This window comes from Uloborus diversus, chromosome 10, assembly GCF_026930045.1.
Source record: "Uloborus diversus isolate 005 chromosome 10, Udiv.v.3.1, whole genome shotgun sequence".
Taxonomy (NCBI): Eukaryota; Metazoa; Arthropoda; class Arachnida; order Araneae; family Uloboridae; genus Uloborus; species Uloborus diversus.
In genome coordinates, this window is record NC_072740.1 from 128997694 (window position 1) to 129069782 (window position 72089).

Below are 72089 nucleotides of genomic sequence, written 5' to 3' on the forward strand. Positions count from 1 at the left end.
CTGCGGGCAAAATTCATCCAGTGCTTGACTTACGGGGTCGGCTTAAGGATTTGGAGGCCCGTAAGCACTTGAAGTAATGGACCACCTGACATATGCCTTTTGTAATAACAATCCTAAGTAATTAAAAGAGGGAGGGGAGCATTGATAAAATATGAGCACACAAAATCGTGGAATAGCTAATTTTATGCATGGAAAGAGCAATGTGAAACAATGTGAACTGTCCACGAATGTAATATTCACTCTCAAAAAGGAGTTCCAGAATTTTTCGAAATTATAGTTCTAAAATCGTAATTTTAGACTTTTCGGTGATATTTTGGGAAGGCCTTCTTTTGTAACGTTAGGGGAAAGGATACATTTCGGGGACCCCTTCCTTGGAAACTTTTTAAAACTGAAATGCCAATAAAAAAAAGCAATTTCTATTATAATCCCTTATTAGGTTCTATATTATTTATATATTATAGAACCTTTGATTTATAACGATTACTATTATTTGATATCCAGTTTGTCTTTAAAACACGATTGCAAACCATCTTTGGCAGCATTGGGGGGAACGAATAGGATTTACGCACTCTTTTGCGGCAATTTTTCGATAATAAAATTCCAAATACGCAATTTAAAAAAAATGAGTGTCCTAAAAAGGAGTTTAAGACGACCTTCAGTGATGTTGGTGACGGGGGAGGTTCAGGGGTGCCTCTCCCAAGAAAATCGTCCGACATGGCAGTCTTAAAAATACGATTAGGCTCACAGCTTTGGTGGCGAAAGTAGAGGGGGTGGGGTTCAGGGACTCGCTCGGAGCAATTTTCTGAAATTGAAGTTCTTAAAACGCAATTTTAGAGGATCTCTGATGATATTAGTCGAGTTCTCCCTCCACAGGAAGTTTTTTAAAATGGAAGTTTTAAAAACTCGACTATAAGCTATTTTCGCAACGTTAAAGGAATGGATTAATGGTCAATGACTCTCCCGTAGCAATCTTTCATACTGAAAGCTTCAAAACACAATTTTAGACAGTATTCGAAGATGTTAGATGTGTGTGGGGGGGGCACTTCGTCAGTAATTTTTCAAAATTGAACTCCTAAAATAATTTTAGAAGGACTTTGATGATGTTGAGAAGAGCAGTTCCCCGGAATGCTTTTTTTAATTGAAGGCTTATCAACACGATTATAGGTTTATCTTTTGGTAGGCATAAAGCGAAAAAATAGAGTTCAGACTCTCCAATGTGTTTTTAGAAATTCAAATTCCAAAAACGCAATTTTCGACGATTTTCGGAAGTATTGCGTAGAGTGAGTGGGCTATGGGTCATTGCTCGGCATTTCTTCGAAATTTTGAAAACGCGATTACAGGCCATCGTTGGTTGAGTTCTTTCAAGGACCACTTCTTTTTTCCCTCCTTGGCTACGTTCCTATTTTTATTTATTTTAAATAAAAATTTTGTGGAAAAACTTCCAAACATAATTTTTTCCAACAACATTTAAAAGTAATTCGACAGTAATATTTTGCATTTTTATCCTTAAATTTATTTCATTTGTTAAAATACAATAAATCTCTAGTTAAAAGTTTTGGTTTACTTCCGTTTATGCATTTGAACATTTAACTACTGGTGTACTGGAGTGACTTTTCATTACAAGAGCCTTTAAATCCCTCTCTCTATTTCCTCTTCTTTTGTTAGAAACATATTTCTGCGACCCATGTACTTTTTTTCTACTTGGCTGTGAATTTCGACATAATATTTTCATTAAAAAAAAGAAATATAAATGTGTTAGAGGCCTCTATCCAGCTATCTGCTATCATATTTATTTATCCATTCATTTTTTTCTTTTTTAAATATGATTTGCCATCGGTTTCTACAATATACTGAATACTTTTTTGTTCCTTAAAAAATGTTTGAAACTACATTTCGGCCGTCCTTTAGTTTGGCCATCGACCATTTGAAACAAAAAATAATCGGCCATCGGCCGTCCTTGAACCATCGGCCAAATATAGCCATCGGTCGAGCAGCAGAGTGAAGAATTAAGCTTTTAAGAAACTCGTTCTAATCATCGAGAAAAGTTACAATTAGAGAACAAGCAAAAAACGAAATAATGTTTCTAAATCTTATTCAGTCTGTAAGTACACCTTTTCTACACCATTAATACAAATGTAACAGAGTGGGCATTCAACAGTTCAGATTAACTATCAGAAAAAAAAGAATTAAACTCACCTTTTTTGTTAACTGTAGAATTCAAATTAACTAACCTCAGAAGTTGTATTACTTAGTCTTCTTAAACATATTACCACACTTAATGCAATTATTATTTAATTTTAAAATGGCTGTAACAGAGTGGACAGTGAGAAACATAGAAAATAATGGAACATTTAATAAAATAACTTTTCCTTCCCCTCTGAAGCAATTTTAAATCACATTTTTATTCCTAATCATTTCACGTTGAGACACGTAATATTCTTCACACATAATATCCCTCTAGTCCGAAGGAAAATATTTTTGAACCCCTTTTAATTGCTTATATACAAATAACTGCTATTTGATTAACACAAGTAAATGGAGAATCAATAAAAAAAAAATATGATTAATTGGTGATAATTATTAAAATTGACAAAAAAATTCCTAAGTCTCTGACACATTTCTACTATTACACTTTTTAGTTAAAAATTATCCGAAGAGCTTCGATAATGAGGAGTTGTCTCAATATAATAAACATTTCGAGACAAGTTGTTTGTCATTATATTTTTCCCAAAAGATAATAAAAGCAATATGAAATTTTTTTACTGCAAACGAAAAAAGAAATATTCATTTTTAAGACTATAATATTGAGACAACCCCTCACTATTGAACTTCAGAGAATGTTTAAAATATGGCGCAATTTAAACGCTGATAATGGGTCTGATGAAACTCTTCGAGCCAAGTCGTAAACATTTTAAAGTACGACCCCTCAGATTACATTCGTATCACAGACGCCCAGCTGGCTCACCCCATGGAGCTATGAGTACTCATAGCTCCATGGCTCACCCAGCCTACGAGAATTCTTCCTCTCTTTTTCGCTTCGCACCCTCGTGCTTCTCTTCCCATCTGTTTCTCCCGCCACTACCCTACCGCCATTTTGGTGAAAATCTAGAATGTGATGCACAATTTTACGAATAGTCCAGTCAAATTAGGTCATGACCGGGACATTAAAAAAAAAAAAAAAAAATAGGCACCTATACCAATTTGTTCAATTCATTCTTGTGATTTCTAGTATTTTAAGTATTTGATGCCAGTAAATATATTTTATTAACAAATGCTAAGAAACTATTCAATTTATTTATTTAAAGTGTTTTTTGTTCCCAAAAATCGATAAAATCAGAAGAATATGTTTGGATGTGTGATATGAGAATAGTGGGCCTTTGATCCTGGGACCCCCCCTCCCCCCCTTGAGAAATTCCTGTGTGCGCCACTGCGTTTAACTTATTAGAGTTTCATAATTTCAATAATGAGAATTTCATGCTTGTGACAAAAACACATATAGTGTGTCTCTTTTTTTCCGATTTTATTTCACGTTCTATATTTTCTGCTATTTTAGCTCGTTTTTCTTTTTCTACCATTAGTCATAAATTTGGGACAAATATTTTTAAGTTCACGGAGGTATGTACTTCAATGCGGCTTTTTCAACAATTTAATATTGTTCTACAATTTCATTTGTAAGCAAAACCTTCACAGAAATACCATAATTTAAAGACAAAAAAAGTTTTTACATTCTTTAAAATAGTACGTTAATCGAAATGCAAGTTCAAAAGTGAAAACCTACACTTTTCTAGAAAAAGTCGGAAAATATATTTATGTTATGCCCCCAAGAAGAACACAAGCGGGTCGGATTGAAACGTAAAAAGATAGAAACAGACGTTAAACGCCCGTTGTCGAATTTTGACAGTACAAGCGATACAAAAATTGATTATTCATCAGCATTCGATTGATTGTTATTCTGAAATACTGAAAGATTATAAACGATCTCAATTAATAACGTTGAGCGAAAACAGTACACTGAATTTCCGTAAATGATCGAATCTAAGTATCAAAAATTGATGGCTACGTTTAGAACCGAAGCAGCAATGCTAGTGACATACTTGTAAGTATTTCAACCACAGGAAGGGGGGGGGGGGGGAGATTTGCTAGTATAATCTTTTCACTTACCAAAAAAAAGGTTTAAAAAAAATCAGAGATCCTTTGTCATTTCCTTTTTTAAATGAAATTAAAATGTTTGTAATTTTTTTCTTGAACCTTTTCAGAAACATAAAATATTATACATTTGAAAGCAGAAGTCTTAGTTTTTAACTTTGAAAATGTTCCAAGGAAAAAAGCCATTCGAACTTGAAAAATACCAAAAATTACATTTGAAAATCAAAACAAACATCGTTTAAATGAGTTCTTTCTGATGGTGCATTTACTTTTTTTCTGCACTCAACAGAGGTTATAGAAATAGGAGCGGAAAATCTGCAAAGTGAAGAGAAAACACAAAATATTTTATAGAAAACTTTAAACAGGCACCGATTAACCTCTGAAGTGCGAAATCTCCTTCTTATTTCACGGCCTCACAAATTCTGTGTTGGAATTTTTTCTAAAAATTCAACGCATATTTAAATAAAATTCACTGATGCTACAGGTGTTATTTTTAAAAGTGACCCAGCAAAATTTCAGATCAATTTTAAAACCCCTCCTCCTACCCCACATATAGAATTTTTGTATATTACATACGTTTTCACTGAAATTATAAACAATAAAGGGTGGTTAGTTGCCGAAACAGATTTATGGTGTCACAATATTGTTGTAAAAGTACATTGTAATATAGTTGGACCAAATTTGATTGAACCAGTTCTAATGTTTGCAGTACCTTTAAAAGCTGAATCTGGAATTGTCAACCAGTTTTTCAGTAATTTTTGGGTTTCCTGATAATTTTTAGGGGGAGCTCTAGCAGCTTCCCGAGCCTTTTGGGTAATCAAGCACTGCGCTTAAGGCGCAACGCCTTACCTTTCAGATTTCAGAAACTATCCTTTTTCTATACATTCAACATTCATCCCGCGCGGCATCGGATTCACACCGATACCCAAAAACAGACATACAGAGCAGTACAATGTATAAACTGCAATCTTTAGACCTAATTTTCTTTCTGTTTTTATCCTTCAAACTTTGAAGCTTTTCAAAGGGAATTGGTTGCTTGGTAAGCAAAAAGCTTCTCGCCAAACAAGATAAACAATTTAAAGGATCTATCCATATTTCTGAGGAGTTGAAGGTGGGAGGAGTTTCTAAAGGAAGTAGGTGTGATGAAAGAGGAGAAGAGGGAGGATGATAGTTTGGCAGATACTTGGCGGGTAAACTAGATATCATAACTTTTTAAGGCTGAGGGTTTGGAGTTTAGGATGAAGGCCTTCTTTTTTGTGCGGAAAAGTTAAAGGTTTTCTTGGCGGGGAAATTTTTACAAAGGGGTTGTTTTTCATGAGATATCACATCTTTTTGCGTTGGTATTATTACTTTGTCTGTATTTTTAGAATTGAGAACTTCAAGTCAGAAAATTTTCAATTGAAACAACACTGTTTTGTGTTTTTAAGGAACAATAATGGCAAGCCTAATTTTACGTCAAGTTATTTTCTGATCATTAAGATTCTATGTTCGTTTTGCGAGAATTGGGCGGTTTACATTTTATTGCAATCCTTGTATCCTCTCTGTTGCAAAGAAAATCTCTTTGATAATAAAATACTATATTTTAAATTACATTGTTTTCGAGTATTTTACAACTTTGCAATAAATTCTATTAGAGTTTCTTTATTTGACGGATTATTCAACATTTTCGTGAAGGTTTTTTAAAAATGTTTTACAGTTTGAGGGCTATTTCAATCTAGCTTTTCACTTCTTATTCAATGACTTTTTTTTTAAATCGTGGATTATTTTACGTTTTATGGGATAATTTTAATTGTTTGGTGATTTATCTTTCTTTTGATGGAAGTCTTTGTCTTGTTTAATGCCTAGTTTTGTTTAAAAGTTCATTAAAAAGACGAAATAACGCATGTTATCACCAAAAAAAAAACCTAAGCCATTAAATATTTTAATTTCGAATGTGTCAGAAGATCTATACAGCTGTACTCGACGTCAAATGGCGGATATCCCAAATTTGCTACAAAGACTGCGCATGGTGCGCGTGGACTTAGCTCATTAAAAGTCTTGCTTAAATTAATTGTAAAAATTTCGTCTGTTAACAAATTACTGCAAAACACGGATATCCACACACGTATTTCATATATTTTCAATTCATAATGTGTTATGTTTGTGAAAAATGCATTAATTTAGAAAATAAGCAAACCAATAAAAAAGTGCAATTTTACGCTTTCAATTATGAAGTTAGACGTATCATATTCATATATACACTGTAAGAAATTTCGGAAACGTTTCTAGATGTATCGGAAACGTTTCCGAAATAGTAGGAATCCTTCATCCAATAGCGAACTCCTCATTATTCAGAAAGCTTTTTGTTATTTCAAGAAATCTAGAAGCGGAAGTGATGACGCAACGCTTCGAAACGTATTTCATCCTTCCAACACGAGCGCCAATGAGTCGGAAATATTTTTTTCTTTATCTATGGTTGCTGCAGTCAGCAACTGTTCAGCGTTGGATTGCTTGTTATTTCTTGTCTAGAGAGTAGCAAAATGTGTCGAAACTAATTTTACGCCTTTGCATTTTGGACTGCCCTTGATTTTTTAGACGATGTACGCAGCTATTAAGTTAGTTAATAACCATTTGCTTCTTTACAATTTCCAGTGCTACTATAATTAGATGTATATTGTGTGTTCAAGCGTGAAAAGTTTCAACACGTTTATACTTAATGAAACGAAACTCTTTGGATTACTTATTCAGTTGTGATGGAGGTACTTAGATTTTCTTTCGCTCATGTTCACTTGTAAGTATTAATGAGTATTTTAAAACATGTTGTTACATACATTTATATTTTTGTTGATTTGCATTTGATGAGGCTCCAATTGTAACTGTTTTTGGGTTTATCGAATTAATTTAAAGTTATACTACATACCTATGTGCGCGGTGTACTATTTGTTGTAACCAACTGAAACTGATTAATTACGCAAAAGAAAAAAGATTTATATTTGAGAAGCAATCACAGAAAAGTTATTTCGAAATACTTGGATGTACATACATTTTGGTTCAAAAAGAAAAAAAATCAATTGTTTAATTCATTAAAAATATGGTAATGCAAATGTTTCTAGTATTGTAATATGCTTCACAAAAAATGTGCCAGTATTATTTATCTTTTTTTATCATAATTTATTCATTCATTTAAAAAATATTTATACCATTAGAAAATGACCCAGTTATCTATTAGTAAGCAACATAGTTATGCAATTAATTCAGGTGCTTATTCATTTTGTTAAATGTGGTTGACAATAAAAAATTCCTTGACATTAGTTTACCTCACCAATTTCTCTGTTGCTACTTTTCGGTACACTTTGTACGTCAGAGAATTTGACTTGAGGTGAACGAATTCCGGAACGCGAAGGGTAGGTAAGTTCTGTCAAATTTTATTCGAAAATAAAAGCTATCAAGTTTGATACAAGATATGTTTTTAAGTTCTGCATTAAAAATACAATATGTTGATAATTTCGTCTTGAAAATATTGAGAGAAAAACTGAAGTTTAAGATTATTTAACAAACAATCAAACTTTTGAGAAAGCACGCCCTCCCCTCCCCTGACCATTTTGTGATTAGGAATGAAACTACTATATTATTTCAGAAATTTTCAAAAATTTATAAATTTGCATATGTTATGCTGTTAACCATGCTATTTGTCATTAGAAATTCAGAAAAAAAAATCCACGAATGATTCTAAAATTGCTTGTTTCATTGCTCTTATATATGAAAGAATTGAAACTGATATGGTATGCAATATTATAGTAAAGAATTTTATTTTAGAAAAAATCACGGAAAAAGGATTTCGAAATTATCGGAAACGTTTTTGAAAATTGTTTGGAGAATTCCGAAATACTCGGAAACGTTTTCGAAACTTTTATGAACCACAGCTGCACAGAATACTCAGAAACATTTCTGGAAATTACGGAAACAGGATCCCGAAATACTCAGAAACGTTTCTGAAAGTTACAGAAAGAGTATTCCAAAATACTCAGAAACATTAAAAGAGGATTCCGAAATACTCAGACACGTTTCTGGACATTACAGAAAGATAATTCCGAAATACTCAGAAATGTTTTTGAAAATTTCATGAACCGCAGCTGCACGATATACTCAGAAACGTTTCCGGATTTTTTTTACAGTGTAGGGGTCCATTTCGGTTGCTTATTAAACTTGCCCCGGACACGGGGCACGTTTACGCGTATTTATTTTGGCACCTAACGTGGTTCTGTTAGTGTTTTGAATAAATTGTCTTACCATCGTTAAGATAAAGCAAATTTATTGCAGATTGAATAGTGTATAAAGTAAAAGCTGAACAAGCATGAATACAAGCACTACACGATTGTAAGCTATAAGATACGAATTTGTAACTCAATTAAAAGTTAAATGGTGATTTTCAAAACTAAATAGCCTGAAAATACTAAAACGTTGAGACAGTTCGGAGCGAAAAAAGTGTCAAGTCACGTTTAGAAGTAAGGGACACAGTATGAACGTGCGTAAAGGTGCTCAGTCGTCAAAGCGTAAACTTTCCCCGTCGCCAAGTTAGGACTTATTTTTAATGTGCAAAGGGAAATGTAATAACATTTCGGTTCATGCAAATACAATTCTCAAAAAAGAATAAAATTCTGCTAATTTTTATGTATTTGTTCTTTCTTAAAAATTTTGTTTGTTCTTCTCTTTCTGTTCTTTCTTAACTAAGTATTATTTATTCACAATAAGCTTCAAAACGTTCAACTCAAAATTTACTCGACTTGGTAAAAAAGAGATTCTTCTTTCTGCATGCTAGACCGAAGCTCAACTGATGCTCAAAAATTTGTGAGGATATTTGCTAGGGAGCAGCATCAATCTGTTATGACTGTTGGCTCTCCAGTTATAATTCGTTTTGAAAAAAGGGCACGGCATAAACGTGCCCCTGTCTATCCACATAGTTTTAATGAACATTTCTTTATTCTCGTGTTTAATATTGTTGTCTGTTTCTTTCTTTTTTTTTTTTTTTTGTAGTTTTCTCTGTTATTTATTTCGTGATTTACATTTTTTTAAAAATGCAACCTGAAGTACAGATTAAAAATAATTTTTTATTTTATTTTCACCTGAGACCATACTACGCTTGGAGATATCATATCTTTATTTAGAATTAGCACACTATTTCACCAAGTTCAATTTTGCAAATTTTCCACAATAACAAAGTTTATTTTTTTATATAGTAAAATTTAATAACTTAATTTTGTGACATGCTGAAATGGAACCTGCGATTTTTGGAATGGAAAAAATATCTTACTATTCGGCAACTGAGAAATATCTTACAAAATGAACTTTAATTGCTTTATACATCTAAACCAGAATAAAGTTTTTTTAAATTCATTTTTCATAGCCACACGCGCACACACACACACACACACACACACACACACACACACATATTTTCCTATTTTTAGATGATTTTAGTTATTTTTCTTTCAAAGAATATTGATAATCTAACGTAACATTTCGAATGTACGTAAGTATGTCGTGCAGAGAGATCACTAGTAACTTTTTAAATGAACGAGTTAAATGAACGGATCAAAAAAATGAACGGGCCTCTGATGAACGGATCATTAAAGAGAACGACAATGCTTACCTCTAGTCAAAATCAAGCATGAAGTACGAACTATGTTGGGGGGGGGGGGGGGGCAAAGTTGCACTCGCGTGAAATGAGGAGGAATGCAAAATCAAAGTATCAGCTGTGAATCATTAAGAAAAACTCGTTTCATACTAATTATTAAAATATAATTAGCTAAAAATTAATTAATTAATTAAAATTGACGGGGCCTTTAGCTAAAATAAGTTATCAAAAATATTGCACAAAGTGGTAAATTAATTATTGTCAGTTAAAAAACTAGCATCAAACAAATAACAGCTATCCCATACAAAGTTTCCAAGTAGTGTGGAACAAAACAATGTCGTCATATAAGCGTTTTCTCGAATACCATGTTCCGATGCTTCGAAAAGGGGTTTTATATAACTCCTATGAAAAAAAAGTTCACAATAAAAGAAAATTGAAAAACATTAACCGTTCTAAGAATTGTTTGGAAGTACACTATCGCTTATTAATTTCAATGCACCTGCAAAAATTCACATTTTTATAAATTTCTTGAGAAATAAGAGATCAATTGCTAACTTTTTTCACACAAAATGTATGCTCCAGCTGTCATGTTTCAATAGGGAATGCAATACCGGTATACCTAATACCGGTATTTCGTGCAAATTTGCAGTTTCGAAATACCGATATTTGCTGAGGTAAAATACCAGTATTTTCGATATCAGCCAAAAATAGCAAATAGTTTCAATTAAAGAATTTTCAATTTGACTTACTTCATTTCTTCTTATCTTTTAAATGCATATCTCTTTTTCCATGACACAGAACCAAAATTAATCTATTGCAGTGAAAATTTAGCTTCAAAAGCATGAACTAATAGAATATCCAGTAAATTACCGCCCATTAGCCAGGGCTTTCACGTAATAGAATATCCTTAAACAAAAGTAGCGGAAAAGATAGCAAAATGATTTTGTCATTACTAGATGGCGAGATGAATTGCATTTTTGTGCACTTTTGTGCACCATGTTTTTATTATTTCTATTTCCCTGGTCGCTCACTTTAGAATGTGATTTTTCAAATAGTTCGAGGTTAAACTTTTGTACTTTTTGACTCATTTTTATTTTCGCTTCAAACTTTCAATATCTTAAATCAGCGTCTGGTTTTGAAAATTTTTGCAATTGAAAGTATGCATCTAGGACTAACGGTTGCGAAAATAGAGGTCATGCAGGTTAAACCGGAACATCCTCTATAGTACCTTGAAAATTTGCATAGAAGTAAAGCATACTGAATTGAAACATATTTTCAGAGATGTTCATTATTATAATTTTAAAAAATTTTGAAAAGAAAGCGAAAACGAATAAGATAAACTTACAAGATCAAATTTAGTCAAGATTATCGTAAATGTGAAACCAAAGGGCTAATCAAGAGCAAACACAAATCTCTCCTGATCAAGAAAAAAAGATGTTAACATTGGAAAAGTATCGTCTCTCGAAGAGAAATTACAACTAGCTATAAATTCAATAAATAAATAAATAATAATACTGCACGCAATACACAAGAAACACACACACTCAAAAGGATTTATCCAAAAATAACGCGCAAGAGACCGAATTATTTGAAGGACTTTCTGACAATTACAGGTGTATCCCACATTGTTAACAGTACCATCGACCTACGTGAATTCAGAAAGAGTATTTTCAACTGTAGGAAAGTTAAGCACTAAAATGAGTTCCAGGCTTAGAGACAACTCAATAGATGCATAATGTCTTTTACTATTATTGATTTTTTTATTAAGACATTAGTTCCTTCATTTCATATTTGTTCACAATACGTTTTTGTAAATTATACAATTTTTGTTCAAAATTATGAAATATGACAACGAAACAATATGTTTTCAAGCATTTTTTGAGAAATTTCAAATATGGGTATTAATACCGGTATCAAGTTTTAAAAATACCGAATACCGGTATTGAATTTTTGGTCCGGTATTGCAATCCCTATGTTCCCAGTAAAAATTATATCACACATGCATTTAGGGACCAGTAACAAATTGAAGAAAACAAAAACGTTTTTTGTTCATCTTTCATCGTAAACAGCATGGAATAAGCTGTAAATTTCATGAATTACTTTGCCTAAGGATGAGCTTATCATTTATTGCAGATAAAAATATACAATCAAAAGAGCAAAAGATAATGACACCCCCATAACCCTATCAGGGGCGGATACAGGGTTTCTTTTTTTGGGGGGGGGGGGGAGGGGAAGGGGTCATGCTCAAGAACGTAGTCTTACGTAACTACAAATTTCTTAAAGCACTAAAAGGTATGAAACATAGTCGAAGCTGTTTGATATCATCGTCTTATTGAGTAGTACAAGTCATTTGGTGTGTTAGATATTCCTATTCATTTAGTTCTATTGAGATCGACCTTGTTTCATACCTTTTAGTGCTTTTTGCCGTAGTCAGGTTTAAGTATTTTAAACTATTTTTAAAAATACTTACCGTTTAAATCGGCGACGCAAACAGGAAAAAAAAAAAAAAAAATGAGTGATACAATAGCGTAAAAACTATACAGTTAACAAACGAGCATCTTAGTTTGACATACAATATTGGTAAATTAAATTATATTGTTACTATGTAAAACTGGTAGAAAACTTAGATTATAAAAGATTGATTTTATTTAATAAGACTATAATAATAATCAACACCTAACTTGTTTCTTACCTTCTGATGTTTTTAAAGTAGTCTGGTTAAAGTTTTGAATACATTTATTTAAACCCGAGTTAAAAAATAAAAAAAAGAGAAACGAATGAATTGGCTAAAATCAGGATTTATCGGGTAAAATCGACTTCTATTGGGTAATATGTAGCCCAATGTTACTCGGGTCACAATAACGAATCGATTGACCCCTTATTTATCAAAATCGGATGAATAATTTAGGCGCTTCGGTGGAACAAAACTTAAATACAAACATACATAGACTGCCAGAATTAAAACCCTTCCTTTTGGCTTTGCCGCAGTAGGGTAAAAATACTATTAAGCATCACTTAAAGTAATAGTATAAAATGCGGCGAAAATCTATTTAAAAATTAAATATTTTATGAATGTAATTCGGACACGATAAATACTCACCGACTGATTCTCTTCAATTGTAAAAACATTGGAGAATACGTCGCAGTCTCAGAGTCTGATACAACAACTGCAACTCCAAATAAGTTTCCATCTGTTTTGGGTTCATCAGATTTTTTTCAACTTTCCAAAAAAAGAAAAAAAAAGACTACACTGCTTTGTCACCCGAACGCTTCATTGTGCTGATTACTTGCAATACTGATTGAGTTAGAGTACTCAAAAAAATTATGCATCCACGTACCTAGATAAGAATCTTCCGAAAACTATTGAAATATTTTCATCCCCCTTAAAATTTGTAAATCTGGTAAAATTCAAAGCTTATCAGAAATCGTATACCTAGTCTTACTCATAGAAAAGTAATTATTAAAATCTGACAGTTCTACGTTTAAATAACGTTTTCAAATTTATGATATCGAGAAAAAGGGAAAAAAATGCCAAGAATGCATTTTTCTTGAAAAATATTCCTAACTCCTAGAAATGTCCCCTGCTTTCGGCTCTAAAAGCCTGTCCTGCATTTACAGTTCTCAAATCTACATGGTGTTCTGTTTTAACCTGCAAGACCTTCATTTTCGCAACAGTTAGTCCTAGCTGTATACTTCTAATTGCAAAAATGTTCAAAATCAGATGCAGAGTTAAGATATTGAAAGTTTGAAGTAAAAATAAGTCAAAACATACAAAATTTAACTTTTTATACCGGCTCCATGTCCGCTAACTTATATTTAGGGAAATGATCTCCATTGAAAAACAATTCCAACACAAAAAGTTTGAAATTGGTACGACCAATATTTACGAGATATGAAACGCAGCGTTTTGTGACTTACACTACTTTTCACTCGCCGTCAATTACGCCTTTTGGGGGAAAATATAGCAGTTAACATATGTTTAAATTTATACTTGTGTATAGAGCGGTTTTTCAAACTGTTCGAGGTTTTTTAGTGTGTTTTTACGTATCACGGCATAACATTTACATTTATTTTTAAATAGCAATAAAAATATAAATACCTTGTTTTCCTTACTTCGACGAATTGTCATTCATCTGAAAGGGCGGTCAGTTCTAGCCTCATCGTTTGTATGGTCCCTTAAAACTTTAAACTGGAATATCTCCCTGAGTTTTGGTCGCACAAATGTCAAGTTTTTTGTGTTAGTAATATCTTTCAATGGAGTTTATTTCCCTAAAAATAAGTTAGGGGACTTGGGACCCGTATCAAAAGTTAAATTTTGTATTTTTTGACTCATTTTCATTTTTGCTTCAAACTTTCAATATCTTAACTCTGCATCTGATTTTGAACATTTTTCCAACTGGAAATATACACCTAGGACTAACGGTTGCGTAACTAAAGGTCTTGCATGTTAAAACGGAACATCCTGTAGAAACCCTGCTTGTAACATTTTTAAACAAACGAGGTTGTTCAAATGAACGAGTTCAGCGAATGGGTCAAAAGCATGAATGATTCGCTGATGAACGGACCATTAAAAGGAATGACATTGCCCATCTCTTGCTCTTGTGGGTAAAGCTAAAAGCCGATTTTTTAGTGACTAAAGTGACACGCGATAGTGAGCTATGTTGGCAAATTTCGTTTCATTTATACCAATAATTACGAATTACTGCCAGTCAAAGTTCGTGAATTTTGTGATCGACAGATAATAGGGGAAAAAATCATCAACATTCTAAGGTACTTCAAGCAATCACACAAGCTTGAAATTTTTTTTTCAGATAGCATTCAGCATGTAATGAAAGGAAAAATTGAAACATTCTGAAGTTCATAAGAAAGGGTTTTGGATCTCCCACGGAATTTGATGAAAACGAAATTTTAAGGTATTTTAGGTAAGGTTAAGAACAAAATGTTACGCTTTAGAAGCTAAGAAAGGGGACGGTACTGTCCTTCCCCTTTCAGGCTATGTTTTATGATGTTAGGGGAAGCGACAGAGCTTGAGGGCTCTCCTCAGAACATTTTCGATAATTGTTAACAACAATGAGCGCACAATGTTAAAGCATCTATTAGGAAGGTTTGAGAAAAAATGAAAAGCATTGTACAACATTCAATGCCAAGATTAGAAAAACGAAAATACTTATTTTTAAGATGCACATATAGAAAGGTTTCTTAGGTTGCATTTTTTTGAGGGGGCCAATATGTTTTCAAGGGGTCTTAAACCTCCTTAAGCACTTCTTTAACTCCGCCGATACTCCCCCTTTCTTCCTTCTAAAAGATAGACAAAAATTGACGTCAGTTGTGAAAACATTTCTAGAGAGAATCACCCTCTTTCCTCTGTTGTGATCAAAATAGCCTAAATTTGCGCTTTTAACCCTATCAAAAAATTTCCGGAGCTTCATTGGATTCCTTTACGTTATCTAAGTTGGCTTAAAATTAACTTCAATTTTGAAAACAATTCAGTGAATACTCCCTACCTCATTTCCCTTAATTTTACCGAGAATCGCCTAACTTGCGCTTTTGGCAACAATTTTGAAAATATTTCCGAGAGAGGCCTTTAAACCCCCTTCCCTTCCCAAACTTCTTCCGACTTTAACTTCTAAAATTTTCCGGAGGAGGTCGTTCGACCTCCCACCTCTGTGCTAATTTGCTTTAATTCTGCTGTCGTTTCTCAAATTAAATGCAATCAATCTGTAAAGGGCCCAACCAGAATTTTCCAATCGGGTACCACATTCGCCCAGGACGGCCCTGCCGCAAAGAGCTCCAAACATATTTTTCTCTGAGTATTCAATGAAACCATTTAATACTCAGAAGAAATAACTCAGTAAATTTTCAAAACTTTTTTCCAATTATCTAAAATTTTCCCCAGAGCTCAAATTTCTTAATTTTCAGTTTGTAACCGCTTCAAAATAAAGAATAAAATATGCATTTTTTTTTCACTTTCCGGATAAATAAAAGTCTGAGCAATTTGAACTTACTTTAAAATTTTTACAGAATTCATGTGTTTTTTTTTTTTAATGAGAAAGATAAATGCTGAATAAATGAATCTAGGTACACAATCTGATTATTTATTTTCACTTTAAAACAAAGGCACAACAAAAACATTTTTAGTGAATTTCCGTATTTATGTATGACACATAATTCAAAGAATCACTACCAGAAAATAAAAGACAATGAAATATGACAATTCTTTGGTTTGAAGTGAGAACTTAAAATTATCTTACAGAAATTTTCAAACATAGTAATACAAAAAATAAATCCCTTTTTACACACATTTTACTAAATACAATTAATTGAATAAAACAGGTCGTTGCAGATTAAAAAATGACCATTTTTCTAATACATGAGTTCTTTGTAAAAGTTAAAACGCAATTTTCTTTGTCAGCCGTTTATTGGTTTTTAAACACTAAAGACAATTGTATCTTATCCTTATATATTATTTCTGTAGCCTGTTTTTGGTTTCTACGCGAGATTTTCCTCAATTCTTGATCGATTTCTTTGATTTACACCTTATTTTAAAGCTTATCGTGCAGGCTACTGACGAAAAATAGACCCACGGTCTAAAAATTGTTTTTTGGGCAAAGAAACCTGTTTTAAAGAACCAGAATGAGGTTTTCGGTTAAATTTATAACTTTAACTTGCACTGTTACCGACAGAGCTGAATAGCTTGATCGGCAGAGCGTTCGTCTGGTAACCAGGAGAATGCATGTTCGGGCCCACGTCCGGATAATCTGCATCAAAAATTTAGCAAAATATCGCGTATTACATAAACAATGAATAACAAATATGAGAGAATACATGAGGTAGAAACGCTCCTAGCTGTTAGGAAAACTTGATGCAACACGGAGCTCAATTGTAAGGCTTTTTTTTAAGCTTTGGCTCCAGAAAGAAAATTAAAGCATAATGTAAGCGAAAATATAAGTATCAGGTTTAAGATTTCAGACTACACTGGAATTGTTTTTTGTTCAGTAAAATATAATAAATCGTATGTTGAAATATAGATTCTTCTAATGAGTTTTTGACTCTTTGTACAAATTTAAAAAAAAATACTACCTCAATTTAAAGGCTAATATATGTTTTTCTCCTTTTTGCAAAAAAAAAAAAACAAAAAAACAAAAAAAAACAAATAGCGTATCACATTTTTACTAGATTTTAAAAGTTACGCTTAAAAAAGAACTTAGTTCAAATTATTTTGTATTTTAACCGTGCTGTTAAATGATGAACACGTGCTGCCATCTAAGTTATAACGGTTCAAACAACCTGCGATAACAAATTGTAAAAATTTTCAAAAATAAAAATACTTCTCGGAAAGAAAAAAATTTTTAAATTACCTGTGGGTTTTTTTTTCGGTAGATCGTTCGGCTATAAACTGTCTGAACTTCGGGCCAGTTCGGGTTGTCCGACATAATAGCAAATTTACAGTAATATTACGCATTACATGAACTCATAACATACAACAGATAACACACGTAATAAAATAAATGCAGTGGGAATGCTATTTGGTGTTTCGACTCCTTTGTGCAGGCTACAGTTATCATTCAGATAAGTTGACTGCTAATGGAAGGGTGTTCTTCCCTTTTTTTTTAAGTTTTGACTCCGTCCAGACCACTGAGCATAATGTAAGCATAAAAAAAAATATTAGATATACCTCAAGGGAATCCTTTTTGTGCAAAAAAACATTTTCATTGTATGTTGAAATGTAGTAGATTTTTCTAATAGCAGTGTTCGAAATTTTGTACAAATGAAAAAATACTACGCTAAATTAAAACTACGAGTTTCAACCAGTAAATCTTTAATTATTTATTCGAATATGGTATAAAACCTTAAAATTATTATCAATTTCATTAGTAAGAAATCATTTTCTACTCCTCTGCTTTCGGCTGAAAAAAAAAATTTTGTCTACGTTCGAAAAATTACACTTAAAAAACGGACTCAGTTCAACTGGTTTTGGTTTTGAATTTTAAGTGTTCGATTAGAAGAAAAACAAGTGCGGGCTTTTAAGCCGTACAGGTTAAAGAAGCCTGCTATGGGAAATTGTTGAATATTCAAAAATTAAAACACTTATATTTTCAACCGAATTTATTACTTCTCTAGAATGTTTGTTTTAATCGCTACGTGAGATCTTCCTCACTCTTTAATCAAATTCCATGTTTTACGAATAATTTTAAATCGTATCATGCTGACTAATGACAAAACATAGACGCATGATCTTATATTTTTTTCGGCGAAAAACTTTTTTACTGTGTTTTATTACGCATTCCTTCAATGAATAGCATTTGAAAAGGAAGGCACAGTTGCTAGGTTTGTTGGAGCGTCGTACTGTTAATCAGAATGGCGCCAGTTCGAATCCGTGCCACTAAATATCTCTTTAATGTTTCTTTTTTTTCTGTCAGATGCTCACATGGGCAGGACTGTATTTGCCACATCCTGTTTTTTTCACATGCAAAATTACTGATTTTTCACGTGTCACTCAGCCACACTTGTATTGATATTTATATTTGCATTGAAAATACGTACAACCAAAAGGGGAGTGATGATCAAATTATCACAACGTTGTATTTAACGAGGTTTTGTTACTGATGTCTTCAAATTACATGCCTTCTCTTGTGTGCTTACTTTTTTCCATTCACTTTTTTCGTTTTTTTTTTCATAATATTCTTTCTTTGAAATTTTTAAAGAGCGAAATGCCCTATGAAACGATTCGAAGTACAGTGCGGAGTTCCACACGGGTCGACTAGTGAAGTTAAAATTCAAAAGTTTTCTTGAATTTGTTGTTTTAATAAAGTTGACGGGTTTATCAAAATGTCTGATTTCTTTACATTTGAAGATGCACTTATAAATTTGAGAAGTCCCATCTAAGTTGAATCTTTAAGGAAGTCATAACTGACATCAAAATTTTCTGACCTTTTACCTTTATCATCTCCTTTAATGAGCTTCAATCTCTTTTTTTACTCCCTCAATTAAGTATAATTTTTTTGTTTGTATTTTCGTAATATGTAACAATTTTTGTTAAATAAGCAGTTGCTATATATTTTGCTACAAAGAAATCATATTTTTGGTTTGAAATAACATCAACATTTCTGAAATGGATTTACCTATTTTCCTTTGATTTTAATTTCACTGTTAGAAGCTTATCTCAGATGTATCTTAGAATACTTTTCTTTACAAAAGAGAAGTGCAAATATTTAATTTAAATATATTCTATATTTCAACGGAGTAGACTATGAACAATTTTGCATCAGTAACTTTTTTTTCTTTAATAAAACATCTAATATACATTTGGGCATATATTGCACACATCACCCATGTTTATCTCTGGTGTTTACTTATAGAAAAGTGCTCTTTATACAGTAAATATGCCTAAATTTTTAAAAATGTGGTTTGAATTAAAGAGTGTTATACCTAAGGATATTATTTATTTTTGCCCTCAAAATGGAACACTACAATTTTAGACATCTGGAAGCATATTAACAAAGATGACATATTTTAAAGTTTGTTTATTACACAAAAGAGCAAAAATAAGCACTTAATTATAACATTATATTTTTATAGAACAAATTTGCTTGCATATATTTAGTACGGACAGTTAATAAAATGTTTGTCAGAATTTCATGTAATTTACTTTCATAATTAATATTACTTTAAGAACCTTCATTTGAAACTACTTTTTCACCAGTTCAAATCATTTATGAGCTCTTTCTACAGGGTGCCCACTCCAAAATGGAAAAGTCAAAATAAAGCACTTTAAAAACACCCCTTTATTTCCCCCCACACTCGAATATTTTCTTTGGGTGCATGGTAAAGCAACGGTTCTCAACATTTTCACTACTAAGAACCACTTAGTATCCTTCCAAATCTCAAGTGAACATAATATGCAGGGAAGCCGTAAACTTAAATTTTTGCGGGTGGGACAATCTCATTTTGCTTTTGTCAAATGATTATAAGAGCATATACACATGCGTATATCTAATGAAAAGGGATAAAAAGGGCTCTTTGAAACTCTCTGCTAACTATTCTATTTTGAAAATAAGAATAAGTAAATAAACTCTAACCATGAACACCCATAACTCTCACTAGCTGCCTATGTTAAGTAATGGAGTGGATGGTCAACGCCAGGCTGATGTATATTCTGGAGTTGCACCATCTGCTATCTTCATATGAAAGTGGATTCAGGCGTGGCAGATGCACAGTGGACAACCTGCTGCTTCTTGAAACGTTAGTAAGAGAAGCATTCCTTAAACGAAAATACCTTGTGAGGGTATTTTTTGACATTGAAAAAGCATATGACCATGCCTGGAGATATGGAATCCTCAAAACCCTGCACGAGTATGGGTTGCGAGGTAATCTACTCCATCTTTCTCTCTAATTTTCTAAGAGATCAAACTTTTGCGTACGTGTCAAATCTGTTATGTCAGATACCTTCATTCAAGAAGGAAGAGTTCCCCAGGGAAGTGTACTAAGTGTAACTGTTTTTGTAATAGCAATCGACAGCTTAATCCAACAACTGCCTCCCGCTGTCAAGAGTACCATGTTTGTAGGTGAATTTCGAATTTCTTTCTCTTCATCGAATATGAGTATCATTGAACAAGAACTTCAAATTGCTATCAATGAAGTATCACAATGGGCGGCGGAAAATGGCTTCACTTTCTCTGCTCAAAAAACCTTCTGTATCCACTTCTGCTGTAAAAGAGATCTTCACCCTGATCCAAATCTTCTCCTCAACAATCAACCAATAGCTGTAAAAGATCAAGGAAAATTCCTTGGTCTCACACTTGATAACAAACTTTAATTTATACCGCGTATACAAGAATTAAAAAAGAAATGTTTACTGAAATTAAATATCCTTAAAATCATAGCAAACACTTCTTGGGGGTGCTAATACAGAGTCTCTCTTAAGAATCTACAGGGCTCTGATACGCTCAAAACCACGGCAATGGCTCCACGGCAAAAAGCTACCTGAAAGTTCTGGATCCAATACATCATCAGGCGTTGCACAGGAGCCTTTCGAACCTCGGCTATCAACAGTCTTCATATTCTTGCTCATGAACAATCTTTAAACAATGGACGCCTCAAACCTTCCTTGAACTTCTATTACGAAACAAAACCTTACACTGATCACTCTTTACACCTTCATATTTTTACTTCATCTAATGTTGTCTTATTTTTTTATCGCCCTTCTGCAAAACCAACATTTGGGATCTGAATGCACCCGGTGCTCTCAGATTTCAATGCTCTCAATACAATAGAACCAATTAAACCATGTCGTGAAGTAATTACATCTACCATCAATGACCTCATTAAATTCCCTAAAGGGACTACCTCCAATACAGCTTACCAAATATTTTATTATACAAAAAGCCAATATTCTGATCATCTTGGCATTTTTACTGACGGATCAAAAGCAAACGATCACGTGGGCTTTGCTGCAATAATTGTGAAGTTCCCGAGGAAAAAATAAATCCATCTTGCTCAGTATTTACCTCCAAAACAAAAGTTATATTTACATCCCTTCAATCAATAGCCAGATCCAACCACAAAAAATGGGTGATATGCACTGACTCAAAAAGTTCAGTGGAAGCCATCACTTGCTGCAATAATAATAGCCACCCTATAGTCATTCAGTCATACCATTTATACAAAAATCTTAGCCAAAATCATTTTCATGTTCTCTTTTGTTGGATCCCTGGTCATGAGGGCATTACAGGCAATGAAGCTGTCGATTCAGCTGCCAGAGTCGTAAGCATTATGGTTGATGATAGTGTTCCTTTTGATGACATTAAAAATGCCATTTCTGAATTTCTTAACATGTATTGGCAGCGGACTTGGAATCTTTAAATAAATTGCACTTGATCCAAGTGTTGACTAAAGGTTTCAAATCATTACAACTTACCAGGAGAGAACAAGTTTTATTAACTTGACTTTGCATCGATCATACCAGGTTTGCCCATAAATGCCTAGTGCATGAACCAGCTTCAACATGTATTAAATGTAATGTCAACCAGACAGTGTTGCATATTTTATGTAACTGCCAAATTTTAATCAAATGCATTTTAAATATTTCAATAATTATAACCAATTTTTGAAAGAATTGCTGGGGAACCCACCTAATTGCAAGTTGTACTCCTTCCTCTGGGAGATTGGTTTTTCCTTTTTAATTTAGTGTTTCTCTAGTCATTATGTGGTTATGTTCTTTTATTTTTACTCAAGGTATACTGTCAACATATTGTTTCAACCATTTTTTCTTAATTTATTACTTTGTGTATCTTTCACGGGTTTTTATTTTAAACTATTTGCTGTTTTGTGTTTTATTTTACAATACATACTTTTGCCACTTGGTGTTTTTATACTTATATGAAAAATAAAGAATCCTTTGGCGCAGTATAGCCCTTAAGGGCTCTTGTGCCATTCAAACCAAATAAACCAATTAATCAAAACATTAACAAAGATGAGCAGTTTACCCATAATTATACAACTTCGCAACTCATTGAAATTTCAGTAATTTTTCATTTTTCTGCATTTTTGTCATCTGTTGTACGTTAGCTTTACTGTAAAAGCTTGCTTATGTGGTTTCCGCCAAAAAAAAAAAAGGGGGGCGAAAAAAAGTCTAATTCCAACATTTCCCAACTGTTCGTATTGAAATCAACACACATTCCTTCAAATATCTCAAAAACTCATTTCTGCAGACACTGCCGTTTATCTACCCACGGCAGTATAGACTTATGTCTATAGAGACTACATATGGCTATAAGTAAATTTTTAGGCACCATACACCTTTTTCTTACAAAATAGTTTATTTTAAATAACCAAACAGGCAAAATTTCCCTTTTTAAATTTAATTAACCCTTTTCTATTATTTTAATGCCTGAATTGTGTCTTAGTTATTTGGCTCGGGCCCTAATACTAGCGCTGTATTCTGTTGAGGCTTAACTTTTATTCTAACTAATTTTAAGAAAGATTTAACAACAAAGTAATGATTTACTTACAAAGATTGCTATATCCCTTCATGAAACATTAAAAAGTTTATGACTTTGAAAATTGGTCAATTTCTATTTTAATTACATGTATGTAATGTATGTTTCTATGATAAAAACATACATTGTACGCATCAGAATCTATGGCAGATTAATAACAAGGGAAAATGTTCAGAAACTAAAAATCAGTCATTCTCTAATGATTCATAGCAGTATTACTAGAATTCTGATAAAAGTAATCATTAACACAAAACTTTTTTGAAAAATTCAAATCTCAACTAATTGTTATTCGACTTTCTGGAAGATGAGTTTTACTGTTGAAATGCTTTAATATGATATTTATTATACAGTGAAAAAAAAAGAAAAAAAAGTCACTTTTTGGCTTTGTTTGAAAATTTATGCAAGGATAATTCTCAAAATCCCTGACATTGTCAATGCTATTTAGCGATACTATAACAGTTTTAATAAACAAATCTATATAACAAAAATCATAAATAAAACCATAACTTAATGATATATTTGAACCAATGTCATAGAACATTTAAAAATAATTTATGACTAAGCACACATATATTATATTTTTGTATATCAAGCTTGAAGTAATCACAATTACATAATCATTATCCACAGCAATCAGTTATTTTAGTAGAATCACAATTGTAATCAGTCAAGGAGATATTCTTGTAATCATAATCAAAACTGCAATCATGTTTTCTTGTGCTAAAGTTACAGGCTATAGCTTTGAGCAACTGCTTTCAAACTTTTTTAAAAGTTAAAATGTGTAAAATGGCATTTATGTAAAAAATTATCATTAATTTGTGAGTTTTTTATTTTCATTTTTTAGTTTACGGCTTTGTGTGCAAGTTACACCTCAGTATTGCCCTTCATGTTCCAAAATGACTCTCTTGTTTTGCTCCTTGGTTTGTTTGTACATGTTGATTTTTGAACAATAGTTATGAATTTATGTATGCAAGTTTGGTGTGTAACTTATTGTATTAGAATTACAAAACAAGAGGTTATATTATGATTTTGATGATGTATGAGAAAAATAAATTACAACCCCGGGATTACAGAGTTAAAAAAACAATTGATTACAATTACAAAGAAGCGACTATAATTATAATTAGAAAACAAGAGGTTATATTATGATTTTGATGATGTCTGAGAAAAATAAATTACAACCTCGGGATTACAGAGTTAAAAAAACAATTGATTACAATTACAAAGAAGTGACTATAATTACAATTACACAAAATATTAAAATTTTCAAAAACAAAAGTTTATTTTATGACCAAATAATGGGGAAATTTATATGAAAGAATTATGAAAGCAACCCAGAACAGCTTAAATCACAACATTAAAAGGATTTTTTTTTTTTTTTTTAACTTTAAGAGAGACATAATGCAAACAAATAAAAGGAAAGAGAAATAAAACTGCATGATTTATGAAAATGCAAAAAAGTGGAATAGTTCCAATAGAACAGAAAATGATTATAATTTTATAAGAAATTTTAAGCCATCAGTTATGGGACATGACCGGTTGAAAGGCAAACAGTCTGTAATTGAAAGACAATGTAGTGAAAAATATTTTTGTAGTAAGTCCTTTGTGTACAACTTGTTGAAGTCGAAGTGAACTGATAACAAAATTGCTGTGAAAAAAAATAATGGTCACAATAGTACTTGATTAATGTTTTAAACAAAAATTATTTCTGAAAATAATGATGCATGTTGTAATATTTAAAAAATATTCAAACAGGGAGGGAACACACAGTTACTGAGGTGTAGGAAAATAACTGTGCTTAATTTATCTGCTTACTATTAGTTAAACATTATGTTATAATAAAACATGTATAAAAGTTTAAAATAGGATTTTCAAGCAACATAGTTGCTCAATTCTTGCTGTTACCAACACCCTACTTATAAATATGATGCATGATAAGAAATGATCTGTTATGAAATGGAGACTAATGAAAGGAAAATTACTTTCCACAGTTCATGGAAAACAGCAGTTCATCCAGTTGTTCATTAGAAGTGCAAGAATTTCTTTTACCTCTAAAGCGTTAAGCGATTTCAATACATACAACTTTTCTGACATATATGTATACAATCATTGTAACATTAAGAGTCAGGGAATAAAACTTATTCTAATCCCCAAAATCATTTCAATAACCAATCATATATCTTGTGTCTTCATAATTTAAATTTTGAGTACAAGAATATGTCTTGCTGAATATTACATGACATTTAGAACTTATAATTAAACACATCCTAAATATGTTGATTATGAATAAGGACAAAAATAATTGATTACAGTTAACTGATAACATAACAGTAATTACTCCAAGCCTGATACATAAATATCTTCAACAAAACAAACATCTATCTATACTCCACTCTTTGTACACATAACTGCAGTAAAGACATCAATATAGAGTATTAAAACTACACCTATGTATTACAAAAGCAGTTGCTTAAGACAGAACAACATAACTTAAACATATAACAAATAGAATCAACACAAATTGTTTTCAAAGTATTAAAAAATTTAAAAGTATTTTGGTTAAATGTATTTTAAAGGCTAGTTTACTGCGAATGCAATGAGTATTACACTTACAATATTCCATTAATTTAGTTTCAAGCAAGTATAAAAAGATTATGCCACATATAAATTTTGACATACAAGCTTATCTATTTAATTTCTACTTTAATATCAGATATATGTTTATGAATATACAGCAGTAAATGCAGAAATTCACAGTAGAAACACGTGTACAACAAACATGCAGACTAGTACCTCATGGGTATACTTGTAACAGGGTGAAAATATTAATAATAGAATATAAAGCTGAATAACAAAGTTAAATTTTTTTAAATTTAAAACAACTTCATTTAGGGAAAGTAATTTTAAACTATTACACCCTATTTTTAAATTAATGTTTAATAACCTTTGAAAGTGAAATGCAGGGCAGAGTGCATAAGCGTGATAAATTTATTCGATCACAAACCACAGCAACATTACAAAATATTTAGGGTGTAATAGCCAAAAATATTGCTCATAGACATTACAAAAATAGTAAAATTGCTATTCAGCAATATAAATAAAATATTCAAAAACTTTATGTATTCAAACTTTTTATATTGTCACATACAATAAGTAGTAAGCAACACAGCGATCTATCACAGACAACAGCAATTCTTTAACATCATTATAACTATTAATAAATCCTTTCTTTGAAACAAAAAAAAATGTCCTATGCTTAGCAACACAAAATGAAACCATTTTTACTATTCACAATTTTTAAATCAAACAACTTATTTACAACTCAAGCAAACACATTAATTTTATAAACAAATACTAATAAACACTCATAACTACTATCTGAGAACTAAATATTTCATGCACTTGGCACTAAAAATGCAGATCATACAACTCATATTTTTTTCAGGGATGTTCCGGCATGGAAAAAACCGCAACAGGAAAATATTTTACGTGAGTTTGCCACTGAGAAGTTAACTGAAAAAATTTTACTCCACTCCATTCTACACCATCAATAGTTACTTTTAGTGGCGCTTGTAAGGTTCGGCAAGAGCAAATAAGTCTATTGATACCTTCAACTTGTTGGTAACGATTATCAAGTTCTTTTTCTTTTTCTTTCTTCTTACCCAACCTCATAATTTTTTGCTTCTTTTCTTTGGTAACATACATGAGAGTAAGAGATGATATAGCTGCGTCTGAAGAACCGCTTACACGTGACACATGCAAAGTTCGAAAACTGGTTTTTAAACTTAATTTTGAAGTTTCCCCTTTTTTGCCAACATCTCCTTTTTGTGGTAAAATCCAGTAATCCAATTGTAAATCTACAGTTTCACCGACTCCAGACATCATAGTAGAGATGTTTGAGCTATGCAGTAAGGGAGTTGAACTATTTCCATAAAATGCAGTAGAAATACTAGGAGAACTAGGGGGAGTAGTGTTTTCACGGGGTCCTTTTTCAACAGTATTTGAAGGTGGTGATCCACCAGGAACAGTTAGATTGGGTGATATTTCCTCAGTATCCATAGAAGCAGTTTGAGTAACACCTTCCATCATGCCAATTTTGACATCAATAGTGAAAGGAATAAAAATTTGAGATGATTCATCATCAGAGCTCTTCTCTCGATAAGTTACCATTGCTTCAGCAATAGCCAATTGCCATAAGGATGCAGAATTATTTATGTAATGCAATATACGATCTACTGTTACTTGTATTTCTGGAGTAGATGAAGTTTCATTGCAATGGTCAAGCAGATCTTTCCATGAACTGTCTAAAAAAGAGTTGCTGTAAGTATTATCAATGTTGCCTATGTGCTTTGCAACACAACTTGATGTCAAAGGTACTATGCAAAATTTTACATATGTTTGCCATTCAGAAGGTTTTAATGAAAAATGCTCTACGTATAAACGCAGAACAGAGCTAAAAAAGCTATCCTGTCCAAGGATACCGATTTTTATTGGTAGTGGAGCATGTGCGTTACAGTTGCAAAATTTTTGGATCTTGTTCATTAAGCAAGAAAAAGATGCTCTCAAATCAGAATTTGAAAGAATTGTTATAACATTTTCCTCTCGATCAAGAAGTTGTACAGCTAAACAGTTACCCACAACATCGATTGCGTTTATAACTAGGACATGATCAGGAATTGAGTCATCTGATGGAAATATGCGAGCTAATTGTTCCAATACAGTTTTTTGAGGACTACATTCAGAATCCTTAGATGTAGATTTTTCATACATTACTTTTTCTTTAACTTCTTTTGAGTTGCACAAGCGCTTATCTTTAGAGGCATTTTTTTCACGAGTAAAAAGCTTAGTCCGTTTCTCTTTATCAGCATTTGAATGCGCAAAAGGTTTCTTTTCATCCATGTTTAAAGACTTAGGAGGACTTGCAGTTTGACTAGTATCTGTATTTTCTTGATCAGTTCCAGATTCATGATTTTCATCAGTTTTTCGTGAGCTATCATCACTTACCATAGGCATGCTTGTTTTATCTAAAGCTGTCAAAGTTCCTGAAGAAAAAAATGGACGCAAACTTGGCTTAGGGGTAGAAGATATACTAATATCATCCACATCTGGACCACTATCACTCATGCTTTCTAGTTCATCTATTAGATCTTCAAACTCTTGAGGATTTTGAGAAATAAGCTCCTGTTCAAGCTCGTCTTGATATTGTTCTGAATCAGACACCTCAGCTTCAGGTATTCTGAATTTTTTTAGTAAGGCAATAATTTTTTGCTTAATATTTCGTTCTACCGGATCAGGGCGTTCAGCAACAGTTTGAAAAATTTTTTGATTCAAGGATTTACGTAAATGTGCATGTTCATGTTCTATAGTTTCCCCACCAGTTGTTGTTTCTTCTGCAACAGGTTCACTATCACAACCATCTTCATTTGAAGTATACTCTTCTTCTTCATCACTAAAATTGTCAACTTCTACAACTCTCTCAACTCCACGTATCATTTTTTGCCTGTCAGCATCTTCATGATCAACAGGCTGACTAGAAATAGCATACATTAAAACTCTTGCCATGACTTCACTTTTTTCTTTATTATTGGAATGCAGTTCAAGATCTTTATCCATTGGTCGTTGAAGAACTTCAGCCATATTGATGATTCCTCCTGCAAGAGTTTTAAATCCAAGAATTGCTCTATTCTTATATCTTTTTCGGCGCTGTAGCAAAATCTGCAAGTTATTTCCACTGCGCTTTAAAAAATGAGGGTACTGCAGTGAAAACGTTAGGTCCAATTCTGTGTCAATAAGGCCATTGTTAAGAACCATTATTTCATTGGAACGCAATGTTCGTTTTGAACTTTGCATTTTAACTGCAATAATAACGGAATTTACATCTCCTGTTACTGGTTTCAAGAGAACAAGTCTAGTGAGGTTCAGCGTGCATAATCTAGGAATGCAATTTGGTGCTGTTCGATCAACCTCCCATGCTGCAAAAAGTTTCATAGGCACAGGTTTTCCCCACACATTTGAGGGTTTAGTTGATTTTTCTGCCATTTTGAATAGCTTAAAATTCAAACAAATGCAAAGTATAGAGAGCGAAAGATTTGCAGAAGATGAAACAGCACACTGTACTTAACAATGTAACCAAAAGTGTACATAGCAAAAAATATAAAGATTTGCTAAAAACTTGATTTTTGCTTTACAAAATTATCGAATCACAAACACCATTAGCATAACATTTTGTTGAATCCTGAGACATATAATTTGGAAAGCATTAAATGCAGTATTAACAAAACAATATAACAGGTAAAAAGGCTGCAGTACTTATCTATTTAAATCATTTATAATTTATACTTGAAACTAATAGCAATTTACTATCTCTTGCTCAGTCTTTCTTTTTTTCTTTTGCAAAATATACTAATTGATCAGCAGAACTTCTTCATCCCCTATGAAATAGAAACACTGTTTTACAAAAAGGGAAATGCAAAATACATGTAAAGAGTAATAGTAATGCAACATTAAAATATATATACAGTGAAATCCCGTTACGACGAAATATCCGTTACAACGCACAAAACGTTCAGTTCCATTTTAAAACCCATTAAGATAATGTATAAAAATTCTTGCTTTAATCAAACGGAGTTTTTTTTTTAAATGCGTATCAATGAAATGTTTTTCTTAACATCAGTTTGAATATTTTTTACTTATTGACGTTTTCAGAAGTTAAAAAACAAGTTAGCCACTTTCCTGACAAACTCAGATTCCCAGAGATTTCCAAGTTTTCCAGAGTAAAACTTCAGAAATTCCAGACACCACGAAACATATTTCCAATTTTTTAATTTGATTTTGAACCATAATTAAACCACTATCCTATACAACACATCTAAATACACATATACATGCACAACTATGTGTAACACCGATACAAGCATTTTTCATGCATTGCATTCTAAATAAAAATTGCTATATGTGCCCTATGTACTAATGAGGTAAAATTTAAAACAAACTGCATGAAGAATGCAGTTTAGAATTTGTTCTTCAGATTTATTTGAATAAATTTATACGCATTTTGCCATGTTAATTACTTACATTCTATTTTACTTTATTTACGAATTCATAGCTACCAACCTCAAGAATAAACAAATAAAAGGAACAAATAGGAGTACCAAACGGGGACTGAAACAGATTCAGGAAAATTAAAACTTAAAAAATACCCTATAAGTTCTATTGTTTAGCATAACTGATAATGAAAAAAAAATGATCTTTAAATTGTAAGACGTGAAACAAACTTTCCTCAAAGGACATGTTTAATGTGGGTGTATGTTTTCTTTTCTTTTTTAAAGAGGTTTTACCTGTATTTAAGTATTTTTTTCCCTTTCAAGAGTTTAAAAAATTACATTCAAAATCAAAAACAATATTGCCAGGGCAAAAGTTCCACAAAAAAAAAAAAAAAAAAAAAAAAAAAAAAAAAAAAAAAAAAAAAAAACAGTGATAATAAAAACAAATCTCAAACTCTCTCTCTCAAAAAAAAAGATTGATTTCCAATTTAGGTCTAAGGTAAAGAAAAAAAAAGCATTAAACAACTGACACATTCTGATTTAATTTTATACTGCATGGGCAAGACTGGCAGTATTGATCAGATTGTTCCAGATTTTTCACTAAAAATCAGAGATAAAAAACTAACAGAGGTTTCCATTTTTTTTTACCAATTTTTCTTTAAAAGGTGTAGAAATGATACTTGCATGAATATATATGGTAAGTTCTTTCTATTCTATCCTTTTAATATGAATTTTTAAAGTGTATTTATTACTTTGCTATACCATGGTTGAGATAATAGTTTGTAATTGCGAAGTTTATAGCGATGAGATTTTTTCAAGCATTTTATTTATTTATTTATTGTTTGACACTCATTAACCCCCGACATACAAAGGAAAGGTGTTTGACGTGTCTGTATGTGGCCCTCCAGCAGCCAAACGGATGAACTGATTTTGAAAGAAAAAAATATTCGAAAGAAGAGTTGGTTGAGAGTGTTCTTAGCTAGATTGAATCTTCGAATTAATGAAGATATTAAAACCTCAAAAAGATTTTTTGCGATTTTTGCAGTGAAAACACATTTAAAAACTTAAAAATGTAGCACCAAAATAAAGAGTAATTTCTTCTACATTGAATATGTTTGGAAAATTTCCATGTTATATAGAATTCAAATTTAAAAAAATTTTTGAATCAGATTTTAAATATGGCTATGCCTAATTACGGCTATGCCTTTATTCGGGCGATTGGTAACCAAACTCATTGTTGGCCGACAAGGAAAAAATGCAATGATTTAAAATGTTTATCTGTTGCCCGTTTATATTTGTTAACAAATAAAATACTTGTAATGGTTTTTCAATAGATTAAGGCTTTTAAAATGATTTTCATATTTTCCTCCTGATTGTACTTTTGTGTCTCAGTCAGGGTTTTTTTTTTAATTCTTAATTTTAGTTACTCCTTCGAAAAGTACAGTAAACTCTTGTTTATTGATGTAATTGAGTGGCACAAACGCCCTGCGTAATAAAAATTGCAGATAAACCGTAAAAAGGCTAAAATGAGGGACAACAAAGGTAAAAATTATTCTTCCTCAAAAAACATGGCTGTATTGATACATAGTACTTTGCAGTGAAAATATATGCAGCACAGTAAAAATGTTTTGTATTTTTGTACATCAGAACTTAACATCAATAAAGAACAAGGGCATGTACGATGAAGAAAGCACAAAAAATAAATAAAAGTTTAAATTAAAAATCTTTTGGAGGAAAAAAGCCATCGGTTTTTGCTTCTTACTGAGAAAATATATCTTACTGATTTTTGAATGACTCACTGATAATCATGAGTTTACTGTATGAGGATAGCAATGATGTAGCGATTATACTGGAAACTATTGTACATTAATTCATTTTAATCATTTTTCATATCAAAAGCCTACGGATTTTTTTTTTTTTTGTTATTTTATGGCATCTGCTTCTAGCTCATCCTTCTTTTAGTAATTTCCAAATTTGTACATTGTAAAAATCCCGCTGAACTGAAATACTAGGATATTTTTTGTACTAATTGTCTTTTGAGGCACCTTCTTCTTCCATCACCAAGTAAAATAAAAGAAGTGTTTGATATAAAACTTTATTGTTCAGCTTGAAATTTATTGTTGTAGTGTAGAATATATTTGCATTCAACCAGTTTTCATTCAAACCAGTAACTATAGATTTGAATCTGGATGTCAGAAATTAAAGCTTTTAATGTTTTATCTCTTTTTTTTTGTGCTGGTCTCCTTGTAATATTAAATTGAACACAGTTTTGGTTTCATACAAAAATTATGCTAATATAATTATGATAGTTATATAAACTTAACAAGGGATCTTGAGATGATTTTTAAGAAATAGCTGCAGGTAGGTAGCTCTACCTAAGCATTAAATTATTTAAACAGATGGATGCAGATGAAATTAAAATAGAATCTAGTTTATTGCTAATCATGTGATACTTCTCAAAGACGAGAGTTGGCATTTTATTCTTCGTATTTACATGCATTACAGTGTTAACTTTGTATCATGTATATGTAAGGATTTTTTTAAAGCTAGTTTAAACTTCATGCTTATTTTCTCATGTTTTGCAGAAAACTTTGCATGAGTTACGCTCCTAATCAAAGTAATTTAGAAATTACAACCAAGCAAAATAATTTTGCAACTGAGAACATTTTAAAAGGTGCCCTTGACACTTAACTGGTTAGTGCTCGACCTCTGGCGTGTCATGTTTGTATTTGCATTCATTTTAATACTGTGGAGTATTTTTTAATAATAATACTTGTTTGAGAGGATAGATCTTTCATAGATTTTCTTAAATGGTTCTGAATGATTAACTGCAGTATTTTGATAATCTATGTACACTATTAACATGTTTTCACTACATAGATTTATGTATGTGCTCTTTGATTCCTTATTTTTCCAGTCATTTGTTGGCTGGTCTGGTGGGTACTCGATTTGTATTCAAAATCATTTCAAGTTTAAGATTCCAGTTTGCATAGTTGTTTTCCTTCATTGTTTCATTCAGTTCACTTTCTCTGATTGATGCCATATCAGTTTCCTATATTGTTTTATTTTTCTTGATACATACTTATATCAATGCTTTCTTACACAGAGATGTGATTGCCAAAAGGTAAAAAAAGAACCCTCCAAAATATGACACAAAAAGGTGTGCAAGGGAAAATATAAAAATTAAACTCAATGAGCAAAGTAAAAAAAAAAGGCAATACACAAGTAGTTTTTGTATTCATTTCAAAATATTTGTTGAAGTAAGAAATCAACAGCATAAAATTTTCTTAAGATAATTTTAAAAGGGTGCTGTCAAGGGCAAATTTATATGTATATAGGATAGAAAGATATTAAGGAAAAAATTCAGTACTTTATTATAAATATCAGAGCTTTTAGAACTCGAAAGTCAAGAAAAAAAAAGAGGGTTTTAACAAGTTTGTCATTTTAGTCATAAATATCAGTAGTGAGTAAATATAAGAATTTTTCAATGATCTCCATAGTATTTTTAGCTAGTTAAGAGCATCTGAAAACAATGCTTTACTATTTGTAAAGAAATTAATAAGCATACAGAAAAATAAAGTAAATGCTCAACAAAAAAGTATATTCAACAGCAGTATATTTTGAGTAGAGCAATAAAAGTTTAACACAACTGCATCCTTTCAGGGGAAAAGTTAGCAGTACGAAACAAGGGGTGCAAAAAGTATCCTTGTATTTTAACACAATAGGCTTTGCATAGCATACAATTCAAGAAATTATCAAAAGAGCAAACAAGAAACAGATGTTAAAAGATTGCTTTTACACAATGCATAAAAATTACAATGCCTACTGTCCACGTGCATACAAAAAAAGGATAAAAATGAGTTCAATTATTGCAAAAGAGTTGCATATGTGTAATAATCAAATTAACTACTTAAAAATTCAATTTCATGAGCAAATTTTACTTCAAACAAAGTATTAATACACATTTAAAAATGCAGGTTTTTGTAAAAATGGCAGCTTAAAAATTATTTGTGAATATTGATTTTATCATTTTTGTGAATGTACTGATAAATGGTAGTTAAAAGAATGAATTGTATTCTAGTTTGTTGAACACTGAAAATTGGGTTAAAAGAGACGGCTTTAGCGTAAAGGAAGAAAAAACCTGGTTAATTGCATTATTTTAGTGCGTAAAAGTTAGCAGGGAATTCAAATCAACTTAATGGAATCTAAATAAAAGTAGCAATTCTTTGCTTAAACATAACAATTAAAATATTATTTAAAATTTTTCTAAGTTTTTAATGAAAAAACAATTTATTTACCAGCCTATTAGCAAAGCTAAATAAGCACAAAAAAGGAAATTTTCAATTCTCATAATGTTTTAAAAGAATGCATATTTCAGACAGAAAAAGCTGAAAAAAGCAAAAAAAAAAGACAGCGGAAATCTATGAATCCCTGGAAAAATCATATCTCTGCTGCAGGCTGGTGCCAAGACTGATCGCAGTTGTACAAATGTCTTTTGAGCACCTTTATGCATTAAGGTTTGAGCAAAATATAGTTAGCACCTAGGGTGAGTCTTTGTAGACAAATGTAATATGGAAAAAAATACATCTGACATTTAATTTATCAAAAGAAAAACAATTTGTAAATTTTTAATTTTGGAACAGTGTACGTATTTACTTCATATCTCACAGCTATTTCGAGAAACGGCGGGTGTAAGGGAGGGGCAATCAAAATTGACTTTTGAAATCTGACTTTTTCTCTTGGAAACCTTGTATTAAGCTGCTGTTAAAAAGATATGGCCAGTTTCAGTTAATCAAAGCATTTTACCCCAACAATTTTTTAAAAAAATTCTTGGAATTTGATTGAAATAATTGTTTATTTCAGTCTAATAAGTACTTCAAAAAAAAGGGGGGGGAAACGGCTATTACTTGAAAAAAAATCTGATATACTGTCCATAAAGCAAGATGTCTATTTCTGGACCTCGTGTTGATCAATATTTAGTTTGTTTCTGAAGAAAATGTTTTAAAATGTAGAAAATTGAAAAGTCCACTTTACCGAGATAATGTGTTTTTTCAAGTTGCCTGCCCAAAAAAAAACAAAGCATGTTTTTCCGGGCTGTGTCCGTTTTGACAAACCCTGCTTTGATATGCTAATGCATTTTTGAAGAAAGAAAATATTTTAAATATCAAAGTTAACGCCCCTCTAAATATCTCTCTAAACTCTAATTGAACAATAATTATTCATAGTTTTATGCCTGTCAAAATGTGACAACAGAGTACTGAATAGATTTCTAAATTGAAGTAGAGGATATCTCCCTTAAAATCTAAAACTGAAATCATTTCCAGTAAATTAAAAAATTTCTAAAAGGCATTAAATTTACTACCTAAAACAGACTACCTGAATTACCAGATATGATTGCTTCGGCTAAGCAATCATATCCAAGAGAGAAGGGTGTATGAGAGGGGGAGGAAGGCTCAAAAATATTCTGAAAGCACACAGTAAAATTCCAAAATCCACTATCATGAAGTGAGGAGACTAGTCTCCCAAAATTTTGGTTAAAAAAACTTTATGCTAATTTTTTAAAAATTAAAAAAAATATTGAGAAAAATATGAGAAATAAATTGCAAAGGTACAGAAGGGGAGATTGAGCTAAAAATCTGAAGGCTCCAGCCAAAATTTGGAGAACAGGCAACTCAGAAAATGGATGGCACCACAAATGTGTGTAAATGGAACATTCAGTGTCAATCATTTTGTCTGCTTTCAGCTTTTTATCAGAGTATTAAAGGTTTTTGTGATCAGATTGAGGCAGACAGGTCCGTCCACCTTGGACTCCCAGAGACAAATCTTTGTAATGAAAAATTTATAATAAGTTGTCAGAATGAGAAGGTCAGTTTTCTGACTAACATCAACTTTGAAGGAAATAGATACATTTTTTTTAACTGTCCACAAAAATCTATTGAAACTCAAAATTAGTGATAGAAGAAACACTTTACGTATTTACAAAACAAAAAAAAAAAGTTGCAAAGGAGATAATAGCAAAATTCAGGAGTTTTAACAGCTCTTATTTTCTTTTCTTAAGAAGCAGGATTTTATGAGGAGTTTGTAAGCAGCATATGAACCTTGTTAGTGGCGTTAACAGTTTCAAATTGGTGTCCTGCCAAGCCTAATTTGTCTAACGCTCACCATCTTTGGCTTTTAATGCACTACCAAAAAAAGCAACATTCAGTTTAAAGGAAATGGCAGACTGCCAGGCAGGATAAATACTACAAAATTTCTTCTTGCACGAACCAGAAAAAGCAAAGGTTTTTTACAGCAAGAAATAACGTGCTTTATCAATATTCTAGGAGAGACTAAATAGAAGGGTCGGAAATAGTGGGACAGTAATTTTTACTGTAAAAATTTTTTAGCCATGACTAAAGAACCAATTCAAAGAAAGGTAATAATGAGGGGACAGGCGGTAATACTTAAAAAAGATAGATGGTTTTATCCCCTAGCAGACTGATCATCCCAACGGTAAACATGTGTAATGAGCTTTAACTCTTTCAGAATAGCAGAGGCCTTGGCCAGCCACAATAGCTCAATGCAGCCGAGAATATTTTCCACCCCCTATAGAGCTAACAAGTCTGAACTTGGTGTGTATGTTCAAGATTAAGAAGAGGCAGGTGATATAAAGGACAATTGGGGAATAATGCCTGCCTTGACAGCAGTTTCACTTACTTTCACTTAAAACTTTCAGTGCCACCCAAAAAAGGTGGAATGTCCCTACTTGATAACTAAGAGGTTGGAAGTTACTCACAGGATTAAGAAATACATGGAGAGCTTTTTAAAGTGACACAAAATTGCTGAAAAAGAAAATTGAAGCACTCAATTGGTATTTTTTTCCCGGAAGAGGTCAGAAGTTTTGTTCCTATTAACCGAAACTTTAATTTTGATCAATGTAATATACTTTGTGTAATTAAATAGCAAACCAAACTTAATTAACAAAGTGTTTGTTTTAGCTGTGATTTTGTATTAACCGTGGTTGTATTAACAGAGTTCAAATGTATTTAAATTTATTGAAATGATAAAACATTGAGAAAAAATTATATCACCTCAGCAGAAGATTTTGAACTTTGTACTTGATTTAATGTTAAAAATGCTGAATGTATACTATATTTCACTTATTTTGCTTTTGAAACTTTCAGAATTTTTATGTTCTAGTACAAATTGCAAACAATATGCATATTTCACTATAGCAATTTTGTTTTGCTCAGTAATTGGTTTTTCATAAAGGTAGATATTTTGTTTCTTAACCCAATTTTCATTTCAGAAAATAAATACTGTAAAAATGGAACAATCACTTAATTATATGTAATGACGAAAACTTAATACTCTCAAATTAAACTCTACATTACCAATTTTCTAGCATTAATTGTTGATATCTTTCAATAAGGATATCTATTTGATTGATCATTATGACTTGAAGTAGTCAAACTCCGATCTCATTACAAGCATCTTTATTTTCCATAAACTAAAATGAAAAAAATGCATCATTAGAGCATTAATATTTTTTTCTCAGTAACAATTATTTCAAATCTGATTAATCTAACATATCTGTATTCATCCTTTTCATAGGATGAAACATTGCGTTTTTAAGCTACAGAAACACTTATTAAAAAAGAATAAGAACCAAGAGGAATTGGATCCATTTACTGAAAGAAATCAATTCACAGATCAATGTATGCTTTCTATTTCAGTATTAATAAAACAATTGGAAAACTAACACCAGCAAAAAAAAAAGACACACACATACATATAGGGGAGGGTGGAGCACAAGGAGCTGTGGGATACAGTGAGAAACAGCTTTTTCTTTTTTAAATTTTTAAATTATAATCGGTAAATAATGCTAGGAAATCCGTGAATCTGCAGCAATTGGCCAGGTGGATTCTGCTTTCTGGGATATGAAGTTGTTGCTTGAGTTTACAATCAAATGATCGTTATTGTTTCTGATTGCAGGCAAGCAATGTATCTTTTTTTTTTTTTTTTTTGACTCTTGCATGCATCAATTTAACAAATTTTCTTTTACGAATAAAAATTACCCATTTTATCTATTTGATTGTTCTACTTATGTAACTAATTATCATTCAAAACATTTAAGATACGCTTTAAACAAACTCCTTAAAATGTTAAAATAGAAAAAGGCGGAGTGGGGTACAGTGAGACAGTCATAGTCGGGGTAGGTTGAGACTTCCACTGTCCCCATCCTGAATCGAAAGGGATGGTTTTATTTGAATTTATTTTACGATTTAAGAGCTTTCAACTTGCTATTTATTTACTTTACAGGTATTTTTACCCCATCAAAAATGAGAATTAAACCGTGTAAGACAGAAATATGAACACTTTCTGAAGATTCCATGAGAAATTCATTTGTAACTAACCTTCAGATTCCAAATGACATTTCAGACAAAATAGATCATAATAATCTGCATAGAATAGATAAAACTGATACAAAAGAGCCTCTTGCTCTAGTGTAGCAGTGAGTGTTTTCTTAGGTTCTTATAGTTTTAGAGGATATCCAAAGATCAAATAGAGAAACGGTTCAGTAATGAAGAAAAAGCATACAAAGAGTAAAAGTATTACTGTGAAATTTCAGAAGAAAAAAAATACAAAAAATAGAAAAAAAAAATATCAAAACTATTAAAAAAATGTTAAAAATAATTTGACACAACTGATGGGATAGAAGAAATTAAAATAGAGGATCAGATATTTTATCAGATTATGTTGACATGTGTGGAATCAATCTCTTTTGCAGTTTGAAAATTAAATTTTTATGTCGATGTACGATGAAACTTGAATCTCAATATAACTTCAAAAAACTCAAAAACTTTATGTTTTAGAAAGCTTGAAATCTCTAGGACAAGTATTTGGAAGAACATTTTTGAAATCTCTGAATAATTCGCAGGACCATTAGCAATTGTATAACAATGTAGAATTTTTGCTGTTTTCTGAGCTATGCCATAATAGTATATATCTTTTGTAATCAAGGAATCTGCACCCAAATTTAGGAAAGTATAAATAAATAAATTATGCATCAGAAAAAAGATTTGTAGATTTTCAAAAAGCCAAACTTTAATTATGTGTTTATAAAGTTTGATTGTTATGCTCGTAACAGTTCAAATACCCTATTATAAAATGCAAAAAAAGAAAAATAAGCAGAACAATTTTTAAATTTCAGTATCTAAAAATTTAAGTACTTTTATTTTTGTAATGGAATTGCTGGGATTTTTCAACATGAATAGGACAATCGACTATTTCTGGCAAAAGCCATAAATATAACTCATTCAGCCGTGGAAATGTTCCTTCCTTTAAATTGGATAATTCTGCTTCCTTTTAACCTCAAGTCAAGTCTGAAAGAACATATTTGAAAACATAAAACACAATCAAAAACAAAATAAGAAAAAAAATAAGTAAATTATTTTTTAAACAAGGAATTTATTCCAACAAAAATAACAAATAGCAACAATAAATTAGTGCTCTAATTTTCAAAATTTAGTATTTTAGAAACCATTGTAATACTTATGGGCAATTCCATTTTAATAAAAGCATTAATTGTTGCATAGAAAGTCTACAAAGACTCCAACTATGTCAAATCCCTGTGTTTTGTTGCATGAATTTTATGAAAAGAATGAACTGGATGCAGTTCAAATAGGTGGTCTGAGGCAATTTGTTTGAAATATAGGTCCCAAAAATTCAGTTTTGGAAATATTTGGTAGCTTTAGGAGGGGGCATGAACCCCCCAATTATACAATTGTACTATTATAAAATGTTAAAAAAAAAGAAAAAGCGGAACAATTTTAAACTTTCATTATCTAAAAATTTAAGTACTTTTCTTTTCTGTGATGGTATTGCAGCTATTTTTCAACACGAACAGGACAGTACTCATTTTTGGCAAAAGCCATAAATATTCCTCATTCACCAGTGGAAATGTTCCTTCCTTTATATTGGTTAATTCTGCTTCCTTTTAACCTCAAGTCCAGTCTGAAAGAACATATTTGAATACATAAAACACAATCAAAAACAAAATAAGAGTAAAAAATAAGTAAATTATTTTTTAAACAAGGAATTTATTCCAACGAAAATAATAATTAGCAACAATAAATTAGTGCTCTAATTTTCAAAATTTAGTACTTTAGAAACCATTGCAGTACTTATGGGCAATTCCATTTCAATAAAAGCATTAATTGTTGCATAAAAAGTCTACAAAGACTAACTATGTCAAATCCTTATGTTTTGTTGCATGAATTTTATGAAAAGCATGAACTGGATGCAGTTCAAATAGGTGATCTGAGGCAATTTTTTTGAAATATAGGTCACAAAAATTTAGTTTTGGCAATATTTGGTAGCTTAAGGGGAGGGGGCATGCCCCCCCCCCTGAATCTGCACTTGACTTGATGTCGAAGAATTCTAGAAGTCAAAGATTTCCTGAAGCACTGTTTAAATGAAGTTTTTTGTTTCAGTAATGGATATATCTTATGCTATACGTCCATTACTGGGCAAAAAATATTTTTCAAATATTGTTTCTTGAAATCTTCAAAATTTATGTACATTATATAGAAGTAGAGTCCAAGTTCTTCCCAAAATTCATGCAAGGAATCGAGGATTTACAGGTTTGAAATTTTTGTAGAGTGTCCTGTGAACCAACTGATCAAATGAAATGGATTTAATGTGGATTTGCACTGAAAGAAGCTTTGACCTTTGGCAGGGGAGAAATTTTTAAAATTGTGACACTGATCTAACGGACTAGAACATTTCGCTGGTTGATACACACTTTTGGTGGTCCACTTTCACATCTTAGTTATAAAAAAACGAGACCCAACAGAAAAGAGTCAAAAATTATGTAGTAACAAGAAATTTTTATAGTAAATGGTGCCAATTACATGTTTTTAGCAGAGTTTAGCAAGTTGAGGAAAGAAGAAAATAACAAGAGAATCTTGATCTAACATCAACACTGGCCAGGGAAGCAACAAAACGTGATCTCTGTTATGGTTTAGGAGGGGGGAAACTAAGATAGACAAAACGATATGTTGAAATGCTTTAAAAATTTCTTCATCTACCTTTTCTAGCAAAGCAAATCAAACTTTCTCTCAAAAGTTTAAACAAGTTTGATGCTTAAAATTTCCAAAAAAGAATACAGGTGAACAAAACTTCAGTGGTCCATTGACTAATAAAACTTATACTTTGCAGCTATAATGAATGTTTTGGTGCTCTGTCTGGGAATAGCGGACCATGTTCAATTTCGAGCAGTTTTGAGTTTCATTTTTTTACACAGCAAATCACGTTAGTCTTTTTTAGTTATCTCATTTTCCTTTCCCCCCCAAAAAATTATTTTAGAGCATTAGTTTAATTAGAAAGAAGTAAAATAAAGAAAGTAAAACTCAAGAAAGTTCAATATTAATTTCTGAATTATCAAAGAATATGACATCCATTAGTACATTTCCAAAAAACAAAAAAAAAGTTAAAATAATAATAATTTATCAACATAAAACTTTGATTGATGGAGGTGCATGTTAAAAGTAGCCATTAAACCTTTTTTTTGCAGTTAACTACAAACTACTATATTACCAAATGTAACTACTTTTTTTTTAATGTAGCAACTAAAAATTACTTTTGAAATGTAGTTGCTACTTCGCTCTTTTAGGAAATTAATTTTTCTGGGTTATACAACTTACATGTGTTTTAAAAAAAAATGAAAAGGAGGGGGGTGAAGATGTAACGAAAAAATTTGCAAAAAATTAGATTTTTATCAGATTTCTTGAAAAATATAATTAACTAAATATAAAATCTTGTATTTTCATTTCCTCATAAGTAAACCTTCCTATAGGGGAAACATTGTTTTAAAAGCTTTAATTGTTAAAAATTATTATACCTAAAAGACCTTTTGCATAAATAATTAAAGAATGAATTTATTACAATGGTTAAGAGATGGTTAATTATATATAACCAAGATTAAAATCTTGTTAAAAAATTCTCTCATTAAGTGTAGCTTTCTACAATAAACAAATAAATGAGGGTAAAATTAAGAGCATGCATTTATAAGCATAATTTTGGTACATAGAAATTATTTTGCAGCATCTACAAATGAATCACAAGTCTGATATACATTGCATACTTTAAAAACCAAAAAATTAACACATATATATATTTTTTAAGTTGAATAAAAGTTAAAAGATCACGTAATAAATTAATAAACGTATCAATGAGAATACTCATAGAAGAAATCATGTACCTTACAATGGATCACTACTCGTGTTAACATCCAGGGCAAAGAGCAATCTTCTTGCCAAGGCAACTAGAACTATTGATCCTACTCCCTTATCAACTACCTCGTCTGACGCAAATGCAGTCACCAAAATGAAACTTTGTGCTAACTATAACTCAATGAAGAAATACTCGTTACCTAAACTGAACTACAACAGAGACATAACTACCATGATCACCAGACTTAGAACGGGGCACTTGAAGGGCATGAAGATTATGCCTGATGGATGCAAAATCTCCCAAGATTGTCTACATTGCCCAGGCGAACAACTTGACCCGGAACACATATTCAATTGCCCATCCATCGTAGCGGCCCTCTTCAAAATTGACCTGAACAGCACAAAGCGAACGCTCCACACAGACAAGGCCGTAGAAGTCGCCAAAACTGTTCTTGCAGCTTTCAGCTCAATTTGACTCTCTTATTTTATTTTATTGTATTTTATTTTGTACTTGCCATACGACAACAACACAACAGAACACTCATACAAATAGCAAGAATAGGCTTTGAGAAAATCATTATGTTTTTTGTTGCAGACATTATTTTTCCTAATTTCATAAGAAAAGAAAAACACTTCCTTCTCTAAAAAAAGAAAAAATCAGACTCAAAGCCTTAAGGAATATAAGCTTTGAAGTCTTTTCCAACCCTAATTTATTTCTTATTTTTGAATATACAAATCCAAATAATGAAAATATTCTCCTAAGCACTTCAATAAAGCCTTTGTCGCAAACACTAATGTTTATTGATTCTTCCACACCAGGGATCATTTAGTATGTTGTGATCAAAAAAAGTTTGAAAGGTGAAAATTTAGCAAATTTTACTAGAGGTACAGAATTACACCAATATATATATTTTTTTCAAAATTTTACTTATCCTTTTTTTCTCCTTGTTCTGACTGTATCGCAGATAAAGTCATGCCAAAAATGGTGCAGCTCTTAGAGCTATTTTTATGCCTAACTTCTAATTAGGCTTTATTGTTTTCTCATAAAATTTAAAAATTTAAGTTTATATCAATGATACATGATGTATCTTGCTATAAATCATGAGTAATCAAATCAATTAATTAATAAAATGAAATTTGGCTAAAATATGCTTTTTGGGCCACTTTGAAATGCAAAAAAACTGAAAAAAAAAAAAATAAATAAATAAATACAAACCATGAACAACTTGAATTTTTCCTCCATGATGATTTTTAAAAACTTAGTTGGTTTGCATAGTACATTTATATACCTAATACAAAATATATATATATTGATTACAACTGTTGCATTTTTTTTTTTTTTTTTTAAGAACCATTGCTACAACTAAAAAAATAATTTTGCAAATTTTTTAATTTGTTATTTATCTCCAAAGGTTTGTTGGTAATTTTACACTTTCCAATAATGTGTAAAATTCATGAAAACCTTTGGGGAGAAAAGATTCCACTGTTCAAAAAAACAGGGATTTGTTTTAATTTTTATATAACCATTTGGTTTTACATCATGGTTTAAACGAAACAACCATGGTTACGGTATTGTTAAGTGATAGATAGCTTCAAATAGTGTTAAATTTGGGATGTGCTTTCTATGCTTTGTGGCTCACTGTCTCACAACACAAAGGTTATACATTCATAAGCTCTCTCTCCATCCTATCCATTTTTACTAGAGCAGATCTCAGCTGAGCATTTGAAATAAAGTAATACGAGATACAAAATCTTCTGTGCAAGACAAGAGCACGTATGCAAGTTTCCTAGTAACTTTGGTCATATCAGACCCACGATCAAACACATTAAGTAGCTAAAAACTTAACAGACTACCCAGCTAAGCTGTTGGGCTTCCTGAATGGCGCTCTAAAACACAAACAAATACAACATTTCACATTAATTACTCAGTGAATTAAAAACAATAAAAACCGTTGACTCAATCATTCAACATTAGAATGATCCAAAATTTGGAAAGTGAAAATGTTTTGAGTCCTACCCTCCCATTTGATTCCAAAGTGCCAGAATATTTAAATGGAACAAAATTTTATAATATTTCAATAACACTTAAGGTAGCTCAAAGCAGATAAAGTTTGCATCATTGCAGAATAGAGTGTGCTGACAAAGAACCAAACTAATCACAAATATCTATTTCTATTAACAGAAATTATATTTAAAAAATTCTATTTTATGTTCCCTGCTTTAACATTAGCCATGAAATATATTCTGAAAATATAAATATGTTTCTTGTAAGATGTTGCAACTCTACAGACTACTTAACAAAGTGTCTGGCTTTGACCCAACAAGCATCAGTACTGGCAAAAGCAAAAAGTACTTCCTAAGTACATGATCAGCTTCATTATCTGAACCAATGAGTTAACCAGATACCAGGCCTATATCTGCATACCCGCAGTGTGGGGGCCCATGTCTTTAAGGGGCCCAACGGCTCAAGAAATTGAAAAAAACTAACACTAAGACTTATTTACGTTGCAGAAAATATACACTGCTGGCTAAAGATACTTTTATTCATGTATAAACAGGGTGATCACTAATCAAACAAATCTGGGAGCTTCAGGAAGATTATTTCAAAGCAGTAAAAATTAAGGAAAAAATTCCAGTTCATTAATAATCTTGCTGAAAGGGGTTAATATATTATAAAAGAGTTAAATGGGAAAATAATACATTTAAGATAGATTGCAGTTCTTGCAAAGTTTACAAACTTTGACAGGTTGTCAAAATACATTGCCGAGCTTAAACTAAGGCAAACTCCTGATTATCGGCAGTCGGATTATCTGCTGGTCACTTCGTAATTATATTTTGATTTATTTTGTATTTTAAGGGCGATGATTTACTGAATGTAGGAAAATACACCCATTTTAACTTCGCGAGTGCAAAATATGCTATTATAGACACAATTGTTATTTCTTTTTTTTCCCTTCCTTCCCATAAAATTAAAATTCTTAAGTCTCTGCACCTGCAGTTTTTAAGCAGATTTGAGCAATTGTTCAATAAAAATCCCTTTCTCTTCCTTTCACGATTTTTGGTCAACAATCAGTAGCATTCTACTTTGGATTGACATAAACAAATCCCTTATCTCTGTTTGCAAACTTTCTATGCATCAAAGGGGTTTAGAATTGCTAAAAAAATTTCAATTAAACAACATTGTATGATTGAGCATGAGTTTTGTTTACTTTTGCATTTAATAGATGAAATAGAAAAAACCGAACTTTGAGGATGTTGAGCTACCTCTAAAAGTTAAGACTATGATATAAAATTTCAACAATAATAATTTGTTTACATAAGTAGAAACAAATAAGAGAGTACATCTAATACACCGCCAGCTCAGTCATTTCCAGCCGAGGACTGCAGTTTCGTGCTTATTAGCACTCATCAGCCTGGCATAGGAAAGTGACTGAGCTCTACCAGTTTGTACGGCCCTCTTGGCTTCCTTAAGGGTTTTCATCTCCAGCTCAGTCACTTTCCTATGCCAGGCTGATGAGTGCTAATAAGCATGAAACTGCAGTCCTCGGCTGGAAATGACTGAGCTGGCGGTGTATTACATGTATTTCTGCTTTAGCCCTGGCTACTGGGTGGTAATTTACTGTAAATAAGAGAGTTTTTTTTTTTTTTTTTCCCCAATGGGCTGTATAAGAGAACCACCTGAAGAGGCGTCTGGGCCATAACCAGACCTAGTGCACTCCCCTGCAATGCATCAGTCTTTCATGTGTCATCATTAAGGTGCTGATATGCATGACAAAGTAGTTTTTAATGCCCAGTTTTCACCAGATGGAAGCACCTGGGCTCACCATGTAGTGAAATTGCACTAGGAATTTAATTTTGCAGAGGGAATTCTAAGCCAAACGAATACCCAAGGGATTTTTTTCATGACGCATAATCATACGACACAGGAGCTAATGATTTCCTGCATCTCAAAAATCCACCCACTGGACACCCCCAATCAAAACTGGGTCCACAGGCATAGAAGACCAGCGCCTTACCTTATCATCATGCCACCAGCCGGCAAAAAGGAGGGTAGAACCCGCAAAAATCAAAAATGTTTAAAAAATGACCTGTTTTGAACCACCCTATTCAACATAGATTTTATTTGCGAATAAGCAGATTTTTTAGGGGGGGTGAACAGAAAGAGTAGTGTTAATTTCAAAAATATTCACATAATATAAAAATGTTTTATTTATTTATTTTTAATGTAAACTCACAGGTGCACTAAGTTCTAAATGGAAAAGTAACTTTTATTTATATGAAGGGTCAAAAGTGGTTATTAGGAAAAGCTAAATCTCAGCCTGCAAAGACAAATCATTCCTCTATACAGAGAGGATTAAAAAGATACTTGCTTACATTCTTACACTATACTTAGTTTTCTTAAGCGGAGAGCGTTCCTGTTGTATTATTTTTAATGCCTTAGGTGTTTCATGTAAAATGCTTGCTTTAAAAATGTTATTAAGGTTGACTCGAAAAAATTAAGTTTAAAATGTTAGGTGAGGTTTCTGAATTTAAAAAAAAAAGTCCAGACACAAAAACTTTTTAATTTTCTAAAGTTATGTATATAGCACAATAAAAAACATTCTGCATGCAATTTTGCTTACACAACAAATAGTAATTTCCACACTAAGAAACTATTTTTTAGGTGTTACCAACAAATGTTTAAGCAAAGTTGAAGCTAAAACTGAATTCGTGAAATCAAATATATGGGAACGTTGAAAACAATACTCAAAAATAGATCACACGAATGCAATTAATTTTAGTTTGGTTTCAAAACGAAGAATAATAACAAATGCTTAAAACCATATGCTTGAATAACTTCATCGCATGGTTTCCCAATTTAAATGTGAAAAATATACAACAAAAAGTACAAACATTTTGTGAAAAGTCAAGCATTTAAAAGGGTGGCTTGTACAATTTTAAATTAAGTCAATGTATTTTCTTCTTTTCCGAGACATATTAATCAATCATTACATACTTGAGGAAATTCGACTCCCAGATGAAGTCAAGTTCATAAATATGCGTCGAATGAGTTCGAAGCGAACCCACGACACAGACGTTTTGGAAACAGTATTATTCACATGTTTAACATCGTGAAACTAATTGAAAACATAAGTCATCAGATTATGACAGCTATAAACTACCTTGCCTCAATCCACCTCCTAATAATAACCAAACGAAATACGGTCAATGGAGGAAAAATCCTTGGCGAAAATGTAAGACAACCCTATGCTTCGTGAATACTCAAATGCTGCCAATGATGGATTCATCTTAAGCCGTAATTATAAGTCGATAAAATTGCCAACATAGCAGCTCCTTCTAGACTCTGCTGTAAACCAGCCAATCAGATTGCTGGAACTCGTGGGATTCTTCCTTCATTGAAAGCCGTGCTAACAAAACGCAGTACGAATCTTAACATTGTTGATGCCACTTCATCGAAATGTTGTTTATATTTTCACTTCAATTTCTCAACTGCTAGATGAGCAATACTCCAGTTAAAAGAAGGAGGGCCTCAAATTTTAAATATTTTTATAAAAATACAAATGTTCGTAATTTTTGTTCTAATAGCGTTTACATGCTTCCTTTTAATACTTTCTTCATATATGTTTGAAAATATTTATATTCCTTTATAGTTTTTAGTTCGCGCATAAGCAACAAAGCTTCGTGAAATTAATCAAAAATCGACGTTTCGATTTTCGATTTCGATTCCGAGTCACAACTGACTACAACTGTATTTATGTCGAGGACTGCATACTAAGTGCCTTGCCTCCATTATTTTTTTTATACCGATAGATGGCAGCACCATCACCGTATCGAACAGTTAATGAGAATTTTGAACTAGACCAGAAGCTAATAGCTACCTGGTGCTAGCACCCCCAGAGGTATCGTTTCACTTGGAGGACATTGAGACCATGAGCATATTTAACGTCGCCCAGTCCCCTTTAATGACGACGGTGGGTCTTCGACCATCGAGGTTCTAACTCAGGACCCTCCGGCCCCGAATCCGACACTCTACCGATCGGGCTATCACGGCCCTAAAATCGACGTTTTTAGCTTATTTTGCACATTACGGTATTTCTTCTTTTAGATTCCAGTTATAGTTTTTTTTTTTTTTTTACAATAAATATGCAATATACAACTCCTTCTTGGAAATGCAAATATAGTTTACCGCAATTTACTCAGAACCCACCACAAGTAGGTGGTTGCACTTTGTGTTCCACCCTGCTGCCATTTTCAAGAAGACTAGTTATTTACAAAACTTTTACATTTGTAAAAAATAATTACATTTACAATAACTATTTACAATAACTATATTATTTTAAACAAGATTCTAAGTTTCGATCAAGATCCGAAGTTGAACTTGTGACTCCATTTTTGCATTGATGATCGCGAGGATAAAGTTTTTTCTCAATTATCCATACCATGTCTTATCCGAAAATACTCAACCTACTGACTCACTAACCAGTTAAATAACAGTTTCAACAGCTGGGGCATTACAATGATAGTAACGTTTAGTTCTGGTGACGACTATTTCTCCCTCACGGAAAGCGCGAACAGCCGAGAAAATAGTCGATTGCCTCTTTTTTCGCTACCACCAAAGCCTTGAGTGAGAATTTTTCATCCGTTCTCCAGTGAATCGATATCGAGAACAAGCGACCAATCAAATGATAGTTCTGTTCTCACACAAACAAATCGCTGCAGTAGACGCACGTGTCGTGTAGAGAAATAGAATGTCTGCGCCGAAAAACATACGGGTTAAAAAATCACAAATAAGCATGATTGTTTCAGAAATGGAACAGAATTCCAATTTAAATAGTGGAAAAATAAAAAACAACTATTCGAATGTCGACAGGCAAAGGGATTGGGAAAAGTTGGCCGAGAAATTGAACGCAGCAGGAGGTGCGAAGAAAAATGTGAAATCGTGGCAAAAGGTAAGTCATTTCATGTTACTCAAGCTTTTTATGTCTTTTTATCGGAAATATATATATTTTTTAATCTTGTAAATATAATTCAACCACCTTTCTTTTGGTGAGTGGTCCCGAATAATTTTTTTTCAGCTACAGCATTGTACTTAAGTACTTTCTATTGTCTAATTTTATTTCATCAAACCATGTATTTTTAAATGCTATGCTAATATGTTATTAATCAGGTAACGTAGTTTCCATTCTGTAACGTTGAAGAGTCGTTGCTAAAAAGGATGTAATGTGTTCAATGAATTTTTATACATTAGTTTCAGTTCTTCAAAGCTTTATATTTGGAAACGATTTTTTTCAGAAAAAATCTCTCATTTTCTTCAGCACTGTCCCAGAACAATAGAGTGGCAACTAGAGGCAAAAGGTTATAAATGAAGGAGTTTATAAGTTTGTTACTTTATCACATTTGTGACTCCTCTTCGTGTGCTTATTGAAGAAAAACAATTATTTGTTGAAAATTAAAACATAAGATTTTCAGTTGGGGGACAGACTGTTTTTGAGGGGGAAGGTGGGGGGGGGGAGATTTTGAATTTGCAGAATGATAAAATATGAAATAGCTGCATCTAATGAGATCATGCTTAAAGCATCACTGTAACAATTTTTGAAAATTTTATCTTATCAATCCTATCTTTTTATTTTCCGAATTGTGAGACAAAACATTCGGAATAAAGAATTATTTTCAATGGCCTCTGTTTTAAAACATATTTTTATTCAGTTTAAGGTTGACTCCCTCCCCACCCCTATCCTATTTTTTAAAATACAGTGGAGTCTTGATAACTCTTAAGTCTTATAACTTGCAGCTTTTTTGGGACCCTTAGGTCCCAAAAAAGCTGCAACTCTTGTGAACGCTGTAGTAATGTCATATAATTGGAACTTCTAGTAACTCAAAGCTGTTAGCGGATCCCTTTAGACTTATCGAGACTCAACTTTATATTAATTTACTGTAGCTTACAAAGAGTAATATTTTCTTGGTCGCATGCAGGGTCGCCTGAAAGGGAGGTTGCTGTGACCTCCCAGCATGAATGTTTCTGATGACACGTAAGCAAAGGAATATGTTTGAAAAACAATTTACGGCAATAAAAGTGTACAAAAGGTACAAGCTCCAAAACTTAAAATAAACATACAGTAAAAACGTGTGTTAGTGAAATCCGTTACTGCTAAAATCTTGTTTTATCAAAGATTGGTAATTCTCAACTCAAAGTAACAGAGAAACTCAATATTCATAGCATCAATATCGACGTTGGGAATTATTAAAAAATTTTTACTGGTCCTTCAGACCAGTGAACATGAATATATACTGGTCAGGGTTTCCGCTACGGTCGCATTTTTCGCATAATGCGAAAACACTATCTGAATTGCAAAAATAAAGCAATGCATTTTCGCTTTTTTGCTCAAATAAAAAATAAATTAATTTTTTGAAAAAAGAAGAAATGTATGATAATAGAGAGGAAGCATGCATAGCGATAATCAACTTAATCTTTTTTAAATCTTAGCTAAGATGTTAAAACTACAATTAAGTTCAATAACTATTAGTCTTATCCAGCATTATGTCCCCTGAATGACTGCTTTATTAGGAGGAGGGGACTGCAACGTTCTAAACACCAATCGTGTTTTCTTTTTTTTTATTTTATGTTTTAAAAAAATAGCTGTTGTACTTATTTCTTCAAAGATGTCACAGATGAAATATGAATTTTATTTTGAACTGGAGATGAAACATACTGAGACATATATAAATATATGAGAATGTGTAACATTTTAGCATTTTGCTAACATTTTCCCCTCAATTTTAGCTTTTATGCTAAAGAACTTTTGAACCCAGCTTAAACACTGATACTGGTCCGTGCTAAATTCAACGCTAAATGACAAACCACATTTCTTTAATGTACAAAAAATTGGTGATCACACAGACCTCTGAATATTTTTTTGTAGTGGTTCGAGGCGAGCTTCACTGGTCTAGGACCAGTGGACCAGCAGTAGTTTCAAATGCAGAGCATAAAAAAATTTCATTATAGCAAAATGATTTTACTTAAGTCTCTTAGACTTTGAGAAAAGAAGCACGACCTGCCCTTAGCATTTGCCACCTCACCTAATGCGACGAAATCATTAATTTGGTAAAAGAAAATATGATTTGGGGAAATAAAAAATTCTCGGAAATTTCTTCTGCAAAAAAGGTTTCTCCCTTGGATAGTCAAAAGAATTTTTTTTTAAAAATCAGGATTAATATTTATTAAAGTTTGTCTGGCTTGAGCTTTTGGAAGTTGTCGAAATCTTAACAAGGCTCACTTGCTAGCTAGCAGTTTTAAATATGCAAATCATGAATGAGGGTAAACTTTATTGCTATTCAAGCTATGAAAATTTACATAGTAGTCATTTTCTGATCAACGATTTGCATTTTGGAACTACTTGTGAAAATAAACTTAGAATTAAATTATGAACTATGTTATTAGATGTTCAATTAGTTTAAATATTTCATTTTTGTTAAATTTCAGTGCTGGTCAGACCATAAAAGTGCAGTGAAATCCAAACACATGATCTTGCGGAAGGAACGATCCAAAACTGGCGGAGGATCGGTGCCAGCAGAGAGGGAGCTGACCTCACAGGAGGAGCGGGGGGGGTACTGGCATTAATTGGCTTTGACGCTGCGAATGGGCTTCCAGTCCCTGAAAGTGAACCTGTACCAGAGGTAATATTTATAATTTCTTTTTAAATTTCTATTCAACCTTTTCCTCACAGCACTGGTTAAACTTAGGTCTTATAAGAGCTATGAGCTTTTTGCTGTTGCAGACTTGAGTATTTATAATTCAAAATGAGAATACTATCTCTTGTATAAATTTAAATTTCAAATACAAATTAACACATGTCAACAACTTGCTAACCCAAGCTGCACAAAGTATAGTAGAGAACTGATTATCCGGAATGCTCAGGACCATCGCAATCCTGGACATCTGAATTTCCTTGTTTACTAGATTGCTAAAAAATTCTGTTTTCTGATTGTTTATGAAACCCAAATTGCAATAATTATTGGTCCTGCCTATCAGAACGAGCAAAAAACAGTAAAGAATTGCCTATAAGTAAGGAAATGTTAGAAGAAAGAAATATTTTTGGTTCAGGAAATATTTTTAAAGATTTTGCATTCTAAAAAGTTGATTTTCCAAATTCGAATTTTGTTTCTATACTAAATTTCCCAAATTATATGATAGTTTTCTTATTTTAAATTTCCATGGTATTTTATATTAATAGTTTTTTTTTTTTTTACAGTATAAGGTATATTTCAAAATATTTGATATTTTTGTTATTTTTAAAATTATGTTGTGATAGAGAGTTTCTTAATAGAAATTACCAATACTTAAGTTCATTGCTTAAATGATTCAAATCGGTCTATGCCAGTTTAGTAGCCAATTCCATTTTCATATTTTACTGTCAAAATACTGCTGATAACTGTTTGTACAATTTCCTTTTTCTAATTGTTTTCTTTGTGGTTAGTTTCATCAAGAAATTTGGAAGAGATACAATGACTTTATATTTACCTTAGAAATCTTGATTAGTATTATTTTATGTCACAGTATTGCCATCAGCAACGTTAAAAGTACTTTTTAAATTTAACATTGAGGGTAGCTTCGCCACACATAGCCCTTGACTCTGTTTTGGTTCAAGTATTGGTGAATTGAAAATTATCTAATTTCCACTGAGGAAAATATCTGTATAATCATTGGGAAAATGATAGACAAAGCTTAATTACAACAAATTTTAACTAAGACTTTCAACCTTTGGTAAAAGATTTTGAACTTTGGCTAATTTACTGACTAGTAACTTGAAAAATCCATAGCACGGGTCCTGCCACACAATTTAAAATAATGTTAGAAGTCGTCTCATCAACTGAAAAGCCTCGCCTCTTGCCACCAGTAATCGAAACAAGTATATGGATGTCTAGCAGCATTCGAAAATTGTTCTGCTTGGAAATATTACAGATAATTCATATTGCTTAGATAATGGTATTTCATTTATCTCTTTCAGGGGTATATGGAAATCACTTATTCAATGGAGAGTGATCCTTCAGCTGCTAATTCCTTATTTATCCTGCCCAGCCAGCTGGAGGCAACTTCCCCGGGGCCCAGTCAAGGCGTCATGGATGAATTGCCAAGTACCCCTGCTACCTCCAATATGCATGAATTTCTACCAAGCACCCCTGCCGCATCAACAAGCCAGGCTGGTGACATCAGGCTTCGCTCGTTTGACCAAAAGAGCGCAATCGGCCAAAAAAAACGGGTGAAGCCCGTTGTGATCCGGCCGGAAAATGGAAAGAGACTTGTGGATGCACAAAGTTCCTTGGCGGCAGCCACCAAAGAGGTCGCTGAAGCGCTAAGGGAGAGGAATCAAATCGACAGTCATCGTCTGGCACTGGAACAAGTGCAGTTGACATTGCTGGAACGACAAGTTCAAGCGTTTGAAGCTGTTTTAGAAATTTTAAAAAAAAAATTTGAATGAGGTGTAGTATTTTGTAAATAAATTTATTTCTCAAAAAAGGCCTTATTTTGATTCTCACTTATAAGTTAGATAAAATATCTTGGTAACCTTGTTACTTTAAAATGTTAAAAAGGAGTTCAAAAGTTTTTACCTTCCAAGCCAAACTACGAATCGGTGATTCTTTCAAGACTGGCAAGCTGTATATCTTTAAACAATAAAATAATTTAATTGTTTTGATCAATTTAATTTGCCAACCCAGCTATTATTGTATTTATCTGGGTTGGCAAATATCATTATACAGTCGTATCTCAACAGGGTTGTAGTTATGACCGTACAAAATTAATTTAATCCATGCCGCTAGCTAAAACCGAAACTGGCCAAAATTGGATTTAACCACAAAAAAACTGATCAAAACTAAATTAAGTAAAAATACACTAACACTTGTATGTATGTGATGAATCTGTTAGTAGAAAGTTTTTTAATTAAATACAGTTTTGTTTGTACCATGGCCAAAATTGGATAAAATTGATTTTATCCATGGTTAAATCCACCACTGGCCGAAACTTGTACAACCCTGTGTTTCGACAACTCGAATATACCTTTATTTTGAAGTTTTCTTTGGGTCCCAAACTATTAAGACAGCTGTTCTTGACAGATTTATTGAAACTTCTCCTAAGGTTAGTTTTTCATGACAAAAATAAAATTTTACATCATCATGTGTCACAAAATATTTCAGCTTTTAATTAAACGTGTGTGAATTATTTTTTTTTTCAGTCATTTTTACAACTAGAAATGATGATTAATAATTGCTTTGTCTATAAAGGTCAAGCACATATTTTTCGCTGAATTCATTACAATACTAAATGGTTCTGGAAACTATTTATAAGCTATTTCTTTAGATGAGAATTTCGATAACAAGTAATTAAATTTCAAAAGAGAAGGAGCTAAGAAAGCTTTTAAGCAGACAGCAAGAGAAAAATCTGATTTTGGATTCAACAGTCAAACATTCCAATTGTGTTGGAAAATATAAGTTTTTCCATTCATCAAAATGTCAGTCGAACCTCGTGATTTTGAACATACATAACTAATTACTGCCAAGAAAAAACTATTTGCAACGAATTGAAAATGCCCCCTGGGAGTTGGTTTCACAAGGTTCAACTATATTGTTTAATATGTGTTGATTTTATAAAACATGATGAAAATGTTAATTTTACAATATATGTATTGTTCAAACATGTCTCGTGTGACAGTACTCCTTTTCTACCCTATGTTTAGTATTCTGTGTGCAGAATTTGATAGCAATATAATTCTACTGAAGTTGAAAATATACATAAAGGAAGGTAGTAGGGAAATTGTATAAAAAACATTATCACTATCTATACTAATATTATAAAGAGATATAGTGAATTAATAGGTTCAATATTCAATATTATAGGTTATTATAGGTTCAATAAATTTCAAATATTTACTTTAAAAATTATCATATTAAAATTTCCATGTTTATGAAAATAATGTAGCTCAATATATATAAAACAAAATATGTTAAGTTATTACCAATTTGTGTGCAAGAAATTCACCAAAACCAAAGAAAACTGTAGAAATTCATAATTTTTTAAAACTTTTATTCATCATCATCTTCGACGGTATCAAACAGTTCGTCCTCTTCATCGAGAACTGCATCTTCCCAGTATATGTTATCTTCTACACACATATTGTGTAAAATTACACATGAATTTGTAATGTGCGCTGCAACTTCAGGCAGGTAATGTAACACACGATCCTTTAAGAGACACCTGAATCTGTTTTTCAGGATGCCATTACATCGTTCTATCACACACCTGCCTTTTGCATGAGCTGCATTATATTTATCTTCATCCGATCCTGGGATGGCACCTTCTATTGGAACGTGTAAGTGTCGTTCTTGCCGGTAACCAGCGTCACCTAACAAAAGAGAATTCCACATTCAGAGTAACTGAAGCATTAATTTATACATTTTCATACATTAATACGCATTTTTACATGGAATACTTGAGCTATTTGAAGAAGCGGAAGGTCTCGATAATTGGTGATCACTATATTAAATCGCAGTTTCCCAGCCTGTGGTATGCTTACCATTGGTGGTATGTGGTTGGCTAATTGATGCTGCAAGGGGGGGGGGGAATGCAATGCAGACATATAGAACATAAATTTATAAAAATATATCATTCAAAGTATTTTCCTATAACTTACAGAAAATATTTTAATAACATCATGCAGTTAAGGTGCTATGTGTAGTTGATATCGTTCAGAGCGGGCTTCTAAATTTAGTCATTAACCATCAATAAATTTCAGAAATGTTATGAATTATCTTCTTTAATAAGGACAAGAGTCTCACTAAATATATTTTATAAATTATTTTGTTATTATAGGGGAAGAAATTACCCAAGCCGACATGCTTTTTGTGTTTTGAATTTGGAAAGTGTCGTTAGCTAATGCAGGTATACTGAATGTGAATTTGCATAGATTCGTAATAGATATCAATAGATAGATAATACACAGAAAAAGTATCACACTACTTACCTAAGAGCCACCCATCACCATGGATTTTGTTTCCTTCATCAAATGCCGTCTTCAAATTTGAAGAACGCCAGATGAAGGAATCATGGGTACAACCAGGGGCACGAGCCACAACATTTAAGATTTTTGTATCCATGTCACAAATCTAAAAATTTAAAATGAAAAAAAAATTTTTTTTCATGCATCATTTTTTTCAATAAGCAAATAGTATTAACAAGCTAACATGCATCTCATGCAGAATGTTGTTACAATATTGCAGATCACATAATACTTGCTTTAAAAAAATCTTAATTTGTCTGAGTTTTTCCTAGAATTCACTCATTCCCTGATTATTTCATACTTCTATTCTGTTCAATCTCAGTTTTAAAGAAAGGGAAAATCATCCCATAAGAGAGAAAACTTATAAACAACTCATAAAACCATCCAAGAGTGTAACCCTTGAATTCCCATCAAATTGGAGGGGTGGGGTACATTCCGGTGTCACAGTTAAATGTTACAGAAATTTGGTAAGCTTAACACTATGAGTTTTATTTCAAGGAAAGAATTACTTTGCTGCCAACAATTTTCACTAATCTACCAATTATTATAGCATACTAAAAATCTGATATTGTAAATGAACCTAAAAAAAACCAAAGCTGTTACTTACTAGTTGTACATTTAGGGAATGCCAGCCTTTACGGTTGACATAATTCCGCTCCTGGTGAAAGCCATCATTAGGTGGGCCAATTATTGCTACATGTGTGCAGTCAATTGCACCAAGTACGCCTCCTATTCCACAGTAATTGAAGAACTCCTCCTTTATATTTTCTTGTGCTCTATGAATTGAAAAATAACAATCAGGACACAAAGTTAATCTAACAACTATATATACACACTAGTTGAAGTAAAAGTTTAGAAATATTTGCATCCAAATTTAAATGACACTTAGAATGAAATGCATTTTACCTCTCACACTACTAGTAGTCTACCAAAATGAGAGTTTTTTTTTTTTCATCTTTGTTCTTCTACTTAGGGGAGTAACACTTACTTGCATATATTTAAAAAATGAAATGCACTAAAATAGTTTCCCAACATGTATAATGATGTTTTATTACATATCTTTCAGTCTCACTGGATGTTAATGTGAATTTCTTTAATGATTGGTTTCCATTTTAATATAATTTATGACTCAACAGCTCCACAAAATCATAAAATATAGTAATAAAAAAGTAGTAGTAAATACTAAAATAATCCGTAAATCACTAAAATGCCTTTGACAGATTTGAATTATAAAGACTCAAGTTATTAAGCTTTGAGTTATTGAGAATAATCTATATATTGAAAGGTGTATACATACCTCTGATCACTTGGGTATTGCACAAATTTCCGAAGGAGATGCTGCGACATTGCTTGGGACACTTGCCGAATACAATTGCTGGCACTTTGCTGCGTGACCTTTATGTAATCATCATTCCCAACCCTTTTCTGGTATCCCCCGCCAGCGAAGAAATTTAAAGCACATAGAACCTGTAAAGGAACAGTTTAATATTAGTTTATAATGTAATCATTTTCAGTGACAAACTTAAATGTTCAACATAACCTTTATCAGCTATAAATTAGCTTTTTCTTTAGAATATAATTTATACAGAGCTCCACGTCACATAGAAAGTCCCAGTGGTATAGATAAGAAAAATATGCCAAAAGGGGAATGGGAGTAGGGCAGTGTGGACATCATACTGCACCCCCTTCACAGGGGTGCCATGCCCCCTCCCCATTTCCCAAGCTCAATTGGTACAAATTCCCTTCCAAAAATTTCCTCAGCCATCATTCCCCCTTTTCTTTGCTATATTTATGTTTTAAAAACCTTATTTATTTACTTTTAATTATTATTAAAATCCCCCCCCCTCCCCCATAAAAAAATGTTTGATGGTGCAACTTCATCCATAATTCTTTTGTGAGCACTCTTGACACTTCTGTGAGAGCTTTGACGACACACTAATGCGATAAAAAGGAAAAGGACTTATTATTATTATCATAAAATAGATCAAATGAGCTTGGATATTGCTTGAAAAACGAGGGTTAAATCATTTCTTTTTTTTCAAATCAATTGAGGGAGGAGTCAGTTTGCAATTAATCTCGGATGTTGGATATTATGCGGCACATTTTAATTATATGTGTTTATCACAAGCTCACGTCAAGCCAATAGTTCAAGCAGAACATTTTCAATAAATGAAGTATATTGCAGAACACTGCAAAAAAATTTTGTTCGACAAGGGCAACTTCAAACAAAAATCGTAAACTAGTACATACTTGTCAAACAATTACTTAGAAATAGAGGAGTGTTTAATCAAGTAATAGTTACATTTAAATTTATATTATAAATATAATGCAACTGCAATAAAGAAACACAAAAGAAAGTTCAGTTACATATCGTCAGCACCATGCTAAACTAACGAATGTGAAAAATCGCGTTTTTCAACGCGATGAAATTTCATATTCGATACTTAGCCTTCAATTCAGTGACTTAATTAGTTTTGCGCTTGAAGGTATCTATAACATTTATAAAATTGAAAATAACTAAAAGCATCAGGTGGAAAAAAGTTATAGTCAGTGTTTTGGCTCTCCTCAAAAGTGCCAATTTTTACATTCGTTAGTTAACATGGTGCTGACGATATAAGAGTTTTCAAAGGGAAATTCAAACAAGGCATTAATGTTAATAAAGCATACACTTACTTTAAGTTCTGCTGTGATCGCATCCTTCCTTGTTGATCGTGTTTGAATGTAGGGCTTTAACTCCTCAATAAGATTAAGAGTCAAAGATTTGGTTAGTCTGAAATGCTTAACGAATTCCCCATCATCGAGAGCAGTGAAACAATTCGTACGAAATTGTGAACGGTTCCGTGGGATTTTCCTTCTTGCATCCTCTTCTTGAATTATCGCTAACATCAGCGCTTCGGCCATCTTTATTGTGGTAAACAATCCTCAATTCTCACTGTCGAAAACACGAACTCACCGACTGTCACTCGGGTGAGATGAGAATCTTCTTTCTCGGCAGCTAAAGTCGGCACCGATCCGTTTTCGTCAGCTTCATTGTGGCAAAAAGGAACACCTCACGGAAAGTGACGTCACGCATCGAGAAAAACTGATTTTCTCGTTAGCGACTTCGTTCTAGAGACAATCATTGTAAGGCCCCTGGAGTGTAAAACAAGAACAAGAACTGAATTATGGGTAAAGCTTCAACTATTTTGTATAAACTTGAATAGAACTCGGTCGGAAGAAATCGAACTTTTAAAACTAACTTAAAAAGAGTGCAAAAGTATATTTTCAATGTAATACAGATACTCGATCTCCCAAAACCAAGACCTTTAAGTCATTCGCATTCATTAACACGTGCTAACGGAGTACTGGGTCTGTATATTTATTAAACTTAACTACTATAGTTATAACGGAATGAGGACACTTGTAAATTATATCTTTAAAAATTATGCATCTATGGTTCAATAAAAATTAAAATTTAAAGAAAACAACAAACGTCCGTGAAACATGGACCTGTACACTTATTTAATGTTAAAAAATCTATAAGTACGTGCTTGATGATCCTTTGAACATTATGGATCTGGTGATTCAAAGAAATGCTTACTTTGCTATTTTTGAGAAATTGTTATTGGTCATGGTAGTGGACAATATGATACACAACGCAAAAGATTATCCATCACAAAACACGTCTACAACTATAGGAGAATTTCTTCCTCAAACATAAAGATTTGAAGCTTCAAAATATAAGTTGATTTATTTTCCTCCATTTCAGTGATGATGTGTAAAAGTGGACATTCACTTCTGGAAACTAGACATTTGCTTAAGTATGCATTTTCGAAATTCCCATATCACACTCGGGAAGGTGAAAGGATTGTAGTACTGATCAGTGAATCTGTAGAAATTCATTTGAGGTATTAGACGCAAGAGATGGATTTATCTGAAAGACTTTTTATTCGGAAAAATCAATGCCAAAACTGAGTCGTAAGTTCAAATCTTGCTCAAAACGTAGAAAATTGTTTAAAATCATACAGTTATTGTCAGTGCAAGTTACTTTGCAAATATATAACTCCTGCACAAAACAATTCTACGGAAATGCAGGGTGGAACACAAAGTGCAACCATCTACTTGCGGTGGGTTCTGGGTTGTTAATGAAATAAAATACAATTGCATTTTCAGCCAAGAGCTGTTTAATGCACATTTATTGTAAAAAAAAACATAACTATGATCTAAAAGAAGAAATACTCCAATATGCAAAACAAGCTAAAAACGTCAATTTTTGGTTGATTTCACGTAACTTTGCGGCTTGTGCACGAACTAAAAACTGCAAATGAATGTAAATATTTTCAAAGATACACGAAGAAAGTATTAAAAGGAAGCATGTAAACGGTGTTAAAACAAAAATTTTGAACATTTTCATTTTTATAAAAATATTTGAAAATTTACCATTTTTTACCTTTTTTTTTTCAAACTTTGGTGTCAATGCGCGATCTGAAGACATAAATATTTTTTTTCTCATTATTTTTCCCATGATTAGGATGGCAGTACACAACTTTTACTTGCTATTAGAAGTTGCTTCTCGAAAATTTCCTTTTTTCGACCCACCCTAGTAAGGAAGTAGCAGTTTCGACTCCCACTTTTGCCCTGATAGATGTAATTTAATTATCTTTGTGCTGTACGTGTGAGACAACATTTATTATCTTATATCTAACCAGCTTATTACCCGGCGTTGCTCGGGTGCTTATTAAAGCAGCATATCTTTTAGATAATTAAATGTATGAATTCTATCTACACGGGCCTACCGCCTTTCTTGGTACAATTCCTCAAAAAAACTTATATAGCACAGAAAAATCAAGCAAAAATACCCGGCGTTGCCTGGGTTGGTGCTAATTATTATGAGAAACAAAAGTTACTTTCATTTGTTTTCGTTTTTAACTGATAGACAGAACTCAAAACACACCGCTATGATGTGATTCAAAATCAACCTCAATTCTTACTTTTACATATACGTATCTCCGTACTTTGAAAGAAGGTCTGTCAGTAATTAGGCTAATAAATGGGGTTTCTGAATTAGATTATGAATTATGATAGCATATTTAAAAGGCTTAATATGAAAAAGCTTGGAGCAAAGGATAGAGTCAGAGAGGTAACATGGTTCAGTTTGTTTAAATTTATCAAAATAAAAGATGTTAATGGGTTTAACTTTTGCACCAGCAGAACAAGGGGTCAATGTATTATGCTATTCAAATCTCCGGCTAACTCGGAAATTAGGAAAAATTACAATTTTAAAAGGGTTGATAGGCACTTGGAACAACTTACCAGAAGCGGCTGTAGAGTGAGCAAGATGGATGCTGGCTACATTATGTGATCTTCACCGCCTTTATCAGTCATATAATTTATTTTCGTAACGGAATTATGTAATCATCTTTCATTTTTGAATGCTTCAGCCAGCCGGGAAAGTTTATATATATATATATATATATATATATATTTTTTTTTTTTTTTTTGAGCAATCACGATTGCTTATTGCTTTCATTTGACTGTTTTTGATGTCCTATCATTTTATTTTCCCAATGCCACCCTCTGCACCATTACCGTGGACACACACGCGCACATACACACACACACAAACACATACACCTATACAAACATACACCTACACACACATACACCTACACACACAAACACATACACAAACAAACACACACGCATACATACACACACATACACACAACTACCCACACATTCCTGCCTGCACACAGACACAAACACATATGCCTACACACACATACATATACCCCCCACACACACATACACAGGGGCGTAGCTAAGGGGGGGGGGTTTGGGGACAAACCCCCCCCCCCCGAAAAGTTAGTCTCAAAAAAAAGAGAAAAAGAAGAGAGAAGAAAAAGAAAAAAAAGAAGAAAAGGAAAAAATTCCAAGCGATTATACATATATATATATATATATATATATATATATATATATAATATATATATATATATATATATATATATATATATATATATATATATATATATATATATATATATTATATATATTATATATATATATATATATTATATATATATATATATATATATATATATATATATATATATATATATAAATAAAAGAAGTAACCCCCCCGAAAGTCGGGTCTAGCTACGCCACTGCACATACACATACCCCCTCCCCACACTTATGCCAGCACACAGACACAAACAAACATACCCCGTACACACAAACACCCCCCCCCCCACACACACATGCCTACATACACACTCGTGATTGCGAAAAACATAATTTGAATTCAAGATGTCAAAATTCAAATTAACTTTTTTTTTTTTTAATGTAACGACTATGTTCATAAACTATTTTCAGTCACTCCACCCATCACAGAATCTCTTTTCATCCACTGTAACAAAAATTAACTGCTAATTAAATTTTAATGAGTTGTTCTTCCTTTCATTTACTTGCGGTTATTTAAAAAGTGTGACGTGTTGGATCAAAAATTTTCAAATAATATAATTGATTTTATTCTCAATAAATTAATAAATTGAATTATTATGAACCAAACTTGAGCTCACGAGAATTTCAGCATCATTACTGTCTTAACTTCCAAAAATTAGTGATAATAGATAGCAAAAATCTAAAAAGAATTAAGTTTGTAATTCAATTTTTGCACAAAAGTTGTGCCATCAAAAAAAAAAGGGGGGGGGGGGGGGGTTCCCATGAAATTTTTTTTATTATTATTTATTTATTTATTGAACATAAGAATTTTTAGAAGAAAGAGAAATATTTGAATTTATTCATCTAGAAATAGAAAAAGATACAGGAATGTATTACTTTTTTGACGTACTCCTTTCAACGTTTACTAGTCGTGTCTTTATTAATGAAGACTACCTCAAAGACGAGAAGGCGTCAGAGTGTCTGAAAGGTTCAGACGGTTTAATTTCATTTTAACATATTTATTACACTTTTCTAGAACTATTTAAATTCTGCACGGTCAATAAGTGGGACAGCGATGAAAAGGAGGGGATCAAAAACGGTTAAAATAAAACATTTTCAATCACTATATGCTTCAGCCTTTGATGAATTTATTTGCAAAGAGAAAAATCGTTAAAAACTAGTTTTAAAGTTTTTCAATTATATTGTTTAGTCCCTGACTGGGTAATATTAATGGGCGATTCCCCCCACATTAAAAGAGTCATTTTGATCTTGTTAAAATAACTTATACTAATATTATAAAGAGAGAGAGTGGATTTATGTATGTTTATATGTTCGAGGTAATCTCCGAAACTATTGCACCCATTTGAAAAATTATTTCTCTATATGAAAGGTGCGTTCTTACTGAGTGACATAAGCTATAAATTATTCAAATATGTATTTGTACTAATTTTTTAAACCAATAGTTTGTCTTCGCTACCAGTTTATGTTTCGTACTGCTTTGTTCTTATACACGTAAAAACTACCACCGATTGTCCCGGATTGCCAATGAAAGTGTGCTTCTCTTTGAACAAGAGGCAATAGGATGGAACCACGTGAACGAAAAAAAATCACAACGTCAAAATAAGATCCGCTAAAGCCTTTACATGTGTTTAAGGCCGCACAGGCCCGTGCTGCGCACCCAAAGAGGGCGGTTGAAGGACAAGCTGGGGGGAACCTGACTTTTCAAGTCAAGGGTGTATCCCTACAATACAGTCGGACCTCCATATATCGAAGTAGCAAATAGCCGGAAAAAAATTCGATATATAGAAATTTCGATAAATGGAAACGATCTTATTTTATCATAAAAGTATTTTAAAACATTAAACTAAAAGCAATTTTTGTGTATGGAACCCAATTTATAATTTATACGAGCATCGGATTAAATGAAAGTTAATGATTTAAAAATTAACAGAAATTACATTTTTACGTCACCATACATCTTCATATTCTTCGGCAATTCAACTTGATCGAAAAGTTAGGGGATTTTCGTTTTAAGAATGTGATTGAGAGAAAAGTAAAAAATCAATCTTCTTAACTTGAATGATTTTTACTGAAGCTTAGAAGACTAGGAATGATAATCAACAGACAAAAGAGATAACTTGTAGCTGATTTTACAGTGTTACTGACTACAACTAAGATTTTAAATAAACTTGAGGGAATTTAAGAACTTCAGAACGGAACAATGACTTAACTACACACTCTTCAACCCGAGATTCCTTATGTGTTCCATAGCAACCTTTAGTGAATATAATTTTCTTCTCTTACCTTCATTTTTCGTGAGACAAACAGTCTAAAGAGGAAAAAAAAATCTACGAATGTCTCGAAAAAAAATTCGATATATAGGGATTTTTTCGATATATAGAAACTATTTTTCTATATGATGAACATAGAAATTTGCTGGGATTTCGATTTCTAGAAAATTTCGATTTGTGGAAGTTCGATATATGGAGGTTCGACTGTAATTAGGGAATGGAGGAGATAAATTATTCATTATGTGAGGGAAGGAGTAACTACTAAAAAAATTAAAAAAAGAGAAGTTAAGAAATGAAGCATGTCTTTTTTTTTCATAAAACAATATACGTATGTGAAGGTTTAAATGAAAATTAAAGTGTTTCGAGTGTCAAGAATGGAACAAAAAATTTCAACAGTATACTGGACCCATTAACTTTATTCAAACCGATGAACCATAGATTCGTTCGAGGACTCAGAAGCTAAAATTGATAATAAATCAAATCCTTAATGGTACTGTTTTTTTATAAATGAAAAGTAGTAATATCAGAATGAAATCTCTTTTTACCACTTTCAGAGTAACAGTGAAAAGGGGGGTTCGATGGATCTCCCCCGAAAAATTTTCGGCATTGAAGTCCAAAAAACGAAATCGTGAGCTATCTTTTTGTGATGTTAGGGAGAGGAGAGGTTTTGTAATCTTCCCTGGAAGTTTTTCGATATTGGAGTTTTAAAAACTTGATTTCAGACCTTCTTTGGTAATGCAAGGGAAGATATCAAGTTATCTTTCTCGGCCGTGTTTAGAAACAGAAGCTCCAGAATACAAAATTTTGGACTTCTTCGGTGACATGGGCTAGAGGTCTCGAGGGTTCACTTCCTCGAAAAGTTTTAGAAATTCAGGCCGTGAAAATTGCCGTGCAGACGATTTCTTGTGTTGAGAAATGAGAGGAATTTTTAGGAAGAAAGGGGCATTATTCTTGGGGGAATGTCTTGACTTGAAGCTGCCTCCCTTACCCATCTTTCTTTAAATAACTATCAACGTTTAACTAACAAGATTTAAAAAGAAGATTTAGAGTGAATTTATAAAACCTTTGATAAATTTATAACGGAAAAATTCTTTTTTGTGCAATTTATTGCTTTGAACGAAAGAGAGATTTCAAAAGTTACACGTACTAAAAGGCCACTTTTAGGCGACCTGTGGAATGTCAGAGAAAAGACAGAAAAGGTATAGGGGAGGGAGGAGGAATCGCAGATCGAACGAACTTTCAGATTTTTTTTAACTTAGTTTAAGTCAATCTCTTGTGGGGAAAAAATTAAGGATCTGCATTTTCTCCCAGAGAATTTTTCTAAATTGACGTCGAACATAGCTAATTTTAGCAAATGAAGGTTTGAGGTTTCCCTCCAATTATTTTTCAAAACTGAAGTTACTATGAGGTAATCTTGGTGACGTTTGGCACTCGCGAACCCTTTCAGTACATTCTCCAAAATAAAAGTTTTAAAAACGCAAATTTATGTCGTTAAGGGAATGCGGAAAATTCGGAGGTTTTTCAAGAATCTTTTCGACTTTGAACTCTATCTTTGTGTCGCTGGGCAGTGAAAGGAATACATTTGATGATTTTCGCTGCAAATTGTATTGAGTATAAGTATTTGAGACGTAATTATTTTCTTTTTTGCACTATCTTTGGGGATAACGCTTGATGCTTGGGATTCGACGTCTCGGCTTCAGTTGTTGTTTGACTTCAAAGTTTTAGAAATGCAGCAAGTGGGTTTGTTTAGGTGGAAGGGGGGGGGGGGTAGGGAGGAGACACCCAAAATCTTTTTCGAAACTTAGTCCAAGTTAAACTATCTTTGGAAAGGGAGAGCTCGGAGGTTCACCCTCTGAAATTCTTAAAACTGTAATTCTTCTTTTCTCTTATGCATTTGAAAATTTTAAGTTTTCGGTGTTGACTTTACAGGAAAGGAATGGGAGAGGGAACGGAGTCCAGTTTTTTCAAAATTGTCAAGAAAAAAGTTTAGACAATTCAATTTTAGGCTAATTTTAGAGACGTTAAGTTCAGGAGGATTTGGAGATCTCCCTCGGAAAGTTTTCCAAATTGGAATAACGACGGCAAAATCAGGCTATCTTCGATACGCAATCCTTTCTGACAAATTTCAGTTTTAAAAATTCAATTTCGGGATATATGTTGGGACGTTAGGTTAGGAGGTGGGTGCTCTCCTTCGGGCACTTTTCAAAATCGGAGGAATGAAAATGCATTTTCAGGCAATGTTTGGTGAAGTTTAGGGAAGAGCATTTAGATTTTGTACCCTTTTGTGCCTAACTGATCAAGATAATCATCTATCCACCTTTCATCAAGTCTTCATAGCAAGTTTAAACGAAAACACATAACGGGTTCAGCGAAACACAAATAGGAAGAATTTGCCGCCCCTAGAAGTTCCACCGGGGCCGGGGTAGGCCTGGCTCTTGGGGTAGCTGACCTGCGGCCACCTCCTAAGGCGGCAGATTTTAGGGGCTGCAAATTTTATGATGGCAAAATGTAAGGAGACAAAGAAAAAAAGGAGGAGAGAAAAAAAAACTGAAGTTTGACTTTTTTTTTCTTTTTTTTTTTTTGCAGCGCAAAATGTAGCGGTGAGCGTATGCTCATGGGGTGGCACTTGTCAACATCGCTTGGGGCGGCAAAACTAGTGCAGCAGGCCCTGTGGGGACAAGAGCTCCGGCTTGCTCCCCCGGATACAGCTCTGAATTGTTCGCTTTCGTATTCATTTATTGTTTGACACTTTAATACTTTTACTTAACTGTATTATTTTCATTCATAATGGTTTCAAGAAATCTACTTGCTGCGATTTAAGAAAAATTTTACACTTGCAGTCAAAATGAAAAACATGAAAAAAGGGGTGCCGTAAAAGGAGGGCGCACCGGGATTCGTCCCGGCGGGCCTGAGTCCGCAGAGGATACGTTGTACCGCGTTCTAGCGGAGTCATCGGTTCCAGACATTGCAAACAATTTAGAGTCAAAGAATGTTTATAATTCTAAATTTAGTTAAACGAATAATAATTCAAATTCCCTTCGGACAAATTAGATCTTGAAGTCAAGTAGTGCATATAGACCAGTGGTTCCCAACCTTTTGCACGTCGCGACTCCTTTTTTACCAACTAAGCAACCTGCGACCCCCTAGTTGATTCGCAATCGAAGTTTTTATCAAGTCCCGACCCTATTGTCTTTAATTCTATGCTAATTATTCTCAATATCTAGAAGTTAACTTCCTTCAACTCGAAGCTTTTTCAAAGATGACTCGAAATTTATTTTGAAAGAATGAAAAAGAAACAAGTGACTATGAGAGAAAAATTAATTCACCGTCACTTACAATTCCTGCAGAACAGACCTCTAAAGCAAGAAGAGCACCTGTTGAGTCAAAGTGCCATAAAGGAGTTACACACGTGCGGAAATTAGTTAGCTTGTTTTCTTTTGTAGTACTGTACTGTTGACACTTTGACATATTGCTGGACTACGAATTTGCTTTTAGGTTATTGTTGCATACTTTGCTGATAGACAATCAGACATAGACATTTTGCACTGCTTTAACATTAAAAGACATATATTTGAGTATTGACTTGAACAGGGAACAATTTCCCTTCATTTCTTCAAAACGTGCGTTTATATCATTAATAATAAAGTCCAAAACTGTTTATAAATTAATTCTGTTCGAAATAGGTTCACCGGGTATGAGTTCAGTACTTTGATGTATTGCTTCTTCTTCGACTTCTGTTCCTACTTTACGTTTATCGATACATAATCAAAATGACATAAGCAAAAGAACTGAGATATTTTTTAGTGCTTATGGTTCACCGAATGCCTTCTCGGTCAATTTTAAAGCAAGTTCGTCACAGAAAACGATCGAGTACTTTGATAGTCCTCGACAGTGCAAGGAAACGGGTCAAGTTATTGGAAAACAGTTTCATAACCTCACGGGCCCTCCAAAGCTCCGGGCCCCGGTACTATAGGTCCGGTATCCCCACCCAAACGGCCCTGCCTATCAAAGTCCCGCCCATCACCACTTCACTCATTAAAATTCAGAGATGAAACATGTGGCCACGGGGTCGACGTCCGCTGGCCGCCGGTATGAAGAACATTCACTTTAAGGAGGGGGGGGGGGAGTTCAATTTACTTTACTCACACGGAGCCCTTTGCGGAACTTACTCTATGAGCTGATGATTGCTTCTGAACTTGAAGACGAATCTTGCACCATTTTTAGCCTTGGGGCTTTCTAGCACATAGGACTGAAGATTCGATTGAGATGCAAGTCCAGCAGGGCCGCGTTTCTATCCTTATCCATCGTTGCCGACAGCTTATTCTTTTGCACGGCGAATGGTTCAGACTGGACAGTTTTTTATAGGGCCCCTTTCGCACCCAGCAGCTCAGGGGCCCTCTTGAATTATTTTCTTTTCCTCACGCTACAGGCACAGTCGGCTGTCCTCGCTTTTTTGGTCTCCATGGCGTCGGCGTCCCCTCCTTCCGAAATACGACACAAAGGATTTCTCTAACAACGGGAGATCTTGGTCACGTGATGAGAAGAAAAACTTGATTTTTGTGGCGACTTTCGAAGAAGCTTTGCATGTGCTGCCATCTATCCTACACTTGGGCTGTTATTTGATAACTTCTTTTGCGCTTGCATAGAATTGTGACACTTTTGTGTCACATAAGTGTTTGCAACAAAACGTCTGTCGAGCCGGAAGATCTGGTGAACACTATTAGTTTCTGTTTTGTCCCAAGAAGAAAAATAATTTTTATTTTCCTTACATACATTTGGACACAATATTGGAAAATATTTTTTCGAACGAACTAAGCACAAGACACTCATTCCGCATCTATCTGCACGACAGTTAATTCTAAGGCATGATAAACAAGCTTTCGTTTCTGTTACTTTCATTTTGCTTTCATGCAAGGACATTTTTTGAGCCGTAAAGCAGCCGCTGCTGCGATGAGTTTTTTTTCGAACAAAAATAAACAGTAAAAATTCGATCCTTTTAATTTTTTTGTTTGGGTTACAAGAGAGTCAAAGTCGTTGAAACGGGAGCCGACCGCTAGTATCATCCATTTTAGTTTTTATATTTGGAGCCTTATTTTTATCTTTTTCTACCGAACAAAATGATTTGGCGATACGTAAGCGTTCAGCGCTAACAACTTCAGATAAGAGAAATTTAATTAGAAGGTCAAGGTCGAGGTCATGCGAATTAGCATTACAGTCGAGTTCCGACTTACGCGAGGGATGCGTTCCAAGATCCCTCGCGTAAGTTGAAATTTCGCGTTGTAGAAAAGGGTATGTGTAAAAACTTTTATAAACACACCCAATTGTTTTAGTTTTAGACCCTTGTAAACACCACCTCAAACTGTTAAAAACTATCTCTTAACTATACATTACTGTTTCTTGAATAAAAAATTGAATTTTTATTTCTATTAAAAAAAAAATCAATGATCAGTGGGAAAGTAAATATTAAACCAGTACGGTACGTACAGTATGTAGTAAAAAAACAAAACAAATGCACTATAGTTGTAATGTACAGTAGATCCAGTAAGGATATTTGTTTATTAAAAAAAGTGAAGATGATGATGATTTATGCTTGTGTGATCAAAACGTTATTCTTATACAGTGTTCAACACGCAGTGAGTAGAGTTGCTTCACTTGTTCTTTTATAACGTTTCCGTCTACGGCAACACCCCTCTTCCCGCGGTTTCTTTAATTCACAATACGAGAGCAGCTTCCATTTTCATAATTTTTACATTTTGCTTAGATACTACTCGGTAAACTTTTCCGGATTTCCTTTTTTTTTTTTTTTTTTGACATTTAATTGTACCTATATATGGAAGATTCACTCATACCTAATTGTCGTGCTATCTTCGACGCATTTTAAAGTTGTTCAAACACATAAAGTCTTAAGCTTTTCTTTAATTGTCGGAATTTTTTTTTCTTTTTCTTTCTATAGTCACAAACTTTAGATGAAACAGCGCTCATAGGTGTCATTATATTTCATGAACTTTTATAATTAGACTGAAAAAATAAATGGAAAATGAGGAGTAGTTATTTGTGTAAGCGATGTTTAGACTAGTACGGTGTGGGAACTTAAAAAATTTGTTCAGGAATGGAGGCTTCGACAAAAGGAAAAAGCGCGCATGCGTATTTTTTCTGAGGCACTCTAAAGTTTTCTAAACAGAGCAAATGAGTGTCTAACTGATCACCTAAATTTGTGAAAGACAAATTTTGAGATCAGGGGCGGATGGGCCAGGCGGGCAGCTGAGTATTTGTCCGGTGGGCCGCCTCTGTTTGGGTCGCATTAAATTTTACAACTAAATAGTAAAAAAAAAAAAAAAAACTTTAATAATTTTTCGTTTCTTTCCTTTCATTCTTCCTTTAAAAAAAATGTTTAGCAATATCACAATAACCCGGTACATTTCTCGGCGACCTATAAAAAAAATCGCTGTAAGAAAAATAATGGTTACAAAATTTATGTATATATATATATATATATATATATATATATATATATATATATATATATATATATATATATATATATATATGTAATAAGATGATTTTTAGAGTCTCGGATAAGATTATTTTGCTGCAAAACTGCCCGGGACCTTCCAAGGCCCCCTTATTCGGAGTTTTTTACCCCATTTTTCTTTATTCCTTTCTATTTTTTTTTCTTTCCACCTTTTCTTTCCTCTTTTTTTTTTTTTTTTTTTTTTTTTTTTTTTTTTTTGCGTCAGTGTCGCCGGGTCCCCTAAGGCTTGGGTCCCTAGTTTCCGACTAGGCTGACATGGCCTCTCGTCGGTTTCTTAGTTCTAAGTGCTTGAGCAAGACGAAAGTAAACCAAACTTCTATTAAGAGATTCTATAGGCATGATATCTATATATATAAAGATGACGGTGTTTCTTTGTTTGTACCCGATGGTCAGAAGACCCCATAGCACCTACAGCCCTGAAACTTGTCACAAGAATTCGAACGTACCCCAGGCCCGTGCACCTCGAAGCCGAAATTCTAAATTTCGAATTAGTTTTTTTTTCTAATTAACTAAATAAGCTAAATTTCGCCTAATTAGAGGGTAAAAAATCCCCCCCACCCCAAAAATTAAATATCGTTGGAACGGGTTTTCCTTCCCAAACAAGATGATGTTTGTTTCATTTTTCTCAATTAATTAGAACAGCAGATATAAGCGATTCTAATTGAGCCAATTTTCAAGGCTTCTCTTTCGAGAAATTGCTATAACACTAGGTCCATTTTCCAAACAATGTTTCCATTACTTTCTTTTTAAACATTTCAAAGGATTTTCAAAAGTTTTTAAAAAGTCTTGGAAACGAACTTTCGCAGAGGTGAAATCATCACGGTAGCTCTCGATTTGCTCCAGTTCATTCTCCACTATTTTGTCCGGTTCCACACTCAAATCCGGATTTGAAGAGAGGTAAATAATGATGAATTCATCATTTTCATAAAGACGCATCGTCTTTTCTTCAAATTTGGCAAATGCCAGTGATGCAGCTTGGACGTCGTTTGCTGTGACGCATTTATCGTTTTCTTGTTACTGCTGGAGGCAGCTTTTTTCCATTTCACTTGGGTGTGTTTCGTTGGGCGCTAGAACAGAGCATTTTTTAACATAGGAACTACGCGATACCAATGTCGCGTAGTGAAAAAAAATCTGTCACCTAGAAGATGCAAAATCAAACTGGGCGACATTGCAAAATCCAACATAGGTTCACTCTTTTTTTTTGCAAAACCTTTTTTTCTCCCCTCCTGCTGAGCAGCCATCCTAAAAAAGCGTCGAATTCTCATCTGCAATAC

The 72089-nt window shown here is 32.7% G+C and overlaps 2 protein-coding genes and 1 long non-coding RNA gene across 3 annotated transcripts; all 3 read right to left on the reverse strand.

Annotated features, from left to right (window-relative positions):
• Nucleotides 1-26199: 26199 nt before the first annotated feature.
• LOC129231747 (phosphofurin acidic cluster sorting protein 1-like) lies at nt 26200-28797 on the reverse strand. Its single transcript, XM_054866107.1, has one exon. The coding sequence runs from the start codon at nt 28795-28797 to the stop codon at nt 26200-26202; it is 2598 nt and encodes an 865-aa protein (XP_054722082.1).
• An 8449-nt stretch (nt 28798-37246) lies between these two features.
• LOC129231329 (uncharacterized) lies at nt 37247-47183 on the reverse strand. Its single transcript, XR_008581243.1, has 3 exons — nt 47013-47183; nt 39645-39797; nt 37247-37290 (listed from the first exon to the last, which is right to left on the reverse strand). It is a non-coding gene; the product is annotated as an uncharacterized LOC129231329 (long non-coding RNA).
• A 7910-nt stretch (nt 47184-55093) lies between these two features.
• Nucleotides 55094-58968, reverse strand: LOC129231179 (putative nuclease HARBI1). The gene is made up of 5 exons (XM_054865426.1): nt 58741-58968; nt 57365-57534; nt 56675-56843; nt 56032-56173; nt 55094-55413 (listed from the first exon to the last, which is right to left on the reverse strand). The coding sequence occupies exons 1-5, from the start codon at nt 58966-58968 to the stop codon at nt 55094-55096; spliced, it is 1029 nt and encodes a 342-aa protein (XP_054721401.1).
• Nucleotides 58969-72089: the final 13121 nt, after the last annotated feature.

Bases quoted from the DNA above. Each gene is read 5' to 3' on its own strand.
- LOC129231747 (XM_054866107.1), bottom strand. From the start codon at position 28,797: ATGGCAGAAAAATCAACTAAACCCTCAAATGTGTGGGGAAAACCTGTG.
- LOC129231179 (XM_054865426.1), bottom strand. From the start codon at position 58,968: ATGGCCGAAGCGCTGATGTTAGCGATAATTCAAGAAGAGGATGCAAGA. The intron at 56,844-57,364 runs GTATGTATACAC...TTCAATTCATAG, and splicing joins CAATACCCAAGTGATCAGAG to AGCACAAGAAAATATAAAGG. The intron at 55,414-56,031 runs GTAAGTAGTGTG...CTCTTTTGTTAG, and splicing joins TGGTGATGGGTGGCTCTTAG to GTGACGCTGGTTACCGGCAA.